Here is a 72,089-nt window from a genome sequence, read left to right on the forward strand (position 1 = left end):
TTCCATCTTAACAAAAATACCCAGGAAGAAACCTAGATGGATGGCTGCAACCAAGATATCCATGACCTCAAGATAAGAAGAAAAAAGACACCATTTAAATCTTAGCAAATATGTCAAGTACTTTATTTCTTTGCTTGTTTTCTCAGCTTAAACTCCCTTATGGAGATTGCTTCTGCATCTTCTCAAATCCTCAAACAGTAAGCGGAAAATTCTTGCATAGTGTTTTTTATTTTATAGGAAGCCAGGGCTTTTGATCAAACAGGGCTGAGACCCCCTTCTCCCTTTCCTACTCACATCACTGCCAATAAAGATAGAAATTTGTTATCTAAAATGATATCTTAACCTTTTAAATCTAAAAATTGTCTAAATAAAAACAATTCAAGACATCTGTTTGGGGATTTTAGCCAGATACCAGATATTTGGGTCAAAATAAACCCAAAGCAGAAAAATCAAAAAAAAGGCAATTTTTCTCCAAAGTCTTTATTTAAAATGTCAATATATATATATATATCAAAGAAAGGGTCACTTCCCAGAAAAGTCCATTACTTCTATGCAGAGTCCTCCAACTAATGCATCTGCCAATGGTGACAATGGTGTCCTTAGCAGACAGATGTGCTAGTTCCCGAAGGACATGGCCTCTGTCAGGAGCTGTGCACCCCTGGTGACAGCTGTGCTCAGGCCCCTGCAGATCTGATGCTTCTCCAGCAAAAAAAAATTAAAATAAAAATTGAAATGAAACGTAATGGTCCTTCTGGCTGAGGCTCTAGAATCCCCAGGAAGGATGGTGCTTGGGGAGGAGGTCTTGGCTCCACATAAGCGTGGCCCATGGAGGCTTAAGACACTAAAGAAGCACATGTGGCCACACTCAACCAGGTCTCAGTCACCCCTGGGCCTCAGTGGGTCTTGGCCTGCACATAGCCCCAAAGAGGGTCTGGACATGGAAAGATACAGTCAGACATATCCCATCATCCTGTTGACCAAAGCTCGGCTCTCCTTGCAAGCATCCTCAAGGAGAGCAGCAAAACCACCTATTAAAGCCATATTTTTCTTAAATTTATTCCCCTTCTTAATAACCAAGTAATCTAAAGAAAACCATTCCTCAGCCCTCCTGCTCACCCCTCCCCCCACGTACACACTCCATGCCCCCATCCCTCCTTTGTCCCTCTGACCCGGCCCCTACACGCTCTGATGTTCCCTTTCCCCCCCACCCTCCACCCACCACCTCGCTGAGCCCCAGGCCTTGAGACCCTGCTGTCAAGACTGTAAATCTGGCCAAAGCTGAGAACAGCAAACAAAGGAGCAACTGTGGGAACTGACAGCTCAAGGCCTCTGGCATTGGTTCCGCCCTTGGAGATGCTGGCAGGGCTGGTCTTCTCACAGGGCACCCCATCCATCTCAAAATGACAGAGCACAGGGCATCACTGCCTGAAGACGGCTCAGCAGGGCTGCTGCTCCCATGAAGCAGTGGGCATTGGAGAGAGGGGCCTTCTCCAGGAAGGAAACGTGGCAGAAATGAAAACCCTGGGCCACAGATTAGGCAACACTTGGCATCAAATATTATCTTTAAAATCCCTATAATTCCTTCCCAAAAGGAAACAGAAATGGAAAAAGAAATAAGAAAGGGAGAGTAAGAAAGAGACGAAGGAAGGAAGGGAGGGAGGGAGGGAGGGGGGAAGGAAGTCTGGTTTACAATTCTAGTTTGGGGTAGAAACTGTAGTTTGTAGTTATGAAACTCCAAACAGATATGAATCTGAGGCTCAATCCCAGGCTTATTTTCAAATCCCAGTTTCAGGGGACAGGATGCTCGGGGTGGGGGGGAGCCAGCCCTAAAAGCCTTCCACGGAAAGCGTGTGGTTGAGGGCATAGGTATCGTTCTCCTCTTCCTCCAAAAGCAGCTTGTCGATGGTCAGGGAACTGATGGCTCTCCTGGGGTCTTCCACGTCCTGAAGGACTGGCTCCGGGATAGAGATAGGGAGCTGGACAAACTGGGGCCCCGGCAGGGCTGGGGCTGGAGGCTGGTACTGTAGGGTGGAGGTGGGCAGCGTGGACAGGGGCTGAGGCCACGGGAAATAGGTGAGAGGTGCCTGGTGCTCTGGGCCCTCCAGCTGGGGTCCCACTGTGGGTGTGGCAGCACTTCTCGTCTGTGATGGGGGAGACACTGGTTGGTTAGCAGCCCTGGGGTATATCCACTGCCCACCCTGGTCCCCATGGGGATCTCTGTTTCCCTCACCTCAGCCCTTTCCTGCCGTCTCACTCCAGAGGTCTCCGTCTCTCCCTGCTCAAGGTCTTCCCCAAGGGAGAAGCCAGACAAACTTCCGCATCCCTTACCCTGTCACTCACTAGCCATATGTCCTTGCTCATGCTACTTCCCCATCTGAAGCGTCTGTAAAATAGATGACACAAAGGACTGACATCATAGGGCTGAGCGAATTAGAGATGCTTTTCCAGATTTCACTGAATATAAAATGCATCCCGATTTCAGAGATATTAAAATATGTGTGAGGAGGGGGGAGGTGTGCATCTTAAAATCAATGAAAACACAGCATGTTAAACAACAAGCCCGTCACACAGCTATATCCCAAAGCAGCCACTGCTGTGCCCTAACACAGAGACTGTCCAGGCTCCACACAGCAGCTTTGGCATTTTAAGGACCCCTTGGACTCAGCTCCACTAGCCTCCCACTACCTCACCCTCCGCTGCCTCTTAGCTGGGCCCCCTGTGGCCATCCCAGGGACCTCCAAAGGTCAGGGCCGTTCTCCCAGGTCCTCTGTAAACAACATCTTACCCCTGCACAGCAGCCACCCTACGAATCCTAGCTCAAGCCTGCAAAGCCAGGGCCTGGAGTCTTACTATCTTCCACTGCTGAGGAAGCAGGTGGGGGAGGAAGGTCTTTGCATGGAAAGATGTGTGTGTGAGAGGCCAAAACCTCCCCCTACCACACTCCCTTCTCTGTCATAGCTCCTCCAGTTGCCACTGTGTCTTGGGAGCAAACTATTAGAGTCACTCAGGGAAGAGCTCATTTTAATCTCCCGGGACCATGTTGCAATGCAGATTCTGGTACAGGAGGTCTGGTCGGGCCTGGATACTGCATGTCTAATTGGATCCCCGGTGACACCAGTGCAGCTAGTCCAGGGACCACAATTTGAGTGGCAAGGCTTTAGGATGCTTTTCTATAGAATGATAGAGCTAGAAAGGGTCTCAGAGGACTTCCAGCCTCCCAGCAAAGCCTTGTTATTTCTAGTATTTCAAAAATCCAAACAGATATCCTACAGTTTTGAGTCATAAACCTGCGCAGGTCAACTGCGACTGCAGGTTTCTTGGCTCAGGGATAGAATTACATCTACCGGTCATCATAACAGGTCTTATCTCCTGCTGATCTGGAGTGCTGATTGGCAGCTCTAACCAGCTTTGATGAGTTAATTTACAAAATGGCAAAACAAATAAATTATTTCTTAATAAATATAGTTTGTTTGTTACACAACCTTTCAAAGCAAGAGGTGAGATTGATGAAAGGATAAATAATGAAAGGAATGCTTGGTCCTGAAATGGTTGGGAAACCATTGTGTCTACCACTCCCCACCCACACCCCAGGCCTCTGTTATGGAAATGAGCTGCCTGGGAGAGGTGTTGAATTAGCTCCTTCCCATCCACCATCATTCAGGCCCCACAACTGGTTTGCTGAGTAGCCAGGTGGGCATGGAGTGGGAGGGCTCCTGCAGCCTGTACCTGGATGGGGCTTGAGGGGCAGGAGCATCAGGGTGACACTGGACCTTGAGGTAAACAGAGAGGATGTGGGAAACCAAAGCAAGTTCCATCATCAAGGGTGGTTCTGCAGTGACTCATGAGGCTCCCGTTCTACCTCCCACAGTTTTCCTTGGACTGGAGCTGGATGTAGCTGTAACCACAGGTCTTTTCTCCTCTGAACACTTGGAGGATTCCCATTCCTTTGGTCAAACAGGCATCATTCACATAAAACTGTTTCTCTTCCTTCCTCCATTCCTGAGGGAGCAAGCACTTCCTTTCCCATCCGGCACTTGAAGACGGCCCTTGGTTAGTGTTGTTGGCCAACTTGGCGACGATCATAATAACTAGCATCTATCGGGTGCTTTCTGTATGCTAGGAACTATGCTGAGCCCAGGAAGTGTTCTAAGCCCTCTACATGCATCATGTCATTGATCCTGACATCAACCCATTTTACAGATGAGGACACTGAGACTCAGAGCATTAAGTCACCAAGCTCAGGATCACATAGCTAGTGAGTGAAGGGGCAGAGATTTGAACCCAGGCAATCGGACACTAGAGGTGGAACTCAAAAAATTACCCTGCAGGTGGGTCTGACTCCATCAAAAGTACAGTTTTCTCAAAAATTGTGTCACCTGTTGCTCAGCCTAAAAATGTTCTAGTAAATCCCATTATTGGATGAACGATCACCCCCTAAATAATCTGAGTAGGAAGGAGAGGCTGGCTCTGGCAAGAGACCCCACACAAGTATCACCATTCAATAAAACTTTAAACTCATTACCGAGACTCACTGCATATGGGGCAGCAGGGGACACTTAGGACAGAGAGGCAGGAGGACGTGCCAACCCCGAGGACAACAAAGCATGGCAAAGGAGGTCATAAGCCTTTTCTATGAAAGATATTTGAAGTCACTGGGAATGAAAGTAGGCCTTCCTGGAGGATGTGGTGGGCTTAGATGATGGGATTATCCTGGGAATCAACAGCAAGGAAGGTCAGGGGTCTGGAAGTCAGCCCCGGTTCTAAAAGGGTGCCCTCAGCATGGGTGGGTATAGCAAGGCCTTTGTGTGACGTACCGTGACGTTGGTGATGAGTGGCTGGGAGGCGTAGGTCAGCACCGAGGAGGGTCCCACAACCGTGTAGCTGGGGCACACGGGCTGCACATACATGTCAGCTGAGTAGGGGCAGCTGACAGCCTCATGGGACACATACTCCGTATAGGGTGCCCATGGGGCCAGGGGCTGGAGGGTGGCCGGGGCGGGCTGGGAGAGCCAGCCGGCACACAGGGCCCCCTCCTCCGTCACTGTGGAAGCAGAGACCTCCATGTCAAGGCAGGAAGGACCTGTGGGAAGGAGGAAGTTACAGAGCTGCAGGTGTCTCCCTGATGAGGGGCCGGGAGGAGGCCAGGGCTGTGGGGAGCTCTTACCTACTGTGGTGTAGGTCGCCAGGGGCTGATGGGGCAGCACCACCTAGAGGGGAGAAGGGAGACCGGGATGAGGGCTCAGCCATCTCCCGCTGGCCCTCTGCAGGGAGCTCGCCCAGAGGGCCCCAGGGCAGGAGGGTATCGGGTGGGGCGCAAGAACCTCCCTTGTTAGAACTAAGCCCCATGTCCCAACCATCACCACCTATACTTTCGAGGGATCGGTGATCCCATTTAGCAAGAAGGCTGTGCACTGAGGGAACTGGTTTCATCAACGGCCCAGGGGGAGCCCTCAACTCACACCAGGACGTGTGAGACACTTGCTGTTCAGTGGACCAAGCCGGCCGGCCCATATTCCTCATCCCACTTCAAGGCACTTCTCCCTGGGCCCATTCTCTGGCAGCCACACCAGGGCAACGTGCAGCCTCCGTGCCCTCGAGGAGTAGCCCGTGGAGCGGGACGTACACCGCCACCTGACCACCCCCAGCCCCCTACACACACACACACACACACTCTGGCCACAGCGGCCCCCTCACCGCGGTCGGTGCCACCGGCGGCCCGCTGCTGGCGTGGCCACGTTTCCTCCGCAGCAGCTCCTTCACTGGCTCCTTCACCCGCACGCCCTGGTACGGCCGGGGTGGGGCCGGGGCTTGCTCTGGAGCTGTGGCTGTGAAGAAAGCATCACTGGTACTCGGTCTCCCTTCGCAGACAAGCCCCACCCCAATGTGCCCCCTCTCCTCGAGGGTCTGCCTGCTCACCAAAGTTGTGCCTGAACATGCAGGACCACACGAGACTTCCTAGGGTTTTCCTCCCAGTATTATCACTCCTCCTGCCCCAAACCTTCTACGGCTCCCCTGCACCCAGAGGATTAAAGCCCGAGCACCACCGGGTGATCTCAACCCATTTTCCCAACTTCTTTGTACACTAACCACTATGGAAAGCCTGACTCCAGCCAGAAGGTCTACCTAGACTCCTCTCCACCTCCCTTGAATGTCTCCCCTCCTCATCTCTACTTGCAGTTTCCCACGGTCAGGATTCCCTCTCACTTTTCTCGACCTCTGGATTCTTCCTGACCCAAGACTACTACTGCAAGCCTCCTAGCTGACCACAGAGCCCACAGAATTTGCTTCATCCTACAACCTCTGCAACCCTTCCAGACAGGTTAGTATTCATCACAGGGGGCAGCAGAGGATGGCATAAGAGCAGGGACTCTGAGTCAGATGCCTCAAAACCTGCCCCTGCCCCTTTCTAGCTGTGTGATCCTGGGCGAGTTACTAAACCGCTCTGTGCCTCTTAACCTGCAGTTTCTTATCAAAGGAGTGTCGTAAGGAGTCACTGACATAGTAAATGGGAAGCATAATACATGCTAAGTATAAAATCAGGTACACAGTAAGCATTCAATACATTTGTAGTCTGCTATGTAATAATCAGTAATCCTTTTGGGGGTAAATTCCTTATGCCCCTAGCTAGGTTATAAACTTCTCAAGGTGAAATATTCCACCTTATCTCTCTATATCATCCCAAGTAGCATGTCCATAATAAGCTCAGGAAGTTATTGGTTGATTAATTGGTTGGATGATTATTCAAAATGCACTGCCGTTCATCTTCCCTTCACCTCCCCTGGAACTTTAGAATGGGCTGCAGTGAATGCTTCCCGGGTTCTCTGTGTCTCCAAGGACAAATACCCAATGGTGATCCGTGTGACCAGGGGCCAGAGAGTATCCAGCCTTGCCTCTGAGAGAAGGTTCCATCTGCCTTTTGCCATCAATGCCAGGAAACCAAAGCACCATGAGCTGGAACACAGAGCTCTCCCTGGCAGGAGAAGAAGTCCAAAGCAGCCATGGCTGGGCAGTGACAATCTGTTCTCCCAGATGGCCCACAGCCAGAGGCCTTGGGCCCTTGGAGGGCAGGCCTGGGTCAGCCAAGAAAGGCAAGTAGCACTGGGCCTTACGACTCACATGGGAGTCCATTATCATCCACTGATAAGGGCCCAGGGACCTGGGCTCTGAATCAAAAGCCCGGAAGCCTGGGTATCTATTAAAGCCGGATCCGCAGTGCTGCCCTAACTAAACTTTGCTCAGTAAATACCCACCTGATAAGACCCCAAGCCTGACCAGCACCAGACTTCCATCCATGCTCCAGGCACACACATGGCCTGGCCTGGAAGCCCAGGCAGAGAAGCAGGGGGAAGAGAGAAGTGCTGTCCAAGAGCCCCAGAAACACATGAGAGTCAGAGAACCCCAGACTCAGGTGCATTTATGGGGGCTTCCTAACCTGGCCAAGTAGCAGAAGCGACCAGGGAGCAATGCAAAATACAGATACCCAGGCCCTGCTCCTGGAGTATCTGATTCCAGGGGTCTGATGTGGACTTACGAATCTATATTTATAAAAATCCCTCAGGTGATTCTGAAGCTCTGCTGGGATTAGAACCACTGCTAATGCATCCCTGATCTCCCTCTAACATCCCAAGAGGAGATGAAATATCCTCTTTCTAACTTCCCCTGTCATAACAAGGGATCTCTACTGGTATTCATTCATTTTTTCAAATATCGATGGGCACTAGGAATACAGCACTGAGCAAGATAGATGTGGCCACTGCCCACATGCATCTTGCAGTCTAGTGGGACAGGCAAGCAATAAAACAGTTACAACTTGTGAAATTCAAGCTGAAGCAGGAGTGCACAGCAGAGAGAGCCAGACTGGTACCTGCACCCTGGGGTCACCTGTGCACCATCATCTTTGTTTAAACAGCAGTGACAATGGACTTAAGAGCTCAAGATACCTGGGCTGTCAGTTTCTGGTGGGAAGGTCTCAGTTGATTTATTTTACATCCCTAAGCCTCAGTTTCCTCATCTGTAAAATAGGGATAATAGTTCCTGTTTCACACGACTCTTGTGAGGATTAAGTGAAATAACACACGGGAAGCTCCCAAAGCCATGTCTGGCATGCAGTCGATGTTCAACACACGTTATTTCCCTTCCCCTTCCTCCACCCATGTTTACCTTCCTCTGGAGAGTGCAAATGTCAGAAAGCTCTTCCTCCTACTGGACCTGCCTCATGGTGACAAGCATCATTTTTCCTGGCATTACCTTCTAATGAAACTCACAATTCATAATCTATTTACAACTTTCTCATCTACAGAGTGAGGATCATAATGGTATATACCCGGTAAGATAATTCGAGAATTACATGTAAATGCTTAGAATAGAGCTTACACTGAGGAAGCACTGAAAACATGTGAACTAATATCATCATTAGTATTAGTAGTAGTATCCCTTCCCAGCATCTGTAGAGTCTGAACGAACATTCCATTCCTTCAGCTATTTCTTAACGACATGTTTTGAATCCCTCTAACCTTCCTTCTGGCTGCTTCACTCCTCCACAAGTTCATTTGCCGCTTCCCCTTATGCTGGGTGATGCCCAGGGGTGATCAGAGACCCCAGGTATGGCCTGACATGGCAGAGAACAAGGGCCCCTGCCCTCCTGCACTCTGTTCACTCATTCTCAGGGTCACCCACAACTACATCAGCTTTTGTTCACACCCGTATCACTCAACCTACACTTGTCTCCGGTTGGGTTTCCAGCTATTCTTAGGCAAAAAGGGCAGCCTGAGGCCTTGTGCATTTGGGAGAAACTCAAGGGACAGGGTTATTTGGGGGTCTGAGCATGGTGACCCCACTCTTAATTCAGTTGGGGGACAAGAAAGTCTCCAGCACACATGCACACATCTCAGACCAGATCAAAGACAGGTATATGGCTCATGCCCCTCTGATGTGCATGTACACTTCTGGGGAAGGGCCCAGAGGACTTCCAATCCCACTCCCCCCTGGGAAGTAGACACATGGACCACTTGGCTGCAAAGGGGACAGCTGGGCACTTCCAGCTTCTTGGCAAGTAAGAGCTTCCTGCCTCCTGTTGTTTTTGAATCAATGAACAAAGAGGGCTTGGAGAGGTGCTGTGAGCAGAGGTCATCACCCTCTGATGTCTGGACTTCCTTGGAACCCACAGTGTCAACAGGTGTGCCCTGGAACAACCACCATATGGAGAACAGTTTCAAAGTCCCCACCTCTTCCTACTGCAGTCATGAAACTCCTACAGCTCCCAAGGGCCTCCTGACTGCCCACGCAGGAGTCCCCAGCCAGCTGCCAAGGAATCCTGTGACTGCTGCCAGGTGAGTAGACAAGAGTGAGGGCACTTCTGAGAGTATCTTTGCAAAGTTCCCATGAAATATCAAAATCTGAAGCCTCAAGACAATTTCCACAGGACCCCAACGGCCAAGTGTATTTGCAAGGTGAAAACTTGCAGCTGGTGCCTTTCACACCAACCTTTGTGAAGCAGCGATAAACATTTCTAATTCCACAGTAAACACTGGACTCCCTACTGCTGCTAGCATGAGAAATGAGCCCACAAATACAAATTTGGAAGAGGAAAAAGAAGCTTGTCTGCAGTCATGATTGCTTAGCCTTGGGTCCTCTGGATCCCTGAATAAAAAAACTAAACTAAAATATTTAAAAGAAAAATTTAAGATTATTAAAATAAGTTCTTCAAATAATAATACTAAATAAGAGGAAAATAAAACAAGAGATCAAAATAGTGATACACAAGCAGAGAAAGATGAAAGTCCAATTTCCCAAAGTAGAGTTGACCAGAGATTTTCATAGCACCGGTCGAATTGCAGCTCCATGCAGCACGCTTTCAAAGCCTGAAGCTTTCTCACAATTTATCCTGGGGTTCGAAGGCCCTTCAAGTCCCCTGTGGGCATCCAAGTGTCCAGCACTGAGAAAAATCTTTCCACCTAAACACAAGCCTCTTGACCCTCACTGGGAATCTCCTTTTTCAGTGTGAGAAGTTCAGCCATATTACCTTTCCACCACGGCAAGTCAGTCACCAATGTTGTTTGGGGAAAAAAACAACACTCATTTACAGAAAAACCTATGAATTTGGCCCCAGTGAGGGCTTCCCTTTTCCAAAATGAGCAACGAAAAAATCTGAAGGTATAAAAAGTCAGCAGAGGCTATTTCAGTTCCCCCTGCCTCATACCCGGACATGCTTCACATCACAAAAATAAGAGTCCTGCAGCTGCTGTTCCACTGGAAAGCACAGACCATGACAGATTCAAGCCGAAGGGTCACCTGAGACAGCCGTCTGGCTGCATGTGGGCCCTGCGCTTGCTTTGCACCAAGCTTCGGGAACATAGGATTCTACAGATTTAAATAAACATGGCCCTCAGTCCTTTGATAAGGTATAATAAACATCACCAAGGAAATACGCAAAACTGCCAGCACTTGTTTATTTAATGACCCCATGCAAACCACGTTCACACCACAGTGAGAAAGCTAGGCTAAGGAGGTAGGTCCTAGTGGAGCCAACACCCAGGCATCTCCTCAGGGCAGCTTTAAGAGAGCCCTCTTCAGGCAGGTGGTACCTAGAACAGCCTCCAATATATTCTTTTTTTTTTTTTTTTTTACACCTTTATTGGAGTATAATTGCTTTACAATGGTGTGTTAGTTTCTGCTTTATAACAAAGTGAATCAGTTATACATATACATATGTTCCCATATCTCCTCCCTCTTGCATCTCCCTCCCTCCCACCCTCCCTATCCCACCCCTCTACGTGGTCACAAAGCACCGAGCTGATCTCCCTGTGCTATGCGGCTGCTTCCCACTAGCTATCTACCTTACGTTTGGTAGTGTATATATGTCCATGCCTCTCTCTCACTTTGTCCCAGCTTACTCTTCCCCCTCCCCGTATCCTCAAGTCCATTCTCTAGTAGGTCTGTGTCTTTATTCCTGTCTTACCCCCAGGTTCTTCATGACATTTTTTTTCCTTAAATTCCATATATATGGGTTAGCATATGGTATTTGTTTTTCTCTTTCTGACTTACTTCACTCTGTATGACAGACTCTAGGTCCATCCACCTCATTACCCTCCAATATATTCTTGAAAGAATACTCTTCTCCCAGCCATTGTCCTGTTACAGATTTCCCATGAGCCACCAGGGCCAGGCAGTGAGTTGGACACCAGTCAGGATTGCTGCTCTACAGTTTAGAATCTAAGGTGGGATCCATGGTAAGCCTACATTTCCATCGTCAGGGAACCAGGAAGAGGAACCCATCCCACCCATCCTGACAATCTAGCTCATTGAAAGTGCTTCCCATTTACAACTGTCTAGCTGAAACTTGAGGATGCAGCCATACGAGGCCATTTTGAAAGACAAAGCTTTCCTAGCCCAGAAGGACACATAACAAATTATTGATCAGTCCAAATAACCACAGTACATATGATTCACTTTTGCTGCTGAACCTTCAGTAGTATTTTAAAAAATAAAAAAGACCCACTAAGGAGGAATACAATAATATTCTCGTTACTTACAGCAAAACCAAAAACAAATAATTGAACAATAGGAATTCAAGCCTAGGGCTAACAAACTTGTCCTAGCTTCTAACTGAAAACAAAGTCACAAAAGTTGCTGACACTTTTCACTTTAATGTAAACAAGCTTGCTTGTGTTCTTGACCTAAGACAGATGAGGGCTCCCAGGAAAGTTTAGCTCCTTTCAGCTGAAGGATTATTCATATCCTTAATTGAAACACTACTGCAAGTGTTCTTGGTGAAGGTCTGAGTCAAAGTTTTAAAATTTGTTCTTTGCATTCATGGACAATGGCTGATTTTTTTCCAAACAGGAAGAAAGAACTTGGGCTTTGGCCAAAGATTGGACTTGACATCCTACAGAAAGGCTTTCCCACCCAATTCACACTAGATTGTAGTTTACTTTTTTTTTTAATGTAGGCCAACAAAGAAATCCCATATACATGTAAATTTAGGTTTTCTATTCACTAATGTTTGAACTGAGGAGGACCCTGCAGCCAGGAAATATTAAAGTATCACTCACATATTCTAGCAATCTGCATAACAGGGAAGAGGAGAAAAAGATAGACGGACAAAAAGGGTGGCTTTAAAGGTATACAGAAGATATGGGAAAGTGGAACCTCAGCTGAATTAGGATTTGATGTTGCTTGAAGGCTACTGGTCAGCCAATCAAGAGTAAGTCTTGACAACTTCATGCGTAGAGTAGGATGTCTCCATCAGGAGATCTCAAAGATGACAGCTGAGCCCATGTTCTCTGGTCTGGTCACAGAAAGGAAGGGAACAGTAGGCATTCCCCTCCCTGTGTCCCCATTCTAAGAGGTATATCCCCATCAGCCCCCACAGAGCTCACTGATCAACCATAGGCAGGTCGCTGGGAAAGCTAAACGAGGGCCACAGTCACTTAGGACTTCCCCAGACCTGGCCAGGCCAAAAGTTTTGGATGTCCCACCCCATGACCTTGGGTAGACTTGGCCACAAGGCCTCTAGTGCCAGAGCCTTCAGACTTTTCCCTCACAGGCACTGCTGCTAAGGTGTCCCTCCCCCAGAGCCCTCAGCACCCCCTCACACCACACATCCATCCTCCCTCCAACCCTCCCACAGAACAAGAGGAGCACGGAAGGCTCTGGATACTGCTCCCTACTCCCAAAGACAGTGTCAGTGTAAGACCTCTTTTCTGTGGAGACGCAGGTATGTTGAATGCATGGCTGCCAAAGGTCTGTGTGATTCCTGGTCATGATCTTAACTCCCAGGAACTCAGAAATCACCACACTCACCTTGCATGATGTTCTGTGGCTCACAGAGAATTTGACACAAATGATTTCAAGTGAAGACTCACCACAACTTCTGAAATAGGCAGGGGAGGTCTTCTTCTTACCCTCCTTTTCACTGATGAGGAAAGTGATGCTCAGAGATTTTAAGTGATTTGCCTGAGGACTGTGCTTGTAAACAGCAGGGTCATCAACTAAACCCAGGACCTCTGATTCCAAGTGCAGTCCGCTTCTGCCTCACATCCTGCCTCCTCTCTGCCCCGGCAAATCCCATTTATTTCTCTGGGGGACACTGGAGGTGGGCCACTGAATGGTCCCCTGCTCAGTTCTAACCCTCTTCCCTCCAGGCTGGGAGTCTGATCCAGTTTGATCCAGTTTCCCTTGACTGCCACTTCCCGCAAGAGAGGGCGTCTCCCAGCCGAGGAGGGAGAAAGAAGTCCATGAGAAGCTTACCAGCAGTCTGCTCACATGAGGAGTGGCGAGAACTGAGAGACCCACACAATTCCCCGCAAAGTTTTATTTTTGGTATTTTTCGACTGAAATGACAGCGGATAGGTCCACCTGAGAAACCAGCTGCATCTGCCCGCCTTTTACAGAAACTGGGGTCACCAGAGCAGAAAGAGCTCCCGTCTCAGATACCATGTCCCAGGGTGGGGTCAACAGTAGGAGATCCCTGGCAGTGCATTCTGTGAACAGAGCGGAGGAAACCATGCCCCTGCCATCATGGAGTTTACTGTCTAGTCTAGTAGGGAATATAGATTTAATCAACTAATTGCACAAGCAAACCTAGAATTACAAATGGTGACAGAGCTGCATCTGCCTCATAATTGAATTATTATGATAATTATTATTATTTGATTGAATAATAATAACCTAATTAGGTTTTTAATAATAAAAACCTAAATTTACATGTATATGGGATTTCTTTGTTGGTCTACATTAAAAAAAATGTAAACTACAATCTAGTGTAAATTGGGTGGGAAAGCCTTTCTGTAGCATGTCAAGTCCAAGCCTCACTTGATTCAGTTGGGCTTGAATGAGCAGCCAGCCAGGGGCCCCAGCCTCCAGGGGCTGTATAAAGAGAAGAGTGCATGAGGCTCGACTGTTCTGTCTCCAGTGCAGGGAGATGGTTCTGGGGTCAGGCTCAGCCCACACCATGAATGGAAGACTTGCCCAAGATGTAACAAAGGAGCCCCAGATGTTCAGGATCCTTCCTCAGCCTACGGACCCTGGATAAACCCCAAAGATGTTTCACTTATCCTATCTTGGCTGATTAGCCCACTAGGGGAAGACCAGTCCTAGGAATTCAGATTCCAAGATGGAAAGCAGCTGGCTTCAGAAGTTCTAGGCTGAGTCTCAAATCTAACTTTCTGAGATTCATAATTGCAGGGGCTTTTGAGTCAGGCTACAATTACTCTCAGTGAAGTCAGAGACCACCTCCTTCTAATGGTGCATTTATTTTAATTAGGAAGGGAAGAAGCATCTAATGCAACCCTAGAATCCTTGGCATTGAAAAGTGGTGTGGCATTGTTTGGAACCGAAGCAGATCTAGTTTGGAAAGCCTACTACATAGCTTATCACTATGTGACCCTTGGCAAATAATTTAACTTGTGTGTGCCTCAGTTTCTCCATTTGTTAAATGAGAATAATGATCTCCATCTCATGGGGTTATCATGAGGATTGTATGAAATTAACCAAACACCTAGCATGTAATAGGTTTTCAAGAGATGGCTGTTTATCCTTTGTTCTCAGCCAAAAATCTGTGGTCTATCACTCATCAGAGAAGTAGCCTTGGTACAGTGACCCTAACTTGCCCTCATCCTGCTGCATCCTGATACTGAATGTCTCTATCCTCAATATACCCAAGGCCTTCTTCCTCCAGCAAAGCCTGTCTGCCTTCCTTGTATTCCTGCAAGTCATCCCTCAGGTACTTGGGCCTATGTCCCCAGCAGCAGGATGGCCCTATTTAGGAGACAGGGAGGCCAATGATGCTGCAGAGAGACTGGTCAAAGACCTCACATGCAAACAGAGCAAGCCTGGAGAGGAGACATCAAAATCCTGACACTGACCTGTCGTAAAGATACCATGAGCTGAGCAGGACTGTTTTCTTCCAAAGCCACCAGAGGATTAGGTTTGTGGCAGATCTGACTTTTTAAAGGACAACTCCAGGAAAGAGTACCTTGGAGATTTTTGAGTGGCAGACAGAGTAAGATGTAGCCCCTCAAGGAACCTGTATGTATCTCCAAAAGAACAGGGACAAAAAATAAATAAATTAATTAATTAATTAAATAAAATATACACCACTCCTAAAGGGTGAAAATCCAAGTGCTAACACCCATTGTACTGACCATCTTTCTGAGCACTCAAATGTTAACTTTTTCAAATGACTACAGAAGAATCTGTTGTTAGCCTGTTACTCTCAAGTGTCAACCTGAGTGGTCGTCATAGTATTCGCTTATAAAATTACCTCATACTAATATAAAAGAAAAAAAAAAGAACAGGGACACAGCCATGACTGAAGCCATAGTCATGGATACATCTTCAAAGGACTAGAAACCTAGGAGCACATATCACATACGGGATGCAAACATGGCAGTGGATGAGGGAGGGCTCTTCAGTGGTCAGAGAGGGAAGTTTTACCAGCTACAGAGCAAGACAGACTTCTGGCTGACATATCGGGTATTGCCTCAGCTTTATCTAGAGCAACAAGGATCAAAATGGGGGAAGAAGGGACCTACACTGAGAGCACAAGACCACATCAGGGAGTGAACCAACCCAGGGTTCCCACCCAAATTCTATGGAAAGGCAGCACCAGAATGAGGAGATGGGGCAGAGGAGACAGATACACCTTCCCTCTTTAGACTGAGACACAAAGCCTAAATCTAATTGCCAGTATGATCTAGAACAGGAAAAACCTGTGGTTAGGAACTGAGGACATTCAGTTGTTTGTTCCTTGATTTAAGCAATATCTAGTTTAGGATTTCCAAGACCAAAGACTCTTATAAAATAAATAAAATTTTCCTGAGACCCTCAGGTAGGGAACACTTCCTTGGAGGAAGGACTCTTTGGACCCAGCATCAGCTATATATTTGGGGTCAGACCCAACTGCCCAAGACTCAAGGCTCATGGTGGCCTGGGTACAGCCTACATGAGTGAAGGCAGCCCTAATAATTGATTCATGATGTGAGATGTAACTGCCAGTCAAAAGGAGCTTTTTTGTTAAGTCTCTGGTTTACTAACCAATGGCCTTATGATGTGGGGGAAATCCCTTGTGAAGGACACTGAAGAAGTCAGAACAGCAAGCCTGGGAAAGACATCACTAGGTCAATCTTTGAGGAATGTACCCTCTTCCTTATTCACAAGATACCTATGTAGACTGAAAACAAGACTTTCACAGTCTCAAAGCTTCATGGAAATGAATACAACATGCTTCACAGTGACTCACTTTTCTCTAGGAGTGAGGTCCTTACCCTGGAAGTATTTAAACCAAGGATCTGTGACCAGGTATCAGAGTTCTTGCTAAGGAGTGGAAGACTGGTCCAGGTCAGGATTGTCAGGCCGTAATCAAAAACTCTGGAATAGAGTAAAGGTGCCTATAAAGGGAATTTTTTGCCAAGAAAGGGAAGGAAGCAGGGGAGTCTGGAGGTGAATGAGCAATCAGAGCTCCAAGGGCCTCCCAAAAGTGCTCCATTTTTACTTTTGTATCAGAGGTCTGCAGTAGATTTGGTTTGAATAAAGGGGGTTGTGACAAAAATGTTTCAGACACCAGCCTAGATAGATAGAGTTGGATTTTCTTCCCAGTGATAATATTTTACATCCTAAGATGCTCTTCCTTCCCCAGAATCTAAGCAAGAAGGCTGATTACCATTTGTTCTTGAGGATCCACATCTGAAGCCATATATATGCTCCATGACACCTTCCCTGATTCCATTTTCCTCTCCCTCCTGCTGAAGGTATTTACTTCATTGGTTGACTTCCCTAGCTGGAAATAATTCCATTATTGGATGCTTGCATGGGATGATAAATGGATGGTTGATTTTCCTTCTATACCTTTCTTTCCTAAGTTGGTGTTTCTTTCATCCAGCATTAAAACTTGTTTCTATCTTCAACTCTCTTGCCTCCCTTTTTCCTTTGTTTTCTGTCTTCCCAGCATTTCTCAGTCCCGGAAGGTTATAGCAATCTTTGTACTCCTCTTCCAATTAAATTTATGATTCTTTCTAGAGAATTAAAAAGTAATTCATCTTTCTTAAGTGTGGTCAAATCCTTTTTGGTCCCAACACCTGGTCTGAGTATGACTCTGGTTTGTAATTCTTTGGCTACCTGCTCTTCCCAGAAAGTGATACTAATGAAACCATTACTAAGAAAAGGAGGCAGCACATTGCTGTTTCAGTTTTCAGTATCATTTGTTCTATTTCTTGCATACTTCAAGCTAGATTACAACACCTCAAGTCCAATCTTGTGAATTTAAAAAACAAACACAAGTTTGCCAGTCAATACAAGCCTTCCACCATCCCACCTTATGAGGCTGGTAGGAAATTGTGGCCCAAGTTCCAAGTTTGGTCACAGGATGGCCAGCTTAACCATCCATGTAAGCCCTGATCACTAACCCCACCATGAGTTAAAAGACTGGAAATATGCATCCTGCTATTTCACAAGAAAGGCAGAACTCAGAGGCCATACAAACTGTAATCTAGGCTTGGCTGCATAAACTTTGTCCTCAGAGGTAGAGTGAGCGAGAACAGGAACATAGTAATAGTAACTAATAGCTATTGAGTGTTGACTTAATGCCAAGCACAGTAGTAAACACTTACCACAACCCTATGAAAAACTGCATTCCCCTTGTACATACAAGGAAATGGCAGCAAAGTGAGGCAAAGCTGGCTTCATACAACCAGTGAGGCATAAATCTAGGATTCAAATTCAGATCTGCCTGCCCCAGAGGCTGAGCTTTAAACCCTGAAGGGAGAGAAAGAACAGAGTTGTCACTCTCTAATTCAAAATAACCCCCTCTACCTTGCTTTCCACACCTCACTCACACACACACACACACACACACACACACACACACGTGAAGGGAGAGCCTGAGTCTTCCAAACTCTAGACAGTTCAGAATGAAGGAAGTGCCGAGAAGGCAAAAGCCTTGGCTCCCAGCACAGGCTGCCACACAGGGCTCCCAAGAAAACAAACAGGCTATGTTATTTTGGGGCAATGCTAGGTCCTTCCCTCCCCTTTGAACCCTCCATTTCAGCTAAAGTATCTGCAGAGCCCAGTGAAGGAGGTATAGCAGGAAAGCCAAAACTTCATTTCCTTCACTAAGCGAGCTGAAACACATGCACCCAAAATGTTTCCAAAGTATGAACAGACATCTGCCAGCTGGTGTACTTCATTTTGTCACTGGTCCTTTATCTAACATGGAAGGCCTGTGCTTCTACCAAGAGCATCCTCTTAAGCCCTGTGAGTGAGACGGGCACCATGGTAGAGAGACAGGACAGCTTAGCAAGACAGCACTCAGGGTGAGTTACTAACCTCATCTTTAAGCTTCAGTTTTCTCATCTATGAAACAGAGCTTAAAACAGAATCTACCTCATGGAATTTTTATGAGGATTAAATGAGATAATACACTCAAAGTGTGGCAAAGACTGGTGGTTGCCACACCCAACATCTGCCCTCTCCTTCCTTACTGTCAACCGCGACATTTTGGAAGGTTGGCAATGTGCCCAGCTAAACAATTACACTATTCTCCCTTGCAGATAGGAATAGCCATTAGATGTCAGCAGAAGTTGTGTGTTGGTGGGGAGACACCATGATAGAGAAGCATGATTTTTTTGCCTTTCCCTTTTCTTCTTCTTCATTGTCTGAAACACAGATGTGATGGTTGGAGCTACAGTGCAACTATGAAGCAAACTTGAGGACAAAGGCCACATGCCAAGGACCTCAGACCAGAAAGACAGAAGTAGCCTGAGACACTGTTGGCACTTAGAGCCTCCATACAGCCCCTGCAGACTACTATGGACATTTTTGTGTGAGAGAAACTATTCCACTGTCTTATTTATTTAAATCCATGTATTTTCTGGTCTCTTCAATAACCACCAAATGCAATCCAAACTGATCCAACAGAACATCTGGTATACTGCATGGCACCAGGGAAGCACTCAACACCCCAGAGCTGACATTTATCCCTATGAAAAGGATTGAACATGTTCTGCTCATAGTGGTGCAGTGTCCAAAAGTATACTATAAGCCATCAATTTCAGCCTCCAGGTCAACAGTTCTCAGCTCTACTGCACATTAGAATCACCTGGGATGCATTTGAAAATATGTATTTATTTTTTATAAGCACTCATGAAGACTCAGCAACTCGACGTGGAAAAGGATTTCAGTCAAGTCCAGTCTCCTTGTCCTCAGCCAGGAAAACAGAAGTCCCATTTTACAGCTGGAGCACTTGAGACCCACAGTGGTTAGGTGGCTTGCCTAAGGTCCCACACCTAATTACCCAGAGGTTGGAAAGTAGAATCCATGTTTCCTGCCTGCAAGAGTAACGCTTTGTCTTAGCATCACACAACCAGGACAAGAGGGTTTCAGAGGAAGCCTCTCCATCCCAGGCAGGCCCACTCTATCAAGCAGTTTCTCTACAAAAATGAGAAAGCCACAATGTTACTAAGTATTTCATAAAGCTGAAAAATATGTTAATGATCATAATCAATTAGCCAACCCTGGTTTCTTTGGCTCAAAGTGAGAAATTGGTGGACATCTTCATTTAGTGGGAAACAAGCCACTTTAGAAAGAAGTCAGAAGGACAAAAACCTAATATCTTTACTTCGTAATGAGAAAGTTTAAAAGCAAAAATTTACAGCACTTCTAAGTGAATTAAATGTCCAGATATTTAGCTAATAAGTGTGGACAGGGCTTCCCTGGTGGTGCAGCGGTTGAGAGTCCGCCTGCCAATGCAGGGGACACGTGTTCGTGCCCCGGTCCGGGAAGATCCGACATGCCGTGGAGCGGCTGGGCCCGTGAGCCATGGCCGCTGAGCCTGCACGTCCGGAGCCTGTGCTCCACAATGGGAGAGGCCACAACAGTGAGAGGCCCGCGTACCGCAAAAAAATAAAAAATAAAAAAAAAAAATAAGTGTGGACAACCCTGGCCCTTTTTTGTTCCTCACAACAGAACAAATTTGCAGCTTTGAATCAGAAGAGAGCTTTCAAAACCTCTGACTCATAAACTTTGGGGCTGTAGAGGGGGACATGGTTGGTTTTTCATTTAGTTAATATAGGGAGAAGAAGTAAAGTGTCCACCTTGAAAATCATCAGCTCTTTTACCGATTAATCTGTGTGCTTAGTAGATGTGTGTCACTTATTTCACCTCCCCCTGTGCACGTGAATTCGTGAATATCTTTTGGATCCTAATTGTCCTAATCAACAAGAACCACTGCATCAACAGATAAACTCGGTAAGAAGTAAAGGTGTTTATTAGGCTTATTAAGTAAGCAAAGGTTATAACACAGACTAGAAATATTAGAAGCAGTCCACAGACCGAAATTACTTCTTGTTGTAAGTTCATCTGAATTTATGCAGGAGATAGAGTTCCAAAAATTATATGTATATTACAAGTTTTTCTTACCTTTAACTGAACTTTTAACTGTCCTCAAAAAGTTGGCTATTTAGTGGAAGCTTGGAGAAAGTATAGAGTTCTATGTCAATGAGAATTTTGAGACCTTAATTTATCTATTTGGTGAAACTCTGCTCCGTTCAAGTTGTCTGAAAGTAAACATTCATGCCATAATAATTTGATAATAAGTATTTCCTGTTCTTTTTTTTTTTTTTTTTTTTTTTTTGCAGTACACAGGCCTCTCACTGTTGTGGCCTCTCCCGTTGTGGAGCACAGGCTCCGGACGCGCAGGCTCAGCGGCCATGGCTCACGGGCCCAGCCGCTCCGCGGCATGTGGGATCTTCCCGGACCAGGGCACAAACCCGTGTCCCCTGCATCGGCAGGTGGACTCTCAACCACTGCGCCACCAGGGAAGCCCTTCCTGTTCTTAAGATGACTCCTTGAGCACTACAGCAAAGAAACACCAAGACCAAGTCTATGGGGCATCAAGACAAGCAGTCAATTCAAAGAAAATCAGTCAAGCAGGCCTTCTGTTATCATGTAGATCTTTCTCTAACATAAATAACAATAAAAAGCAGTTGTTCAATTCATTCATTTTCTAACATATGGTGTTGAGTTTATTATACACACTTCCACTGCTTTTAAGGAAGAAGTCAACCAAGTCAAATTTCGGCATTGGGCAAATCATGTAATCAGTTGACTGCAAGGTTTGTCTCCCATTGGTGCTGGCATTGTGCAAGCCCATGATACCCAGTAACTTAGGGAAATAAACATCCTAAGTACTACCCAAATCATCTTAAACCAGAGGTTGGCAAACCTTGTCTGTAAAGGGCTAGATAGTAATATTGTTTGCAAAGGCCATATGGTCTCTGTGGCACCTACTCAATTCTTCCATTGTAGCAGAAGCAGCCCTAGACAATATGTAAATGAATAGACATGGCCACGTCCCAATCAATTTTTATTTATGAAAACAGGCAGTGGTACTGTTTGGCACTCAGGCCATAGTTGGCAGACCTCTGATTTAGACCCTTGGAAAACTGTATGTAAGGTCCTATCATTCAAAGATATTTTGCTGTGCCTTTTTAACTGTGCTAATCAAAGTGTGGGAAATGATTAGAAAGGATTTGGCATAGCCCTAATCACTCGAGATGGGCCCACAAAAGGTGTCCCAGTAGGGAAGGTGCTCTCTTACCACTGTCATTAATTCTCAGGAGACATGATGACACTTTCCCCATTCTCTACTTTAGTTCTGACAAAAACCTTGTAAGGCAGGCATTAGATCCCCCATTTTCCAGTTTTGTAAGAATGGGAAAAGGTTAAATAATTAAGCTGCAGAGCCAACTTTCAAACCCAGGCCTGTCTCACTCCATCGTGCCTGCTATTTCTACGGCACCGTGACTAGTTGGCCTTAACAAGGGCTTCTTGCTGGGGTGGATGTGAGTTCTTCATATCTACGTGGCATCTGCTGGACCAAGTGCAGAACCTTGGCGGGGGCAGGGGGTGGGGGGAGGTGTGGTGGCAGTGGGTGGATCTGCAGGGAGCATGACTTTGTCCAACTGGCTGGTCAAGCAAATCTCAAATTCATGGCTGTGACTTGAAGATTTCTACCTCTGTGTGCCCACAGTTCTGAGCTGATCTGAACCAAAGCCCATGTTCACATTTAGTCCACAAACAGGGGCACGGGCCAGGTAGGGAGGAGGCAACATCTACAAGGTGAATGTTTTCTTAACCCTTTCCAGAACCCCATAGTACAGTCATTTCAGCTCAGGCCTCAAGGGTGTTTTCTGAAAAAAGAAAGTGCCTTTTCAGCGCTCTTGGTGCCTGATTTCAAATTCTGACCTTCCATCAGGTGATTCTAAGTGGGCTGACAATGCTGCCCTGTTTTTACTGGTTTTCCCACAGGGTTTAGTCACCCACGTGCCCTCAGTGCCTTAGACAAGGGCCTCACTTAGGGTAAGGGGATGGGCCCAGTGCCCAGGGCCTTTCCTAATTTCCTTTAAGGTGCCAAAGATCAATTAAAAAGAATTTTGATTATGTGCATCTGAACAGGTAGAATCGTTCACCCCAGTTTTTCCAATGACGAATTTACAACGTGGTCTCCCTGGGGATGGAGTTTTGCTGCACCTGAGTGACTTCCAGGGAGTGAGCAGGAAACGTGCCTCTAGCATCCCCTTTAAAAAAAAATTGTTAATCTCATAGGTGGAGCTAAAGAAGAAAAAATGCAGTGTGTAACAAAGAGGGGGAAATATGGCAGCTCATGAGTGCAAGGAAGCAACCCATATCTCAGGCACTGAAGCAGAACCAGAGCAATCAACATCATCTCGGTGGCATCTCATCTTACTAAGGGTATCTCTGTGGAATGGGTATCATTTTTACCCCATTTTACATATAAGAAACCTGAGGATTAAAAAAAGAAGAAAGTGACTTTCTCTGAGTAGGTAGGAATAAAGGCAGAAGTCCCTCCAGGGGCTCACATAAAATCCACAGATCGAGCTCTAAGTGTCGGGGTCCAGGCATATGGACACTCAGCAGCTCCCAGTAGGGACATTAATGCCCACCTACCACCATTAATGCACTCCCGCAGGGCCAGCTGCCTTCGCCCCCGCAGGGGAGGGTCTTGCTGTATCCTGCTCCTGGGAGCGGTGGCCACCACCCATACTAGAATATCCCTAGTTACCTTGGAAGGATTCCATAACTCTCAAATGCAAATTAGAATTCACTTCTTTCATTGAAGAAAAAATTGCATCTTGCCAACATCGAACAATGATGAGACTTCACAATCTGAGAAATTTTGAAATTGTTCCTTCACATTACACATTAACAAGCTCAGATGCAGAGAATTTACACAAGAAATAAAGGAAACAATGAACTGCTGATAAGTGACTGTAAGTTATGACTTAATCAATGATGGTATATTTTCAGAACTGTAAGGTCTCCATTAGAATATCTTTTGGAAAATAAATAAACACTCCCTAATGTATCTTTCTGTGTAAATCTAGTTTCTCTTATATTAAGTTTGCTTGAGGTAGGGTGTACCTGAATTCATTAAAAGGCATTTTAAAGACCTAAGCACCTTTAAAAAGACAGAGAAATTTTTTGATACTACTTCTTTCTTGAGGAAGTACAGAACTGAGCCCCAGGAAGGTTCAACTCTCATGAGGCCATTGAGTTGACTTTGTTTTTCTGAGAAAGGAATGTTGTTGATAATCTCTGTGTGATTTCAATTATTAATAACACGAGTCTCTGTTCAGTCCCACATATGGAAACTAAAGTTCACAGATGTTCCATCCAACTCCAGGGATAAACATTAAGGTTAGAGGTAAACCCGCGCCCCATTGCGCGGGGACACACAAGAGGGGAAGCAGAATGACAGGGGAAAGACAGCAAAGCAGGTGAGGACAGGCTTGACAAGCCAAGTTTCCACATCGTCCCGATGCAGTCACAGAGACACATCGTGCCTTTGGCAGAAAGCTCAGTAACTCAGAGAGAAACAGGCCCACGGAACTGAACCACAGGCTAAAGAGTAGCTGTTTATAAAAGTAAAGGCACTCCGGTAAAGAGCTCCACGCTTTCCCCTCCAAATTGTGTTTTGTGAATCATCAGCTGCCCTTTCTTCACCACAGTGATTCATGCGGGCAGCGGAGACAGGATGAGCTGTCCCACCTTGGAACACTAGTTCGTTCCCCTCCAGGCTGGAAAATCAGCATCACCTCTGACAGGTTGGTTTCTCCACCCCGCTCCATCTCGCCTACCTCGTCCCTCCTGCTCCCCTGGTTGGGGACCGGGACCCCGCTGCCAGTCACCCCCCCACCACCACACCCCGCACCTCCCCGGCTCCCGGATGCCTGGCGAAGCCCAGGCCCTCCCTCGCTGACTCGGCTCCGACAGCCACGGCCAAACCACTTACGTTTTTGCCAGAGCATGGCCTGCGACAGGATGTTGCCTTTTCTCTTTGAAGCAGACAGTTTGGCTTCTTTAATGTGAGACCCGGGTGTGCTTGCCTCCAGTGGAGCCACCGCCTGCTCAAGGCTGTTTCCTCGGCTTTTAAAGGCCTGAGTTCCCGCGGCGGGGGCACAGCGTCATCACATCCTCCCACCCCGGGCGCCGCCGCCGCCCCTCTTCTCCAGCGGGGCGCCCGTCACCCCCCTGCGCGCGCTCACGGGCCCACCGGCGGCCCACCCCGCCATGTGCCATGCTCGCGGCCAGCCGGCTGGATCTGCACAACCAGCCGGCCCAGGAGGCCGTGGGCCGCGGGACGCAACCCCACCGGGTGCCAGGGTGCGCGGGGCTTGGGCAAGTGTGCGTGAGTGTGAACTCTGTGAGCGTGTGTGTCCAGTCGTGCCCCCCTCCGTGCAGCGATGGGCCCTAAGACCCCCTGGAAAGCTCTGGGTTTTCTGTGGCACCCATTCAGGCCTCTCCACCACCGGGGTGTCAGCAGCGCTCAGTCCACCCTGGGCCCTGCTCGACGGGAAATGCAATTCCCAGGGGACACTGGTTCTCAACACAGGAGGAAACACCTGTAGACTCTTCAAGCCTCACTAAACAACCTCCTCGTTCTTTTAATATTGCTTTTCTGTGTATTCCATTTTGAAGCACGTTAGCGCTTCCCCTTGCCCCCCAGCTACCACCAAAATGGCCAGGCCTAATCATGCTTAAATAGGGGCAACACCGGTTCTGATGGTCCACATGCCCACGGAGAAAGAGGCCAGCTCCCTCGGCGCAGAAAGAAGACGCCCGGGCTCTTTAACTGGAGCTGGGTGCTCGAAGAGAACTTGCAGACGTTATGTGCAGAAGCCTCCCTCCTAGCCGGCAACACCTGTCCGTATGAAGTGACTCGGCGGAAAAGTAATGGGGTTCACCCCCTGAGAGTGTTTGGGGTGTTAGGCCATGGACTTCTTCCCAGTTTGGTTGCCTTCTGCCACTGGGTACCTGAAGTCCACATGCTCAGGCCCTAATGACCTCATCAGTCTGGGGTCAAGACCACCTGACTTGGGCCCCCTCCGGCCCGTCTGGGGCCGTGCTGCTCTGCCCTCCACACTGCCTCAGAGCTGTCTCACACAACCTACATCGAATCATGCCATTCTCCAGCTTAAAAAGCCTTCACCTGGTCCCTTCAGCCACAGAGCTGGAGGCATAGAAGACCGCTGGCAATCTCATCCTTGTCTACCTTCCCAGGCTCATGGCCCACTTGCGCCCACCCCTGCCACTGGTCCCCAGTGCCTTCTAAGCGCCACTCTGCACCCGTGCAGCTCCTGCCTTTGACACTGCTGTCCTCTCTCTCTCGGTTCCTGTTCTCCAGTTCCTCACCCGAAAATCATCATCTCCTCATTTTTCAGCATCCTTCCAGTGGAAAATGTTCTGACCCACCAAACCTCCTCATCCAGAAAATATCCGGCCCTCTTTCCTCAGGTCCTGGAGCACTTTGTCTGTTTGTTATGTGGCAGTAAATTGTTGCATGCCTCTGTAGGCTCTGCAAGGAGGTTTCATCTTTGTCTCCCCAGTGCCAACAAAGGACCCGGAGCATATCTGTCTCTCCATAAAAGTTCATTCAAATGAAGTGATGAATTTAATGAATTACTGTCTCTAATGGGTTGTTGGTTTGAAAGCAGGTCTTGAGAAGAAATGTTGTCCACATAAACCAGTCACATAAACCAACCAAACTCACTCAGAAAACAAAGTCTATCTCCTGGCTGAGTTATGAGCCCTCAACACAAAGCCTCTGGGCTTTAGGACATGGAGGCTCCAGTCAGTGGCCTGGCAGGTAGCAGTGCTACAAGGCCTTGGGCCACACTGAAGTGTATCCATGGAAACAGGGACACATCCATCAGGCCTGGCTCCATCAGAGGAGACATGGGTTCCCAACAAGGCTCTGGCACTCACTAGCTATGTCCCCTTAACCAAGTCACATAAACCTCTGAGTCTCAGTTTCCTTGTTTATAAAATGAAGAAGCAGTTCTCTGAATGTCTCACAGGCTTCTTAGGAGGATACGTGACCTCAGTGGTCCTCTCTCACGTTGCTCGGTAGTTTGGGCATCTGTCTTATTCTCTCCAAGTTCCATGAAATTAAGAACTTTTTTCTTATTTATCTTTGTGTCTCCTCACAGGCCTAGCATAATGATTTCCATGAAGTAATAATAACAACTTATTATGCACCAAGCTCCATGTGGAGCCTTAACTACATTATCTCATCACCACAACTCTATGAGAAAACTTCTACCCATATTGTTCAGAAGAACAAACAAATGCTTAGGAAATTTAGTTTGCCCAGTATCACAGGGCTACTAGGTGATAAGCTAGGTGTAAGACACAAGTTCATCTGACTAGAGCTGGAATTTTAAATAATTAACACAAATATATATTCGTTAAGTTGAAATCAGTGAAAGCCAAATGTGAACTATGTTTATTAGCAGAAATATAGGATCACTAATATTAAAACCTGGAGCAGATCAATAGAAGTTTATATCCCCAGGGATAAATCCTCTGGAAAGAGGGGAGGACAAGGACAAAACTGGAGGTGCTGTAAGAAATCAAATCTTGTATAGTGACAGAGAAAAAAATGTCAGCACATTCACCGACATGGCCAACTTTTAACCCTGCCACTGCTGACAACCTCAAAGCTCAGGAAGCAGGGTCCAACTCAGTGCCTCCAGCAAAGAAAGTGGATATCAAAGTAGATATCAGTGACCACATATAGGCAGGTATTTGGGAACCAAGATTTGATCAAAAAGGCAAATATTTGCTGGGAAGACATTTTCCATAAGTCAGAATCAAAAGTCAAACTACATGGCATAGTTTGAAAGAGGACAAGGAGTCCATGTTTGTGCAATACCTCAAGAAGTTGAAGAAACAAATTCTGTTAATGCCATCCAGATGTCTTGAAATACCGGTGTGTTCACATTTTTTAAAAATTGATATGCCAAAATCAAAACCCCTAAAATAATTCAGTAAAGAACTCTTAGCTTTGCAAAAATGATTCACCACAGGCTGCATTTCTTCATTCAACAAATATTTACTAAGTGCTCATTATGTGCCATTGTCTACATTAGGCTATTTTTCCCTTTTCATTTGGGCTTTAATCATCCTCTTCATCCATGGCACTTTATCATCATTGGTCCATGATGGACTCATTTATTTATTTATTTATTTGTTTGTTCATTCATTCGTTCATTAATTTATTCATTAATTCACTTTCCTCCCTATCTACCATGCCTATTCTTTTTTCTGACTCCCCTCACCTCCACCAGATACCAACCATTCCAATCAAAGCAACTATTTTCATCTGGTTGATGTCAATCCTTTTATCTGTAGACATTTGTATCTGTTCTTACACAGTGTGTATTGTTTTGCTCACATAGATTTTTAATTCACGTAAGTGGTGCTGTGTTATAGAGCTCATATGGTTTCTTACTTTTTAACTCAGAACTATGTTGTAAAATCCATCCCCATTGCTATGTATACATTTCATCTGTCACTCCTAATGGCTTGAAAGTATTCAGTGGAATGCAGCACTGCATCATACTTAACCAGATTGTTTCCAACCTCTCCCTCCACAAACAATACATCAACATTCTGATATGCATCCTTTTACAGAGGCATGTGAACATTTCCTTGGAATTATACGCCCAGAAATAGAATTACTAGGTCAAAGGATATGCATGTATTTAAGTTGACTAAATACAACCAGGACTCCCACCAGCAGTTTCATGAGGCTTTATGTATTTCCATTTCAATTTCACCACCAAACTTGGTATCATCCAGCTTTCTAATTTTTGCCAAACTAATAGATGTAGTGATATTTCATTGTGGTTTTATTTTACATTACTAATGCTAATAAATTTGGGCATCTCTTCATACACTTCCTAACCTCCTGGATTTCCTCTTCTCAAAAACTTTTTTTCATTTCTTTACCAATTTCTCTACTGCGGTTGCTGTCTTTTTCTTGTTGATTACCAGGAGTTATTCGTATATTTTATACGTATAATTCTAGATATAATAAGTTTTACTCAATACAAATTTCTTCTCCTAATCTGCCATTTAACTTTATTCTTGGTGATCTTCTGATAAGATCATATTAACAGCTGAGGAACAAGAATCATACTGATAGTACAATTTTCAATAGCAAAAGTGGATGCAAATAGACAATGAAAAAATATTTTTAAAGTATAGAAGAAAAGACCATTGAACCTATAACTTTAAATCCAACTAAACTGTCATTCAAATATTGTAGCATAACAAAAGTATCCTTAAGCATACCTGACCTGACATTAAAATTGCTCTTGGAGGAAGCAATCGGATAAAAAGGGCAACCCAGGAGGATGACGTAAAAAATACAGGAGTAAAAGGTGGTCAAACACCTGGATAAAGTTTATTGTAGGAATTTTCTTAAGGCTGGAAAAAAAAAGAGAAAATACATCCATAAGAACCCAGAACAGGGGCTTCCCTGGTGGCGCAGTGGTTGAGAGTCCGCCTGCTGATGCAGGGGACACGGGTTCGTGCCCCGGTCTGGGAAGATCCCACATGCCGCAGAGCGGCTGGGTCCATGCGCCATGGCCACTGAGCCTGCGCATCCGGAGTCTGTGCTCCACAACGGGAGAGGCCACAACAGTGAGAGGCCCGCGTACCACAAAAAAAAAAAAAAAAAAAGGACCCAGGACAGACTAGAGTATAGAAAATCTGATGCCTGTGGGTTGGACAGCCCCTAGACTATAAAGATTGTCTGTGGCCCAGAAAGTCAGAGCAATTTGTAAAGTTACATATCTGGAGAAAGATTTCTTGACATTAGAGGTGTGGTGGAACAGGAGGGAAGGACGTGGGTGATTTTCAAGGAAGGGTCGTATGTGTATATATTTTCCTTGGGACACAATCCATAGAGTTTACAAGAATTCCAAGGTTAAGAACCACTCTTTATTTTAGATAAATATTATGAGATCAAAAATTTTAATATATAAAGGATAAATTAACTAATTTCAGCTAGAACAGGAATGAGACCCCAAGTGATATGAGTACTCCCTGTGTGTCATATCAAGTTCCATTGCTGCCTATACTCAATCTCCTGTGTTTCCTTTATACACTGAGTCAACTAAATCCATTTCTCATTTCCCCTGCAAATGCATATCATTTCATTCTTCCACAGAATTTGCCTCCTGTCAAGGCATCCGGGCATCACAGAGCGCTTATTTGAGAGGGGCTGGTGTAAACTATGGCTGCACTGTTAGCAGTGAGGCCTTGGGTGAGTGTGTGAACTGTCCTAGCTTAGCTTCCTCCTCTCCCAAAGCAAAATAATAAGAAGAGTAGTTGCAACGATTGAACGTAACAGCCTAGTATAGAGTCCTCTCTGTACACTAATTTTCATTGTTTCACTTTGATCAAGAGACTACATAATTGAATTCCCTTTCATGTTTTTGTTCTCAAATTCATGCACACTAGGGACCCCTTCAAGTTTTGCCAATTTGTACTTTCCCAAGAGAAGAGCAGTTCCCACAACCCCTGCCAAAGAAGTAGTGGGATTCACACCACATCTCAGCATCCCCAGTCCCCAGGCACCATCTACAAATACGGCCAACAGCTACTTGGCAGGTCCTTATCAAAGAATGTCCTTAATGGTTGAGATTTCCAGCTTTATAGTGCTTTAAATAATTAGATGTTATGACTAAGAACAATGATAAAAGGAAATCACTTTCATTCTGATCAAATAAAGATTGCAGAGACCTATGTCAGAGTGACTTGAATGGATGCCAATGTTCAGAAGCTAGTGCTTTATTGTATGTAACAGCCTGGCCTCCATGGCAGGCTGCAGGCTGCCCAATTCTTTATGGCTATACTTGAATGCCCTCTGACGCTAGACAGGTGGCCTCTAGTCATACTGACAAATTCTCTCCAACACAGGCAGCTGGCAAGTGTTCATGCCCCCTTTTTGCCGATGAGAAAACCAAGGGTCAGGTTGGTATAACTATGATCTATGTCCCAAGACTGTCATAAATAATCCTGGAAGATAGTCATAAAAACCCAGTGGTTATTACCTTTGATGCCCTTGTTATCATGAGCTTTGGAAAACAGCCCTCGCAAAAGAAAAAGTCTCCAGGTTATTCTTTGCACCGTGTTGTCCTTCCAATACTTGGCAGTACACGACAAATGATAGGCTTAATTAATTTCACCTCCACGTCACAAACAATACTTCCCCCCCCCCAGTCTTGCACAGTTGATGGCCACCTTCAAGAAATATCTTCCATGATACTTCTACAAAGGCTTACTGAGCACTAACTCTGTGCTAGGAATTACGCTAGATGTCAGTGATATCGAGGTGAGGAAGACATAGGCCCTGTGCTCAAGCAATTATCACTGGTATGAAGAACCTGCTTTTTTTAATAATGGAAAGTCCCACAAGAGTTCCTAGTAAGTAGTTCCAATTACACGGAATAATTATAAGAGACATTTCCGGGCCCCACCCTCTAAAAACCTGACTCAGTAGATCTGGAGTGGTCGGTCCATGACTCGGCTGATTGGTTGGTTTCTGTGGGAAAAAAAAAAAATTCAGGTGACATTACTTTGGGATTTAGGAAGCACTAACTTAGGCAGTCAAAAGCTGGTCCTTCCTTTCTTCTCAAGATTTCTTTTTCTTTCTCTCTTCTTTCAACTCTTATTCATTGGAATGCCCCTAGAAAGCCCTAATTAAGAAGAAAAACAAAAAGCTCCAGCTTAAGTGTAGCATGGAAGATCTCTTGTCTACTTAAGCACATAACCATCATTTCCCACACACAGGAGGGAGCTTGGCACCATGAATACTCTGCACCCAGAAACAATCCCTTTCCTGTAGTTCCCCCCCTAAAGGGAATAGTGATCAGGTGACCCTGTGACCTGGCACCCACTCTGCATGCCCATGACTCAGACTGCCCAGTCTCACTGCTTCTCTGTGTAGCATTCAAAGGTCCCCCAAGTGACCAGAGCCTCCAAAACAACAGACATCAAGGTTGCTGTTGGACCCTGTTCCCCTTGAGCTAAAGGCTCAAAGGAGTAAAGTGAAGGGAGTTTGTCCAATGATTGAGATGATGCTTGTCAACCACCCTTCCTTCTGAAAATGCAACAAAGAACCTCCTCCTCTTCCTCTTTCTGAAACACCAAGCCCTCCAGTGACTCAGTATTTTCACTAAGTGTAGTTCATGATTTGTGCCCAAACACTATCAAAATAGGAATTACAATAAAGCTAAAGTCCATTTCCTTGTGAATCAAAGGTTTAGTTTACTACAAAAAGGAAAACGTTCCAGCACATCAGGACAAGTCTATTTGCATGTGTGCCATGCTCCTGAGCTACTTTTGGTCACAGGTGGAGCTGTGGGGCGGGCAGCTGTGCTGCTTTTTTTGAACTGCCACTTCTCTAATTTGGTAGGAGAGCAACTTGAATGAATGAATGAAGACATGGAGAAGATGAAAAGGAGATAGAAATAGAAATGGAAATGGAAGAAAAGAAAAGGCAAGAAAAGGACAAAGACAACTCAGAATTGTAGACATCTCAAGGGTCCAAAGGAAAAAAAGATCTGCCTCCAAAGACAAAGCAGTTAATTCAATCAAGCAGTAACTCTAAGTGAGGCATGTGTGGTCAAACTAACACCAGAGAGAAACTAGTGAACGAAGCTAAGCTTGGCCTCAGCAAACCCAGAGACAAAGTCAGAAAGGACAGTCAGTCAGTACCTGGGTATCCATGACCCCCGATCCAGGTCAGGGATCAGATTACTTAGCCAGAAAAGTATACAATGCCCAGCACACAAACTCTATAAAAGGTAGCCATTATTGTTGTTATTATTACTTTTATTAACGATGAATATGAACGTTTTTGACTTCAGCCCAGGATTTCTACCACTGTCTATGGGAGCAAATACAAAACAAAAACAAAAACAGGACAAGAAATGTAACAGGATCACAATAATATAAACTGAATGGCATGAGAACTTTAAGAAAACAAAACAAAACAAATTTCAGTTAGTGTGTTCCACAAAGTCACACCGTGAAAAAAAAGTGTTGGCAGTGGGGCAGAAGACAGAAATCCAACAGCTCCAGGAACCCCATGTGTACCTTCCTGTTCACAAAGCCAATGATAGCCAAGATGTCTGGACTTTTCTATACGCCAGGAACTGTTCTAGATACTTTGCACATATTACTTCATTTAATCCTTATAGAAATGCTTTGAAGTATTAGCCTCATTTTACAGATGAAGAAATAGAATGAGGTTAAGAAACTTGGCTAAAACATTCAACTCATCAAAAAAGCCAGGGTTCCAACCTGGGCACTCTGATTCCACACCTCCTAATCACCACATGACACTATCTCCCAAGAGAGTTAAGTCCCATGTAACCAATGGTTCATCCCTCCATCCCTCAATCTATTCATCCATCCATCCATTCATCTATCTATTCATTCAGAAAATATTTGTTGACTGTCACCCTACTATCATCCAGTCTGTATTTCGCACTGAGGATACAGCAGTGAACAAGTAAAAGGTCCCTGACTTCAAAGAGCTTCCATTTTCATGGGAATTGGGGGGAGGTGGAAGAGAGACAGCACAAATTTCTTCTCACCAGAACAAGGAAAGCAGTAGATCAGAAAGAATCTCTTCAAATAAACATCTTGAGGCCCCCAGCCTTATATTTCCACAGGGCACATTTAGAAAAACATTTCTAAAAATTCAGCTAAGGGATACAGATAAAACCATCAATGGCATTAAAACCAGATGTTCTACATTCAACAAATTCCACAAACACCAACTAAGCACCAGCCACTGTCCTCACAGTGGCAAAGTAGAAACTGAGCTCAGGGAGGCCCAAGCTCAGTCAGATAAGCAGGAAGTGGGGCCAAAGCTCTGGTGAGCTTCCCACTCTGCCACAGGTGCCTAGAAGGATTTTACCAGGGGATGCTGAGCCCAAAATCTAACAGTCTAATACAACCTGAACATCCTTGCCTTCCTTCTTTCTCCAAAGGTTTCCAGTCCTACATGCACAGCCAAAGATGCAACTCAGAACACGTGTCTTTCTGAAACGGAACCTTTTGTACCAGTGAGGTGGCCTTCACAGGAAGATGCACAGACTCAGGGCAAACATCCAGACAGATTGCTAAGCAGTCCCAGACCCACCTCAGCTCAAGCATAGATTGCCCAGTGTGTAGATGTCACCAAGCTGTGGATTGCAGAAACCTTGGAAGACTGCCTCTTCTGATGCAAGAAGTGTTGGGTTCCTTGGGGAATCATCTCACATTTCTTTTTTGTTTGTTTGTTTTGTTTTGCAGTACACGGGCCTCTCACTGTTGTGGCCTCTCCCGTTGCGGAGCACAGGCTCCGGACGCGCAGGCTCAGCGGCCATGGCTCACAGGCCTAGCCACTCCACGGCATGTGGGATCTTCCCGGACCGGGGCACGAACCTGTGTCCCCTGAATCAGCAGGCAGACTCTCAACCACTGTGCCACCAGGGAAGCCCTCAGGTTTCTTTTTTTATCCAGAAAAATTGACACAGTGCCAGTTGTAGAGTATGTGCTCACTAAACTCTCATGGATTCATTGATCACCAGTTCTTCGTTCTTTTTCAGAGGGTGAGAAAACCATGTAGACAGCAGCGGCTGCACGTGAACCTGGAGAGCAAGTTCCCAGCCTATCGAGTTTAACTGCAGTCCTTAAGTCCCAGGGGCTTGATTCAGGCTGCTGATGGATGAGCACAACAGCTCCAGTTGCCACAGCAGACCAAACACGCTGGTGAGAGTACTGAGCCAACAAATCCATCTTCTTCTGCTCTGAACGTTTTGTAGGTTTTGAAATGCAGGCAGGAAAGTTAACCAGGTTTACCTGGGGGAATGTCATGTGATCCCCAAGAAAGAGCAAAGTTTTGCCAAATGTTGCATAAGATTCTTACCCTTTCCTTCTTTCATCCATAGGACGTATGTTCCGTAGAACCTAGGACCTTCGCTGGCCAGGAGTCCTTACTCCTAACCATCCTGCAGGCCTATGTGTCCTGAGCAGAGTTGTGTCTGAGGCCTCTGACATTTCCAAGTATCACAAGCAGCCTGGTCCTTCATTGTGATCCACTTGGAAAGCATAGACGATAGGGAGCTATTGGAGGTTTTTAACCGAGGAGAAATAGGGTCAGAGTTATGCTCCCTTTAAATGTGGTTTTGGCAACAGTGTGGAGATATATTGGAGTTAGGAGAAAGGGAAGGTACAGAGAGAGTGTTTCTAACAATTGTTCCAGCAAGAATCAGCTAGGGTTGAACCCAGAGTGGTGACCATAGATGACCCCAAGCCACCTGGTTGTCATTTTTTTCCATTCTGAAGGCACAGTGTTTTTGTAGTCTCAGAATCTGTCACATGGTAGATATTTGTTGGATTAATAAAACGTAAATGAATCTGGAGTGAGCCATTCATTTTAAAGATGAAGACACCAGGATCAGAAATTACCTGCCCGTTGTCATTTAGATAGGCAAGGGCAGAGATGGGTTAGTGACTTTCACACTTTGTCATGTGTCAAAATCATGATTCTCAGAGTTTGTGATTTGGTAGGTCTGAGACAGGGCCAGAGAATTTGCATTTCTACCAAGCCCCAAAGGGTGGTGCTGCAGCTGCTGGTCCAGGGATCACATTTGAGAACCCCTTGCCTCACCCAGTTGCCGTCTACAATACCTAGCTGTCTTTTCTAAACAAAAAAAGATGGGGGGGAGCCTGGCCTGGCTCTGTCACCCCTCATTGCTTGGCTCTGAGCTTTGGGGAGAATAGGCATTCCAGGCTGTGCAACGGTGTGTATATAACTTGGTGGTTGAGAGTCCAGACTCACAAGCCAATACCTAGGTTTGATCCTGCCTCCACCAACTTTAGGCAGGTTACTTATCGTCTCTGAGTACATATATTATAACATTTCTATGAGGGTTAGATTAGTTATATGGAAAACATACATGTAAAACACCATCCGTGGTGAAGTTGAACCAACATTCCAACTTTGAGAACTAGCCATGACCAGCTCTTTCTGTTGGCTCACAGGCCCTGCCTTTTCCATATACGATGTTCAGATTAATGCCAGATCCATGTCCCACCTCTACTGCCCCCTCATTTTTACTATTTATCTCCTCGTGGGCACACTCCTACTCCTTCACAGACACTTGTGCCCAACCCGATACCTGGTCTGAGAGGCAGGCCTCCTCTCTGAGTCATCAACACCAGGAATGGTGTCATCTTGTCATACAGTTACTCCCACCCACCAAGATACGGTTAGACCTGTGTTGGCCTAAGGGTCTTCACACAGTGGGAGAGCCCCAGCATGCTCATAGAACCATCTATTCTGCGTGTGTCAAGGAAAGCCTACGCCGTGCCCTGTCCCCATCCGACCCTTCCCCCTTGGCAGCTGTTTCATTAGATCTTAGTGCCCCACCTGGCTCAGTACATGTTCCCCAGACGGTGAGGCCATGAGGTGACTAAGGGAGAAGGCTGAGCAGCCTGAGTGCAGTGGAGAATCCTGCCTGGAGTGGGGATGGGAAGGAGCCCTCAAGCACAACCACGAAATCAGGAATGAGTTGGCCCTGCCAGGTGGACCGGGGCGGGTTTCCCAGCAACAGCTCCTGCCATCCTCAAGGTGCCCGGGGCTCCGCTGCAGTTGAGGTCAGGAGATGTGCCAAGGGAGGCTGGCTCAGGATCCCCTGTGGCTTCCTGCCTGGACAAACACACCTCCACAGTCCTGGTGGACTGTCACCTCCGCGGACCCTCGGGCGCACTCACACTGGCCCATTGTTCTTCTTCCTGCTGGCAGCTCTCTACCTTTTCCTCCCCGTCACTGCCCCTGCGACCCCAGCAGAGCCTCATCACTCTGGACACGCTGAGCCGGCCTTGGGGCTCAGCACTGCCACCCCGGTGTGCACCACAGAGTTGGGGTTCTCAACAAGCACTTTCCTATTTGGGGGACATTCTTTCAAGCAGGAACCAAAGCAGCGTATTGTGGAAAAGTCATTTAGTTGACAAAGATTTTTAACTGATTTCTGTCATCAGAATCCTTTTTTTCCCCCCAAATGAGTTATTAAGCAGATCCCCAAAGTATAAAACAGATAAAGGAGGACCAACTCCAGTGAAAACAGGGTGGGTCCGCAGGCTGTCTCTGGGTCTCCCCACATTTCAGCTTCCCTGGCCCTCAGTCCAGGCAGCCCCACAAGCACCTGCACAGAACACACACAGCTGGAAATGCTCTGCATCAGAACATCCCCTCTGAGCTCACCTCACAGACTTTGAGACCCACTCCCTGCATCACCCCCGTCACCTGGCTCAGCCTCTCATCCTGGCCCACTGGCCATGACAGACGGCTCCCAGGAGGCACCTCAGAGACACGCCTGTCTTCTCCCAGCCTGGTCCAGACCTGACTCTGCTGTTACAGGGTCCCATTTCCATCCCTCTCCGCTTCCACCGCCTCCCTACCCCCTGCCCAGGCTGATGGCAGGTGGCCATCCCGTGGCATTTTGCACCTGAAACTTGAGGGCAATTCAGAGCCAAGTCTACCCTTCAGAACAGTTGAGCTTCCTGCACAAGGCAGACTGCCTCAGTGCTAAGGGGCAAAGCATTAGGGCTTCTTGGGGAGTGAGGGGTGGGGCTTCAGAAATGAGCCCTCCTGTTACATGTAACTTCTAAACTGCCTTGGTATTAGGTAATGCTCGAAAAACCAGAACACTCTGACTTCTGGGCCGACAGGTCACCTAGTGAGGGCCCACTGCGGTCCTCTGCAGCAGAGCCTAGGCCCCTCACCCACACTTGCCAGGCCTCCTCCAAGTCAACCCTAAATCCCTTTCCAGCAAGTCTACCCACAGGCCCCTGTGCTGCTGCAGTTCCAAAAGGTACAACAGAAAAATGACCACTGATTAAGATGGCAACATTCACCACTCCCTTCTTCTTTGCCAAAAGCTAGTGTGCTTTGCTGTCATGTCTGAGGTTTGGTTGACTTTCCCTGAAAACCAAGACAACTTGAAGACACAAATGTGGATCCAACCGCCCATCCTACTCCCCCGCCTCGAACGTCCTCCCCATGCTTCTCCGTCTACTCACTTCCCAGGATCCTCAAAGCCTTGCCCAAGACCTACATCTTCCATGAAACTACTTATGATTCCATCCTCAAGTGTGATAATTAATCACATACTGCCTGAACTTTCAATGGACATTGAAGTGTTTTTGTTTATTTCCATAACTCAGTTGTTGGTTTCTTGTAGGCAAGGACCAAGCCTTGCTGGAACCTCCCATGGTGTCCAGCATCATGTTTTATACTGTGATTTGAAAACAACTAGTATTTAACTAGTGTTGATTGTGTTACCCACGCACTGTCTAGGTCCGCCACATGTTAGATACTTACACACTCTTTGAAGATAGTTGCCGTAAACCAGCTTCATCCAAAGAAAAAGAGGCTGAAAAAAGAATGTAAGAGCAAACACAATTTTAATCTCATAATTTCTTAGTTCATTTCAGATTTTTCCTAAGCAAACATTCATAAGTTTGGTCTGTATAATACATGTCTCCTATCTCCCAATACCCCCTCTACCCCACTCCAGTCCACTTTCCAAAATGCAGCCAAGAGATTTATTTATCATGCAAATCTGTCATCTTCTTCCACTGCTTTAAACCTCTCAGAGGCTTCCAATCGCCCTTAGGCCCTAGTCCAAATCCTTCACCTAACTTCCTAGGCCCTGGGGAATCCAGACTTGCTGCCTTTCTAACCTCACCTTCTATCGGGTCCGCTGTGCTTTCTAGGATTTGCATATTCAGCTTGCAGTTCTTAAAACTTCCATACTATGCCCTCTCTCGACTCCAGGCCTTCACATGAGCTCTTCCGCTGTCTATAAATTTTCTTCTCCTCCCTCTTTCCTTCCCTCCCCTGCATGCCTTCACCTGCTCGATTCCTGGTAAATCTTCAGTTTTCTGATTAAGCATCACTTACCCAGAGAGGACTTACCTGGGCCCCAGAACTAAGATCAGAGAAACTGCCAGTTACTCACACAACATCCTTCCTGTCTCCTTTTCATTAGCGGTCTTCCCACCCGTTTGTTTTTCCTTCTAGTCCCTGAGGCTAGGGAACATGTCCCTCTTGCTCATCCATGTATGCCCAGTACCAAGAATAGTGCTGGTTGAGTAAAACTGAAACATCCTCACATTTCAGCCAATGTTCAGGACAGCTTTCCCACGTATGCTTCAGGCCATGAAGACATCCTTCAGTTGAGCACTTTAGGATCACTGTTTTTGAGATAGTTTACAATTAAAGAAATACTTACTGTGCAGAAGAGTTCCATGGCCTCTAATTCAGTCCACTTTAGCATAACAAATCAAATCACTTACTTCCCCTACCACAATCTTATCCTCTGCCTCTGCCCTGTCCACCAGCCTCACTTGTGGTCTGTGGCTTGTGGAGCACAAGAGGAAGGAAGACAGCCAGTCATGGCCACCAACATAACCACCACCAATCAATACTACTACCCAGCACATTGTTGCCACTTTAAATAAAGCTGTCTTTCCTACTGGAAGAAAAGGTTCTAACACAGCTGATGGTCTGCAAATCTCAAACAGCTTCAGTTGATTGATCAACAGGTAACCACAGATGGCTTTATGTGTACACAGACTAGCCCACCATTTATGGAATGTGGTTTCAGAGGGCACCCCTGGCCTCCATCCACATTTCCCCCACTCCTGATCCAAGGTCTACCAGTTAGACCTTGGTTCTTTTGCTGAAATCAGTGGTTCTCAAACTTAACGTGTGTTGAAATCACCTGGAAGATTTAATAAACGATAGATGGCTGGGCCCCACCCCCAGAATTTCCAGTTCAGGAGGCCAGGCTCAGGCCCACAGATCAGTATTCCTAAGTTCCAGGCAATGCTGATACTGCTGGTCCAGGGACCACACACAGAACCTCTCACTTAACTAGAACTTGTTTCCAGGCCTGGTTGTGCATGAGAATCACCTGTGAAGCTTTTTAATATTCCAGAGTTTGGGTGGAGCCCGGGCTTCCTCATTTCTCAATGAACCACCAGTGATGCTGATGCACAGCCAAGACTGAAAACCACAAGTGTTTATCCCTGTTTAAAGGCAATCGTCCCTCTAAAGGGCTAACACACTGAAGTGGAATCAGTGATTTACATGTTAGTGTGAATGAGTTCCTGAGTGTTCCTGAGAGATTTTAGTGGAGGGAAGGGTGTGAGTACTGAAGACCCTAGACTGAGGGACACATGTGGATAAGGCACACCCAGGGGAGGGAAACCGAGGCGGCCAAAACCATCTTTACTCACCTCACCAACAGGGTCGTCCAGCCTGTGAAAGCCCTTTGCAGCAGCCCTAGATCAGACAGTTGCAGTCACCTCCTTGGACACTCTCACAAACTTGACTTTGCTCCTCAAGCTCACTGACTGTGGCCAAGACCATCAAAATGGCAACGTGCAAAACCCAGCTGGTCAGATATTCTGACGGAAACCCCAGATACCACTTAATCTCTGGCCATGGGCCGGCCCTGCCCCTGACCTCTTGTGCCCTTCCTTGTCCAGGGAGCCCCTGGAGAACTCTGCCTTATGGATTTGATCATTGGTGCTCCCTCCTGCATGGGAGGGGAGTGGACTTCAAGCTTTATTTCTTTATTAGGAGAAATGACAGCTCTCTTTAGCTGAGCATACTCAGATGTTTATCTCACTGCCTTTCAACCCCAGTTGGAGTGACTGATGGGGGAAAGGGAACAACTTTTTTCCAGTTTCCTCTCCCAAATGCAAGCTTTGCGTTCTCACTGCTCCTCAACTATTAGCTTAGTTCTTTCATGGCTTTAAGCCGGCTCAGTCTTCTAAGGGAACCACTCCCACTGCTCCTGCAACACCAGTCTCTAACAAGAAACTCCAAATTTAAGAGAGAGTTTCCACTTTCAAACTGTAGCATCTCCAGCCAGGGGCAGGGCCTGGCTAAACTGGGAGTGAGGCTGGTGTGACTGGAGGTTCCAGAAAGTGGCTGCAAGACAGGAAGTCCTCGTGCTCCCAGAAGGGTAGAGGTGCACTGTGTGGGAGTGGGGCCTGAGGGTGTCTGCAAAATGTATTTCTCTTAATCCTGTGTTGTGCTAAGGATGGCCTGAATGCAAGCCTCATTCCTGATCTGCCGAAAGCATGGAAGGCCTTGCACTGTGGAAAGAGCTGGGATGGGTCAGGGGAAGAAGGTCCAGATTCCCTCAGGTGCTGAGGAGGTCAGACAGAGGGTTTACAGGAAAAGATCCCTGAGAAACAGGAGGCCGAGGCTCCCTGTGACCAGGTGAACAACCTCAGAAAAGCCATGCCTCTGTATATATATACACCACATCTTCTTTATGCACTCCTCTGTTGATGATCACTTAGGTTGTGTCCATGTGTTGGCTATTGCAAATGGTGCTATTAACATTAGGGTGCTTGTATCTTTTCAAATTAGTATTTTTTCTTCTATATATACCCAGCAGTGGAATTGCTGGGTCATATGGTAGTTCCATTTTTAGTTTTGTGTGGAACTTCCACACTATTTTCCCTAGTGACTGCAGCAATTGATGTTCCCATCAGCAGTGTACTAGGGTTCCCTTTTCTCCACATTTTCGCCAAAATTTGATATTTGTGTTATTTTTGATGATAGCCATTCTGACAGGTGTGAGGTGATATCTCATTGTGGTTTTTGTTACTCAGCCATAAAAAAGAATGAAATTATGCCATTTGCAACAATGTGGATGACCTAGAGGGTATTATGCTTAGTTAAATAAGTAAACGGAGAAAGAAAATACTCCATGTTATCACTTATATGTGGAATCTAAAAAAATAAAACATACAAATGTATATATAACAAACAGAAACAGACAAAGATATAGAGAAAAAACTACTGTTTACCGGGGGGAAAAGAAAGAGGGAGGGGTGAGATAGGGGTAGGAGATTAAGAGACACAAACTACTATGTATTAAATAGATAAGCAACTAGGATATATTGTACAGCACAGGAAAATATAGCCATTATTTTGTAATAAGTTTAAATGGAGTATAATCTATAAAAATATTGAATCACGATGTTTTATACCTAAACTAATATAATAGTGTAAATCAACTATACTTCAATTAAAAAAAAAGAAACAGAAAATCCATGCCTCCTTGCAAGGCCTCAATTTCCTCATCTGTAAATTGAGGAGGCTGAATGAAATGATTCTTATATCACACAGGCCCGATGTTCTATGATTCCACAATTGAACTCGTATTGAGCCACTTACCCTAAAATACAATAAGCAATTGCTAAAATTGCATTAAACTGAATACAAAGTATTTCATCTGTAGTACTGGAGTGAATTTACAAATAACAAGAACTTCCAAGAAAACATTCACTCTCTCTCTCCCTGAAAGATTATGTAAAATGATAAAGGACTTTCTAAACAAGGTCCTGTGCAAAGAGGTTCGATTTATGAACTTAACATCACTTAAAGAGGAAATAATACTATGATCCCTAAAGCTCTTAATCTGAAAGACAGGACATGTAAGTGAGGAAAACTCAAGAAGAAAGGAAGCCTTCCTCCTGGAGGTAGACTGAATACCTCTCCCTCTGAGTACAGACTAACTAGCTTCTAACATGCAGAGTATATAAAGGAGGGGAGTAACTACGGTGGAGAAACCTGGCAGACACCACTTTAACCAAGTAACCAAGGTCAACACGACCAGTGATAAGTCGTGCACCCCTGATGCCACGAGAAAGACACTACCGCTCTGTGACGTTCTTCCCCCAAAATCCATAACTCTGGTCTAATTATGAGGAAGTATCAGGCAACTCAAATTCAGGCACATTCTACAAAATGCCTGAATGGTTCTTTTCAAAACTGTCCAAGTCATAAAAGCAAGGTAAGCCTGAGAAATTTTTACAGGTCAGAGGAGATTAAGGGGACATGATAACTAAATGCCACAGGATATCCTGGATTGGATCCTGGTACAGAAAAAAAAGACATTAATGGAAAAACTGGCGAAATGCAAATAAAGTCTATAATCTAGTTAAGAGTATTATACTGATGTTCATTTCTTAGTTTTGATAAATGTACCATAGTTATATAAGATCTTAACATTAGGGGAAGCTGGGTGAAGAGTATCCAGGAATTCTCTGTACTTTATTTTAACAACTCTTCTGTAAAGCTAAAATTATCTCAAAATAAAAAGCTAAAAAAAAGACTACAAGGGATAGACAAAGTTATTAATGCTGAAAATGTGTCAACTAACAATGAATATGGCATTACTCTTTGGATGTAAGACATATCTTTTTAAACATAAGATTTTAAATTTGTACATCATTAAACCTGAATGAAATGTCAAAAAACCATGGCATCACTATCTTTGTCTCCATATTCACTAAGTTACACGATAATCTGTATAAGAGATGTTCTGTCTTGTTCATCACTGTATCTCCATCACCTAACTCAGAGGAGACATTCAGAAAGAATGTGTTGAGTGAATGAATGATGTGATTCTGGGCTTTGTACACAGATAATTAGATAAACTCAACTTCTGAATTCTTGGAACATACAATCTAAGAAGATATATTTTAAATTATTGTATTTATATTTTTATGTGTTATTTGTATATAAATCTGAGAAGTCTAAGATTTATATGTAAAATCTAAGAATATACCTATATAAAAAATATATACATATGTGTGTGTATATATATAATCAAAGAGAGCACTATAACAATATTAAGCCAATTTGAGAAAAAGTGAATTTATCTCAGGAGGGATTTTTGCCTTATTTTGCTCCCTGCTGTATCCTCAGCAGTTTTGGAATAGCTTTGGCATGAGCTGACACTCAATATATATTTGTTCAATGGATGGATGGATCAAACCTCATGTACCTGCCAAGGGAATGTCTTCCAGTTCCTTTCAGTTGAGTGTGTAGGAAGAGTGGGGTTGCTGCAGAGAAACCCTCTGTCTCCCAGCCTTGAGGCAAGTTGGCATGTGCTGTGTTTGTGCTCAGTGTTCCCCTGGGATGCCTTAGAGGTTCTCCCACTCTGCCTTCCATGGCCTTTCAGAATCCTCATTGTACACAAAGGTCTGACTGTGCTTTTGTCCAAAGGCAAGAAAAGAAATACCACATCGGAAATGTCTCTGCACTCATTTCCACATTGCAATTCATGTTGACTTGGTGAAGAAATTCAACGGAACTGAACAGCTCTTTGCAGAATGGAACTTTACATGAAATCCCCCAAGCAAAAATTGCAGAATGAGTCCCTTTACCCCCCTGAATTACCAAATAAACATTTCTCCAGGGAAGAGCTTCTCTTGTGGGGTCCTTAAGTGGTATTTACACCCATACTCATGTGAGCTCTTAACTCTGGATACAGCACAGGTAATTTCTCTACTTCAGGAACTCTCAAAGTATAGCCATGGTTCCAAACATGCAACACAACTGTGTACATAGAAATCTGCCTGGGAAGCCAAAGGTAATTAACTCTGTGCTTTTTTTGCTTCAGAATCTCAACCTCGAATATTTTTGTTATTCTCCTCCAGGCACTCCCACTATTGGGGACTAAAATTGAAATGAAGTGTCTTCTCTTCACCAGGACTCTATAATTAATGGAGGAAAGGGAAATGATTTTAGTGGGGTAAGGTCTCCTTTACCTGCATTGTTTCCACTGTTATTCATGGGAAAACAGAGAACTCCTTGAAATAATTTATCTCGGGGACAGACTTAACAGCTGCAAACGAGGCGATTTGAGGAGCATCCAAAAGTCCATCCAACCAAAACTAACTTCCTTTCTCTCCCACCACAGGGACTAAAATTGTCAGTATTCATTTTCAGCAAGTCACTCCCTCATCTCTGAAAATTTGAATAAAGATATTATCTGAGTGGGGTGACAAATTAAGCCACTGTCATGCAAGGAGAGGTTGATATTTATCAGATTAGCCAGCCAGTTATTTTAAAAAGTTCTTAAGAAAAGGTACCTGGGAATGTACTGGCTAAATGATGAAGAGGATGCTGCTGCTGCTGATGATGATGATGATAGAAATGACGGTAATGGTGAGGAAGAGGAGGAGGAGGAGGAGGAGGATAGCAATGATATGGCTAATGATGGTGGGGATGATGACGGTGGTGATAGTGATTGAGCTTATTGGTAGTAGAGCTGTTAACAAAAAAAAGCACCATTTTTGAACAGCGTGCTACGTACCACTCACTATAATAAGCACTCTGTATTAATTATTTCACTTCGTCCTCACATTCACTTTTTTTTAAATTTTATTTTTTATACAGCAGGTTCTCATTAGTTATCTATTTTATACATATTAGTGTATATATGTCAGTCCCAATCTCCCAGTTCATCTCACCACCACCACTACCACCCACCCCACTCTCCCCTTTTGGTGTCCATACGTTTGTTCTCTACATCTGTGTCTCTATTTCTGCCTTGCAAACCGGTTCATCTGTACCATTTTTCTAGGTTCCACATATATGCGTTAATAGACGATACTTGTTTTTTTCTTTCTGACTTACTTCACTCTGTATGACAGTCTCTACAAATGACCGAATTTCATTCCTTTTTATGGCTGAGTAATACTGCATTGTATGTATATATGTACCATATCTTCTTTATCCATTTGTCTCTCGATGGGCATTTACATTGCTTCCATGACCTGGCTATTGTAAATAGTGCTGAAATGAACATTGGGGTGCATGTGTCTTTTGGAATTATGGTTTTCTCTTGGGTGTATGCACAGTAATGGGATTGCTGGGTCATATGCTAATTCTATTTTTAGTTTTTTAAGGAACCTCCATACTGTTCTCCATAGTGGCTCTATCAATTTACATTCCACCAACAGTGCAAGAGGGTTCCCTTTTCTCCACACCCTCTCTAGCATTTGTTGTTTGTAGATTTTCTGATGTTGCCCATTCTAACCCTTGTGAGGTAATACCTCATTGTAGTTTTGATTTGCATTTCTCTAATAATTAGTGATGTAGAGCAGCTTTTCATGTGCATCTTGGCCATCTGTATGTCTTCTTTTGTGAAATGTCTATTTAGGTCTTCTGCCCATTTTTGGATTGGGTTGCTTGTTTTTTTAATATTGAGCTGCATGAGCTGTTTATATATTTTGGAGATTATTCCTTTGTCCGTTGATTCATTTGCAAATATTTTCTCCCATTCTGAGGGTTGTCTTGTCATCTTCTTTATAGTTTCCTTTGCTGTGCAAAAGCCTTTAAGTTTCATTAGGTCCCATTTGTTTATTTTTGTTTTTATTTCCATTACTCTAGGAGGTGGGTCAAAAAAGATCTTGCTGTGATTTATGTCAAAGGGTGCTCTTCCTATGCTTTCCTCTGAGAGTTTTATAGTGTCCAGTCTTACATTTAGGTCTTTAATCCATTTTGAGTTTATTTTTGTGTATGGTGTTAGAGAGTTCTAATTTCATTTTTTACATGTAGCTCTCCAGTTTTCCCATCACCACTTGTTGAAGAGACTGTCTTTTCTCCATTGTATATCCTTGCCTCCTTTGTCATAGATTAGTTGATCATAGGTGTGTGGGTTTAGCTCTGGGCTTTCTATCCTGTTCCATTGATCTATATTTCTGTTTTTGTGACAGTACCATATTGTCTTGATTATTGTATCTTTGTAGTATAGTCTGAAGTCAGGGAGCCTGATTCCTCCAGCTCTGTTTTTCTTTCTTAAGATTGCTTTGGCTATTCGGGGTCTTTTGTGTTTCCATACAAATTGTAAAATTTCTTGTTCTAATCCTGTGAAAAGTGCCATTGGTAATTTGATAGGGATTGCATTAAACCTGTAGATTGCTTTGGGTAGTATACTCATTTTCACAACATTGATTCTTCCAATCCAAGAGCATGGTATATTGCTCCATCTGTTTAAGTTACCTTTGACTTCTTTCATCAGTGTTTTATAGTTTTCTGAGTAAAGGTCTTTTGCCTCCTTAGGTAAGTTTATTCCTAGGTATTTTATTCTTTTTGTTGAGATGGTAAATGGGATAATTTCCTTAATTTCTCTTTCTCATCTTTCATTTTAGTGTATAGGAATGCAAGATACTTCTGTGCATTAATTTTGTATCCTGCAACCTTACCAAATTCATTGATTAGTTCTAATATTTTTCTGGTAGCATCTGTAGGATTTTCTATGTATAGTATCATGTCATTGGTGAACAGTGACAGTTTTACTTCTTTTCCCATTTGGATTCTTTTTATTTCTTTTTCTTCTCTGATTGCTGTGGCTAGGACTTCCAATACTATGTTGAATAACAGTGAGGAGAGTGGACATCCTTGTTTTTTTCCTCCTCTTAGAGGAAATGCTTTCACTTTTTCACCATTGAGAATGACCTTTGCTGTGGGTTTGTCGTATATGGCTTTTATCATGTGGAGGTACGTTCCCTCTATGCCCACATTCTGGAGAGTTTTTATCATAAATCGGTGTTGAATTTTGTCAAAAGATTTTTCTGCATCCATTGAGATGATCATATGGTTTTTAGTCTTCAATTTGTTAATATGGTGTATCACATTGATTCATTTGCATATACTGAAGAATCCTTGCATCCCTGGGATAAATCTCACTTGATCATGGTGTATGACCCTTTTAATGTGTTGTTGGCTTTTGTTTGCTAGTATTATCTTGAGGATTTTGCATCTATATTCATCAGTGATATTGGTCTGTAATTTTCTTTTTTTGTAGTATGTTTGTCTGGTTTTGGTATCAGAGTCATGGTGGCCTCGTAGAATGAGTTTGGGAGTGTTCTTTCCTCTGTAATTTTTGGAAGAGTTTGAGAAGGATGGGTGTTAGCTCTTTTCTAAATGTTTGATAGAATTCACCTGTGAAGGCTTCTGGTCCTTGACTTTTGTTTGTTGGAAGATTTTTCATCACAGTTTCAATTTCATTACTTGTGATTGGTCTGTTCATATTTTCTATTTCTTCCTGGTTCAGTCTTGGAAGGTTATACTTTTCTAAGAATTTGTCCATTTCTTCCAGGTTGTCCATTTTATTGGCATAGACTTGCTTGTAATAGTCTCTTATGATGCTTTGTATTTCTGCGACATCTTTTGTAACTTCTCCTTCTTCATTTCCAATTTTATTGATTTGAGTCCTCTCCCTCTTTTTCTTGATGTGTCTGGCTAATGGTTTATCAATTTTGTTTATCTTCTCAAAGAACCAGCTTTTAGTTTTATTGATCTTTTTTTTTTTTTTTTTTTGTGGTATGCGGGCCTCTCACTGTTGTGTCCTCTCCCATTGAGGATCACAGGCTCCAGACATGCAGGCTCAGCGGCCATGGCTCACGGGCCCAGCTGCTTTGCAGCACGTGTGATCTTCCCGGACCGGGGCACGAACCCACGTCCCCTGCATCGGCAGGCAGACTCTCAACCACTGCACCACTAGGGAAGCCCAGTTTTATTCATCTTTGATGTTGTTTTCATTGTTTGTATTTCATTTATTTCTGCTCTGATCTTCATGATTTCTTTCCTTCTACTAAAGTTGGGTTTTGTTTGTTCTTCTTTCTCTAGTTCCTTTAGGTATAAGATTAGATTGTTTATTTGAGATTTTTCTTATTTCTTGAGGTAGTATTGTATTGTATTGCTTGTATTGCTATATACTTCCCTCTTAGAACTGCTTTTGCTGCATCCCATAGGTTTTGGATTGTTGTGTTTTCATTGTCATTTGTCTCTAGGTATTTTTTGATTTCCTCTTTGATTTCTTCAGTTATCTCTTGGCTATTTAGTAACGTATTATTTAGCCTCCATGAGTTTGTGTTTTTACAGGTTTTTTCCCTGTAATTTATTTCTAATCTCATAGCATTGTGGTCAGAAAAAAATGCTTGATATAATTTCAATTTTCTTAAATTTATCAAGGCTGGATTTCTGACCCAAGATGTGAGTTATCCTGGAGAATGTTCTGTGTGCACTTGAGAAGAAAGTGTAATCTGCTGTTTTTGGATGGAATGTCCTATAAATACCTGTTAAGTCCATCTGATCTATTGTGTCATTTAAACCTTGTGTTTCCTTATTAATTTTCTGTCTGGATGATCTGTCTATTGATGCAAGTGATGTGTTAAAGTCCCCCACTATTATTGTGTTACTGTTGATTTCCTCTTTTATAGCTGTTAGCATTTGCCTTACGTATTGAGGTGGTCCTATGTTGGGTGCATATATATTTAAAATTGTTATATCTTCTTCTTGGATTGATCCCTTGATCATTATGTAGTGTCCTTCCTTGTCTCTTGTAATAGTCTTTATTTTATTTTATTTTTTTTTTTTTTTTTTTTTTTTTTTTGCTGTACGCGGGCCTCTCACTGCTGTGGCCTCTCCCGTTGCGGAGCACAGGCTCCGGACACACAGGCTCCGCGGCCATGGCTCGCGGGCCCAGCTGCTCCGCGGCATGTGGGATCTTCCGGGATCGGGGCACGAACCCGTGTCCCCTGCATCGGCAGGCGGACTCTCAACCACTGCGCCACCAGGGAAGCCCTAATAGTCTTTATTTTAAAGTCTCTTTTGTTTGATATGAGTATTGCTACTCCAGCTGTCTTTTGATTTTCATTTGCATGGAATATCTTTTTCCATCCCCTCCCTTTCAGTCTGTATGTGTCTTAGGTCTGAAGTTGGTCTCTTGTACACAGCATACATATGGGTCTTGTTTTTGTATCCATTCAGTGAGCCTGTGTCTTTTGGTTAGAGCATTTAATCCATTCAAATTTAAGGTAATTATCAATATGTATATTTCTGTTACCATTTTCTTAATTGTTTTGTGTTTGTTTTTATAGGTCCTTTTCTTCTCTTGTGTGTCCCACTTAGAAAAGTTCCTTTAGCATTCATTGTACAGCTGGTTTTGTGGTGCTGAATTCTCTTAGCTTTTGCTTATCTGTAAAGCTTTTGATTTCTCCATTGAATCTGAATGAGATTCTTGCCAGGTACAGTAATCTTGGTTGTAGGTTCTTCCCTTTCATCACTTTAAATATATCATGCCACTCCCTTCTGGCTTGAGGAGTTTCTGCTGAGAAATCTGCTGTTAACCTTATGGGAGTTCCCTTGTATGTTATTTGTCATTTTTCCCTTGTTGCTTTTAATAATTTTTCTTTGTCTTTAATTTTTACCAATTTGATTACTATATGTCTCGGCGTGTTTCTCCTTGGGTTTATCCTGCCTGGGACTCTCTGCACTTCCTGCACTTGGGTGGCTATTTCTTTTCCCATGTTAGGGAAGTTTTCGACTATAATCTCTTCAAATATTCTCTCAGGTCCTTTCTCTCTCTCTTTTCCTTCTGGGACCCCTATACTGTAAATGTTGGTGCATTTAATGTTGTCCCAGAGGTCTCTTAGGCTGTCTTCATTTCTTTTCATTCTTTTTTCTTTATTCTCTTCCATGGCAGTTAATTCCACCATTCTGTCTTCCAGTTCACTTATCTGTTCTTCTGCCTCAGTTGTTCTGCTATTGATTCCTTCTAGTGTATTTTTCTTTTCAGTTATTATATTTTTCATTCCATTTCTTTTTTTGTTGTTGTTTTTTAATTCTTCTAGGTGTTTTTTCTTTAATTCTTCTAGGTCTTTGTTATACGTTTCTTGCATCTTCTTGATCTTTGCCTACATTCTTTTTTCAAGGTCCTGGATCATCTTCACTATCATTATTCTGAATTCTTTTTCTTGAACGTTGCCTATCTCCACTTCATTTAGTTGTTTTTCTGAGATTTTATCTTGTTCTTTCATCTGGTACATAGTCCTCTGCCTTTTCATTTTGCTCGTCTTTCTGTGAATGTGGTTTTCATTCCACATGCTGCAGGACTATACTTCTTCTTGCTTCTGCTGTCTTCCCTCTGGTGGATGAGGCTATCTAAGAGGCTTGTGCAAGCTTCCTGATGGGTGTGACTGGTGGTGGGTAGAGCTGGATGTTGCTCTGGTGAGCAGGGCTCAGTAAAACTTTAATCTGCTTGTCTGCTGATGGGTGGGGCTGAGTTCCCTCCCTGTTGGTGGTTTGGCCTGAGGCAACCCAGCACTGGAGGCTACAGGCTCTTTGGTGGGGCTAATGGCAGACCCCAGGAGGGCTCGTGCCATGCAGTACTTCCTAGGACTACTGCTGCCAGCATCCTTGTCCCCACAGTGAGCCACAGCCACCCCCCACCTCTGCAGGAGACCCTCCAACACTAGCAGGTAGGTCTGGTTCAGTCTCCTATGTGGTCACCGCTCCTTCCCCTGTGTCCCGATACACACACTACTTTGCATGTGTCCTCCAAGAGCAGAGTCTCTGTTTCCCCCAATCCTGTCAAAGTCCTGCAATCAAATCCCACTAGACTTCAAAGTCTGATTCTCTGGGAATTCCTCCTCCCATTGCTGGCCCCCCAGGTTGGGAAACCTGACGTATGGCTCACAACCTTCACTCCAGTGGGTGGACTTCTGTGGTATAATTGTTCTCCAGTTTGTGAGTCACCCACCCAGCAGTTATGAGATTTGATTTTATTGTGATTGCACCCCTCATACCATCTCACTGCAGCTTCCCCTTTGCCTTTGGATGTGGGGTATGTTTTTTGGTGAATTCCAGTGTCTTCCTGTCAAGGATTGCTCAGCAGTTAGTTGTGATTCCAGTGTTCCTGCAAGAGGGAGTGAGCGCATGTCCTTCTACTTCACCATCTTGAACCAATCTGCACATTCACGTTTATATATCCATTGTACAAATGAGAAAAACTAAAGCTGAAAGAGATTAAGCAACTTGCCCAAAGTCACCCCGCTAGGAGAGAAAGGGCTGAAGCCCGCCAAAGATTTCAGATGTGCCCTGGCTGAAGCACCCTACATTTCCAGGGTTAGGAAGCAGCTTCAAGTTTCCTGGGGAAGTAAGAGCACATCTTGAAAGGAGGAGAGGGAAGGACATCTCTGACTTACCCTTTGACCTCAAGTCCCCTCTGCTGATGTCACTATGACAGTTATTACAGAGGTAACAGACCTCAAATCAACTTCTCTACCATCTCTGATGGAAAAATACATAGGAAAAGGCAAAGACACATCTTGGTGAATATTGTATGAGCTGCTGGGGAAAAAAATGTTCTTCTACATGGAATTTTGTTTTCTTCCCTGGGAAGGGAGGACAGGTTACCCATGCTGCATACAGTGTCCCTACACAAACCTTTGAGAAAAAGACCAAGGGATGAATCGGACACAGTTAACAACATGTTCCATTCATCTCCCACAGCCTTGTTTTCAATACCAAACGATTTCATGTTATCCCATTATTACTTAATGGTATTACCTTGTTTATTAAATAATTTATTGTTTCATCTGTTTGATCTTTCCTACTAGACTGCTAACTCTTTGTAAATGGAGACCATATCCTGCTTCTTTATACAGGATATATATATGCCTGTGCTGGGCATGGTGTAGGTGCCCAGTGAATATCTGAGTTCTGATTTATTGAGGAACCTCCACTCAACCAGGGTCAGCTCCTGTCTGATGGACACTGAGATGCCAGAACGATGGGAATCCAGAGAGTTTGCAGAGATTATCTGTCCTACCTATAAGAACAAAGATGACCCTCAGTATTTTTCTGCAAGCATCAGGCAAGCTTTCCCAAGGTTTGGGATCTGTAGCAGACTCAAGACCTTTCTCCAAGAGGCAGATTCAGCTCAGTGCCAGGAATTGCCCAAGTTCCCCTGTGCCAATGAGTTGTCCTGTATGGGGAGCAGGGAGGATTACCTGAGTTGATGGATAAAGGTATACTTTATAAACGCTCGCATTCATCTTTACATGGTGGTTAAGAGCATAGACTTGGAGCTTTTGAATGCCAGCTGTGCTACTTACCAGCTATGTGACTTTGGACAATCAATTTAACCTCTCTGTGCCTCAGTTTTTCTTCTGTAAAATGGATATAATACTACTTATCTCATAAAATTGTTGTGAGGATTAAATATACAAAAGCACTTAGAAGAGTTCCTGGCATATAGCAAGTGCTGTATATAGGTTAGGTGTTATTATTGCTATTATTTTTATTATTATTAAAACATTCTGCAGACATAAGTTATCTTTACCGCTCTTCACAATGAAGATATTTCACTGTCTCCCAACAAACTCATGAGGCAGATTTTATTATCATCTTCACTTCAGAAAAGAAAAAATTTAAAATCAGGAGACTTAAATGACATGTTAACGTTACACTCAGTTTGCCACACCATTTTGTCTTTTGATGATGGTGCAGAGAGTGGTCTTCAGATGATGGTCAGATCCTGCTGGGCCTGGAGAGGGGCAGGGGCAATGGCTCAGCAGGGCCCTGCTGGCCTGAATAGGTTTTGCTCTTGAAGAGAATCCTGGGATCATATCTCTTTATTGGCTGACTGACCCCCACATAATCAAATCCATGCTTGTGCCCCACATCTCACCTCTGCTCACTCCTCAAATACGGTCCCTAGCTGCAACATGAACCTTTATTTTTCTTGTTCTAATTAGCTTGGTGGTCATTTTGCCCCATTATTGAAAGCCTTGCATACTCTAAGTGCTTTTCCCTGGGGGAAAATTCTGCTATCTGCTTCCAGGGATGAGCAGGAGGACTTCGACAACTGGGCACTGGGCGGTGGGCACCTGAGCACCAGGAAGCCAGCATCCTCCCTCCCCAAGCAGTTAGCTACTGAAGAGCTGGTGTTTTTGCTGATGGCACCTCCTTTGTACAGGCATCCAAAAACAATGCAAACCTGGAGCAAAGCACTGGGGAGGTTACAAAGATGAATCAGAAACAGGTAATGCACCCGTGAGACTTACAGGCCAGGAGTGGGTGCACAGCTCACATACAGCAAACTCTAATACTGGAGCCACCTGCCGCATTTCAAATGCTGCTCTTCCTCTTACTAACTTTATATCCTTAGGCAAGTTGCTTGACTTGTCTGTGCCTCAGTTTCTCATTTATAAAATTTGGATAACGATTATAACTATCTTGAGAGGATTCAGTGAATTAATACATATAAAGCTCATAGAATAATGTCTGCACATAGTAAGCATTTAATAAAAGTGGCTATTATTATCATATATTATATATTTATATATTATTAAATATACTTAATACATACTACATAGAGTATGTAGCATATGTACTATATACAGTTATACCGTATAAGTATATACTCTACATATACTATAGAGCAGTGGTCCCCAACCTTTTTGGCACCAGGGACCGGTTTCGTGGAAGACAACTTTTCCACGGAAAAATTGTGGGGGGTGTGGAATGGTTCAGGTGGTAATGAGAGTGATGGGGGGGATGGTTCAGGCAATAATGCGAGCGATGGGGAGCGATGGGGAGCTGCAGATGAAGCTTCGCTTTCTCGCCCGCTGCTCACCTCCTGCTGTGCGGCCCGGTTCCTAACAGGCAGCGGACTGCTACTGGTCTGCGGCCCAGGGGTTGGGGACCCCTGTTATAGAGCATATAGCCTACATATAGCATATTATTACATACACTATTCTCAAAATAAATATGTATTATTGTTACAATGTTCTGTAGTAACAGCAAGGAGTGATTATTTCTGACAAGGTATATCTGAGACAGATATAGTTATAAAACAATGTAATAATCACTATTTGTTAAGAGCTCAAAATATACTAAGTCCTTTATGAGCATTATCTAATATAATCCTCAGAAAACTCCATGAGTGGATAATATTTGCCACATTTTGGATGAGAAAACTAATCTTCAGAGCAGATAAATAACTTGCATAGCAGTCCATGGCGGGGCCAGGATTCACACCAGGGTCAGACTGCCTCCAGAGTTCAAGTTCTTAACCTTATTAAGCTATTGCCTTATTCCTCAGGACACGTGACTTTTGATGCAGGTCAAAAGACAGGAAAAATGTAGTGTGGGGGAATTAGGATGGAAAGGGACACAGAGGCCTCTACAGCCGGAGAACAGTGCTGGGGCAAAGGGGCTCTGTCAGAGTGAAAGTATGCTAAAGGCTCCCCACACACAAACTGCAGTCTCACCTTTATTGAAGCCGGGCTCACCTAATACTCAACCCTCCCCATCCGAAGCCTCCAAGTTCATGTCGTACACCAGATGGATGTCCCGGAAGACAGATGGAAATGGGTGTGCAGAGTCACTGGAGCTGGGACCACACCTGATTGACAGAGTGGTAGGAGGCAAGAAGCCACCCCCGCCCCCTTCTCATCTGTCTCTCCTACATCCCCCGCTGTCTTTTGTCTCTTGGTTGCTTCAATACCAATCACTGATACCAATTACCACGACCTACTCAGAGCCTGACTCACTGGCCCTGGGAAGAGAGTCTTGGAGGGCAGAGGCTGCTGCAGCTCCTCAGGGAAGGTTCCCAGCAGAAGAAAGACGAGGAGCAAGCTTACTTGCTGAGAGACTGAGAGAACCAGGAGCTTCTTTTTTTCTTTCTCAATTTATAATCTTTTTAAAATTTTTTATTTATTTATTTTTTATACAGCAGGTTCTCATTAGTTTTCAATTTTATATATATTAGTGTATATATATGTCAATCGCCATCTCCCAATTCATCCCACAACCCCCACTTTCCCCCCTTGGTGTCCATACATTTAGAACCAGGAGCTTCTAACTCCTGGCCAGGCCAGACCTGCCTCCTCCAGAAGCCATCCTCAACATCCTCACCTCCACCATCCAGAGAGGATTTCAGACACAGGGCACAGGTACACAGTGGGGCATAGTCAAAAGAGAGCAGCTCTGCTTTCATTCATTTCTGCCTGAGGCTGGGAGGTGCAAACAGAGCCTGGACAACCTGGAGACTTCTCTCACCAGGACATTCAAACCCACCAGGGATGGTGAAACAGAAGCTGATGAAGTCATCTTCAGGGCAACCCAAATAAACATTACACATGCATTCATTTACCCAAAAACACGTTTATTGAGAATATTTTTGTGCCAGGCCCTAGGTAGATAGAGAGGTAAATAGAATCCCTACATTCTAGTGAGGGAGGTTTTCGAGTAAACAAATATGTAAGACAATGGGATTCATGCTTGGAGAGGGTGCTCTTGGAGAAAAGAAGAGGGGTACCAATTAGCCAAGGGAAGGTGGATAAGGATGGGTGCCATGACCTCTGAGTTGAGTTGTGAAGGATACATGGAAATTGGAGTTAACCAAGGGAAGAAGCAGGATAATGCCATTTCGGAAACAGGAAAAGGTGGAAATGAAGGTTTATGCAGACGTTTACTCGCTGTAGTTACAGGAGATTGAAGGAACTGTCATTCATCAGCCAATGTTTTCTCTGAGAGTGATGGAAGAGGTGATGGAAAACAGTAAGGTTTAAAAAGCATCCCTTTAGGAGATGAAGGGAGCTGAAAAAGGAGTTGACTAGATACGTTAGTGAGGTTCGTGCATCTCTCCCGTGTCAGTGTCCTCTTCCTAATGCCGATGCAGTTTGGATTATGATTATTTCCTCTCTTTTGGATGGTTTTGGCATAAGAAATGCTGTATGTTATGGTAGGAAAAAAGCAGTTTCACAAAACAATCTTATGTAAATCATTTCATTTGATCAACCCCCCCCCCTTTTACAAATGAAGAACCTGAGGTCTACGGGAGAAGGTAAGGGACTTGGCTAATGGAAATGATGGGAGACAAACATAGATCTTCCAACTCCAGATCTTAAACTTTGCACTGTGATTCAGGAGACTTAGCTCTGGGCTTGGGCCTGCTGCTAACCTGCAGTGGGGTCTTGAATTAGTCACTTAACTTCTCTAAGCCTCAATTTCCCTATTTGGATATGAATCTATGAGTCTCTCTGAAACCCTTTGTTAATCTTAGTTTGCCCAGAGCCCTCTTAAAGTGTCTTAGAAAAGAACTTGCACCGTCACTCTCCTTCACCCCTAAGTGTTCCTTGTTTAGGACCGATGTGATTAGAGATTCAAGAATTGCCTCGTGGGAGTCAACCCATGAGCCTTCTGATTTAGAAATGAAGCTTTGACAGGAAATATCAGAGATGACTTTTCTTATACTTCCACAACCCCACAAGGCTTGGGAATTCCCCTAAATAAACCAATTCATTGACCTAGACACCATGTAAGGAAAGATGGGGTGTCATGAGTAGAAAAGACCAAAAATAAGCTCTACAACCAACTAATTGTGTGCCCTTGGTCAAGGCCTGTTCACATCACACAACTCATCTTGTTCATCTGTGAAATGAGGTGGTTGGAAGAGATGATTATTACAGTCCAGGAAAAGTCTCTCATAAATCTGAACTCATGAAAGCAACTGCCTCCTCAATATGTCTACTTGATTTTCTAGAGACTGTTTCCAACCTAACGTGGCCCAGGGACTACACTTTGAGTAGCAAGGACATAGAGTACGTAGTATGCATTAATTTGTTCATTTTTTTCTCTCCCCCAACTAAAACTCTATGGGAGCCAGAACTTTGTTTACTTCTACCTTCCCTAGTGACTTATATCAATGATTGGCATAGAAGAGACATAAAAATTTCACTGAGTGAATGAATCAGAGAAGCATGAGGGTATGGAGCAAGCATGGCAAGAACCCCAGAAAACCATCTAATAAAGTCCTAGGAGCTCGAGTGGAAGCCAACAGGTTGACTTCCAGAAGCAGACAGAAATGCCATAAGCCAGAGAAGGCAACAGGATCAAATCAGTTCAGCTGAATCCAGTCATTAGGTTTAAGAGATGAGTTGGGCCAAGTGAGAAAGGTGAGCCCAAGAGTCAGGAGCTGGAATGGACTAGAATGTTAGAGCAAGGGCAAAAGAGAAGTGAACAGGTTCAAGAAAATTGCTCCAAGCATGACTGCAATGCTCAAAGCTCACTCTGTGCTGCGGAGGTTCTATGGTACATCCATGGACTGCGCTTGTTTAAAGGCACACAGTTGGGGAGGACAAATTCCATTCCATTACAACCCATCTTGGAACTACCTGATTTTAGAATATAAGAAATAGGTACTATAAACAAGTTATTTAACTTGTTCTAAATTTCTTTCTTTCTAGTTTAAAAGTTGTCCCATAACTCAAGTACTCCAGGATAATATGATAATTTCGTGGTCTATTGTACAACACTTTAATGTCAGCATGGGTTTTCTGATGATGCTGATGATGAGGATGATAATGATGATGGTGGTAACAATTGTACCCATCTTGCTTTCCAAAGGATTTGAAGTATTTTATAAAATAACAACAACAATAAATAACACTCACGTGGTGCTTACCATGTGCCAAGCACTCTTCTAAGGACTCTACAGATACTACCTCCTTTAATCAACCCCAAAATTTTATGAGGTAGGTACTATTATTATCCCCACTTCATAGGGGAGAAAACTGAATCCCAGGGAGGTGAAGTGACTTATCCAAGATCACTCTGCTAGCAAATGGCAACATATACAGCAAAACAAGAAATAAATTATTTAAGAAACAAGTCATAAAAGAAGAGAAGGATGAAGGATGGCACGTGGGAAAAAGCTAACTTTATCAAAACTTGGGGAGAGGACTCTGCTAAAACTCACCTTAAACTTAACTGTGAGCTTCCTAACAGTCCAGGGGAAAAGGGAAATGGGATGGGTTTTAGCCAAAGGTGACCTCTGGCAAATTGTAAGAGAACTTTGTGATACGAAGCCAGAAACATTAAAGAGGGGTATCTGTGTGAGCAATGCCACTCTAGGGGGCAAAGTCTAGCAGAGAGAAGTGTAGAGTCAGAGGCCAAAGAGGTCAAAGTGTCAAGAAGGTCAGGAACAGGGGTGGGGCAAAGGAGAGACCAGAATGATGAGGCAGGACGTTCCAAATACAGAGAAGGCATGAGTCAGTGTAAGCAGTGGACACACAAGGTAATCCGGGAAATGCAGGATTCTGACCATAAAGTCCTTTAGTACCTTGCTACTCAGTGTGATCCCTGGACCAGCAGCATCTGCATCAATGGGGAACTTACCAGAAATGTAGAATGTCAAGCCCCACTGACTTCTACTGAATCAGAATCTGCATTTTTAACAAGATCCCCAAATGATGAATGCACATGCCCATTTGAGAAGCACCGCTTTAGCATAGACTGTGGTGAATTTCCCCACAGCAAGAGACTTCAAACACACACCAGGCATTTCATGTTCATGACCCCTTTTGATCCTCATAATAATAATAATATAATAAAGGTATCGTTTTTGTACCCACTTTACAGATGGGGAAACTGAGGCCCACAGTCACAGTCACATGCCTAATGAATGCAGAGCTGGGATTTGTTCCCAAACCAATTTGCTTCAAATTCAATGCATTTCTATGAATAATTTGATGGAAATCCACGCTAAGCGTCTGAGAAAAGAGTGGCCTAGCCAAGACATGAACAGAGAAGTGGCTGCTGGCAGGTGTTAAAGTGTGTTGCAGTGGACAGTGGAGAAAGGCCCCTGCAGCAGGGATGGAAAGAAAGAGGGCAGATGCGAGCGGGTATGACTGATGTCAGGGGACACGGCCAGGGCCTCTGAGAGCACGGCAAACTTGGCCCCAAATCCATTTCGGAAAACAAGACCTTCCGACAGCACAACAGGGGACCGTGGAGGTAGCTCCAGCCATGACCTGCTGCCACACTGGGAGCACCCCCTCCTCGCCTCCGCCAGCGCAGCTAGCTGCAGTAATGCGTCCTCCTTCGGTCCCGTTCTTCAGCAAAATGTCAGTGTGGGAGCAAAGCGAGAGTGAACGTGTCTTTAATGTGCCCATTAGTCATGTACCACTTGCATCCGCTCTTGTGTGTGATTTCTCTGCGTGCGTGTGTGTGTGTTGTATGTTATTTAACTTTTCCTTTATTTGTGATTGGTCTCCCCGCCGGCTTTTCACTAAGTTCCCCGTGGGCCAAGACTGTCTTGTATTTAACTGGATTCCCCAGACCACAAGGCAGATACACAGTGTGTATTTAATACGCGTGGGGTGATGGATTGCCCCTTCTAGAGAGCAAAAGCAGCCCAGCCTCTCCCAGGTCCCTCCAGGGAGAGCCGACAGGTGGAGGTGATGGGTTCTGATTGCTAAGTGAGTCAGTGTCTGTGGACCGGCCCCTCATCCGGGGCTCAGGGAATCCCTGCCGTGCCACACTCTTCACTTTCATCTTCATGGGAAACGGCCACTTCACCACACGTGGGTGTGTGGTGTAAAGACACTAGGTGGTGTTCTCGGCTGGCAGCTGTTTTGCTGTGTTGTTTTCCTGCCCCTTCCTGAGGAGATAAGATCTGAACAGGCTTGTGGTTCTCCCCCACCGACCCTCAAAGGCAACAAGCAAGACAAGTTCCCATTTCTCAGGCGCCTCCTGAGAATCACGCCCCATTTCAATATCTGTAATGAGATCCAGGTCGCTTGAAAGCAGCAGCGGAAAAAAAACGCAGCTTCCCAGAACACAGGGCAAGATCAATGTCACTGAGCTTCCCTTTCTTCTCAGAAGATCTCCAGGAAAAAAATGATTTGCATAGGCTGCCAACTTGGTACCTCACAGAGGGAGACTCAAAGCTGACGCTGGAGGTGCCGCCACCTTCCTGGCTCTAAGGGGTCGGGGAGATGAGTACTTAAAAGAGAACTTTGTGACCATCTGGAGGGGTGGGATAGGGAGGGTGGGAGGGAGGGAGATGCAAGAAGGAAGAGATATGGGAACATATGTATATGTATAACTGATTCATTTCGTTATAAAGCAGAAACTAACACACCAGCGTAAAGCAATTATACTCCAATAAAGATGTTAAAAAAAAAAAGGAGAACAAATAGTGGGGCTCTTTGGGGGCCCTGGGAAGAGGCGAGCAGACTGTTCTGGAAAGACTGAAGGAGAATACAAACTCATATATCCTTGGAGAGAGAGAAACAGCTAAAAAGAATAAATGGCTATGCCCACAAACCCTTGGCTCTGGGCTGGGATTTCAGTTGCAAGATGCCCTAAGAGAAGGACTAATTCCTCTGGAACCCAGCTGGAAGCAGAGATAGTGACTGCTGGCCTCACCCTGTGCAGAGTGCAGAACTAGCCCTGTTCAGTACAACCCTGTGACTGGTTTGCTGATTCCCAGCGTGTTCTGCCAGCCCCACAGCAGGGAAATGTAATTGTGATCACTCCTTCCTCCTCCAAGTCTTCTTCTCCTTCATTCCACTTTAGACCCCTTGTTTTATAAGTTGACAGCTAGTAATACCAGTCACTTTGAGGCTAATGGTTCCTGAGAAATCAGAGAGAGAGAATATAAAAGATAGCACTGTGTAGAGGGCTTGGAAGGATAGAGGGTAAAAGAAGTAGAGATTCTCCCTTAGTTTAAAAAGAATCTTGCCCTCCTGAAATAGTACAGATAAACTGGTTTGCAAGGCAGAAATAGAGACACAGATGTAGAGAACAAATGTATGGACACCAAGAGGGGAAAGGGTGGGGTGAGATGAACTGGGAGATTGGGATTGACATATATACACTGATAGGTATAAAATAGATAACTAATAAGAACTTGCTGTATAAAAATAAATAAATAAAATAAAATTCAATAAATAAAAAGTATCTTGCCCTCCTGACCTTACATCCCAGAGGTCAGGCTGAGAAGAGAGATTGAGATTTCTTATGTATCCCCCAGCGTGAAGAATAGGGGATGAGGAGGGAATGTGGCTTGTGGCCCCTTATGGCCTAGGGATGTCCTCCACAAACTGGCAGCCCAACAGCTTCCCAAAACACAACCTCATTAAACAAGAAAGAGAAACTGGCTTCCAGAAAGGAAGTCAGTCAGGTCACAGAGCTGGAAGGGGAGGATGTGGCAGTCCTGAGGGCTGGGGTGGGAGGGAGGTGATGGGGGTGGGGGTGGCAGGTAAAGGATCGGAGGCCCAGAGGCTAGAAATACAATGGAATCTGGCAGCTCCTTTGTTAAATTTCAGGACATTTTTCATTCCAGGCGACCTAGGACATCTAGCTGTTAAGGGAGAAGGGCTCAGAGGGTGTGCGGGAGGGAAAGCTCGGGTGGTCCTGACGGGGTAGCCTGGCTGTGGGAATGGGGTTGGAGAGACTAAGTCTATAGGGCCTTCTTGGCCCGTGGATATAAACAACTGAGTCTCCCTCTCTCTCTGACCTCTTCTTGGTTATACTTATTTATAATATTTATATTATATAAATATTAAATATATAATATATTAAATATTTATACATTTATTCCCAGGTAAGGTGTGCCCCTCACTTGGGGTCCCCAGACATACATACCCCAGACTTCAAGGGACTCTGGCTTCCTGAGGTCAGGTCAGAAGAATAGATTCGAGAAGTTGTCAGTCATGCCAAGGGAAAGGAATAATTTGGTGTACTTCAGATAGATCCAGAGCACACCTTGATTCTCGTTCAATATCCATGCCTCCTCCCAGCATAGCCTGGAACCCCTAGAAAGAACAGAAGGTCTCTGCCCATTAACACATCACACTGACCCACAGACTTTCGGGTTAGAGCCCCTGGATTTGCATTCTGGCTCCACCATGTACTCTGTGACCTTGAGAAAGTCATTTGACTTCTCTGAGCCTTGTTTTCTCAACTGTAGAAAGGGGATAATAATGGTCTTGACAGGACTAAATGAGATGCTGTAATGCCTAGCACGGCACCTGAGCAGATCAAACACTCAATAAATAATACTCATCTTTATTATTTTTATTACTATTATCATTGTTTTCCCTCAGATCGGTAGCCTCACTGGGCCTTCAGTGAATTCTCTTAAAGTAGATTTTTGAGGATGCGGGTCCCCCAGCACTTCCCAAGTCGCAGCAAGCCCTTGAGGATGTGAGTGTGCACACGGTGCCATATGTTAGTGTAAACTTCAGGGGCTCAGGCCCCAGCACAGCCTCAGGGTGGGCCTATATTTTAGGCAGATTTTGGTGACTCCAATGCCTCTGTCTTATGCCCCTGGATCTGAACCAGCTTTTCTACAGATTGAGAGATTAACTACAAGGACTGGCCCATATCAAATTTTATCAACTCTGGTTGAAGGATTAAAAATGATGTTAACCAGCATCTGTGACTAGGTTTCTGCCAATCACTGCTTCGCATGGCTGCCTCTGCTTCTCTTCCTCTTCCTCTTCCTGTCCTCTCTTTGCTGATCTGGACTCGGCCGGGTATTCTTGTCACAAGGTCATCGCCCAGGTGAGCTCAGCTCAGCGTGAAACAAAACAGCTCATCTGAAGGCACCACACCCCCCCGTACAGGGAGGGGGACAGCCCTTCTCAATCCCCAGTCCTCCCCGCAGTGGGTTCTTTCGGTTCCATCTTGCAACAGCCAGGCAGAAAGGCTTTTCATCGAAACTCTTGGAGCCCTCAGACAGGGAGAAGAAGCTGCCCCTAATTCTTTGGGTGCTGGGCAGTCTGCATCCACTCCCTCAGAGCACTATCTGGGGGCCCACCACTCGGCTTTAAAAGACGTCTGAGCACAGTTTGGTTTCAAAGGGCTTGGATGTTTGTTATTTTTCGAGCTTCGGCTTTAGATCCGTTTGGGTGTCCCCCAGAAGAGAGCCACGCTGATTTGGCATTCAACCATCCTATGTACCACACCCTCCTCCCCACTCCCAAGCATCTTGAATCCCTGCTGCACCAGCTGCCAGTTTGTGTGTCTGAGGCGTCATGTTCTTGGGCCCTGCGGCGTATTTTATAAACACACGGTCAGTTTACACTGCCTGGGAACTTAGGGGCTTTCCTCTCTGTGGGAAACAGCTGTGAGGGGCTTGACCAACCTTTGCTTTGTGGAGAGTGAGACATCGCTTCTGATCATGCATGTGGGGCAGGTGCACTGGCTGGGTTCCTGCTGTTATGCCTGAGGATTCTCCCAGAGACACCAAGATGGGAAGGATACTCATTATGCTCTCCTCCCTCCTCCCAGTTTAATTGCTCATAAGTGACTTTGCATACTATAAACCCCCGTCTCTGTTTACCCCTCATGCTGTCTGCCAGTAGCACCCTCCATCACCTTACTGCTGTGGGCCTCTGAGATCACAGAATCATAGACTCATAAAGCTGGAAGGGACTTCAAGAGGGTCATTCACCCAACAAACTAGATGAGCACTTACTATATGCAAAGAACTGTGTCAGATTCCACGGGTGAAGGCAGGTGAGCAAGACCAAGTTCCTACCTTCACAGAAGTAACAGACTTCCAGCTCTGCCGTCACCTCCAGGAAGCCCTCCAGGACCTCCCGAGGCAGGCTCGAATCATCTTCCTCTTTGGTCCCCTCTGCTGACCACTAGCACGCACCTACCGTGCTGCAGTGAAATGATCTCCATGGCTTTCTCCCCCATAGAACGTGAGCTTCCAGTGGGCAGGGCCAGCCACGCTGGGTGACAGTGAGATTCTGCAGCTCATATCATAAGGTTTTCATAAAAAGGAAATAAAAGTTGAAATGTTTTATTTATTAGCCACCAATAACAGTGGCTATTTGGCCAAACACCAAAACAAGATGAAATTGGTGGCTGCCTGAAGAAGAAAGAACTAGAAAAGCCAGAGGGATACCACCAATCTGGAGAGCCCGTGAAGAAGCTGGTCAAAATGGGGTCATCTAATCTACTGCTCTCTTGGTCCTTCTGCAAATCTTCTCTGCTATGTCTGGAGGAGGTTTTATTTGCTTGCTAGAGCTGCCATAACAAAGTACCACAGACTGGGTGGTTTAAACAACAGAAATTTATTTTCTCGTACTTCTGGAGGCTAGAAGTTGAAGATCAAGGTATCAGTAGAGTTAGTTTTTTCTGAGGGCCTCTCTCCTTGGCTTGCATGCCTTCCCCTCTTTGTCTTCACGTGGTCGTTTCTCTAATTGCTTCTTCTTTTTTTTCCTTTGGCCATGCCACGAGGCTTGTGGGATCTTATTCCCTGACTGGGGATCGAACCCGGGCCCCCTGCATTGGAAACATGGAGTCCTAACCACTGGATCACCAGGGAATTCCCTCTAATCTCCTCTTTTTATAAGAACACCAGTCATACTAGATTAGGGTCCACCTATATGACCTCATTTTACCTTAATTACCTTTTATGAAGATTCTCTCTCCAAAGCTATTTTTCTGAGGTACTAGGGTTAGGACTTCAACACACGAATTAGGATGGGAAGGGACCAGATTCAGCCCATGACGGAGGTCAACCTGGTGTTCACAGAAGCGCCAGTGAATTCCTGATAAAAGCCACAGCCCATCAATCCAGGAGCCAAGAAATAGGCCTGTGACTACCTCCTCTCTTGGCTGACTTACAACCCTACAGATTCAAAGATTCAATGCTTCACCCAGTACAGGTGACCAAACATAACCTGATTTGGCGATCCATACCTCCTACATGAGCCCCCTTATCACTTCCCTCCCCCCAGCATTGATACTACCTGAGGTTTCTGTGTTTGAGCCAAGGAAAGAGAAGGTGTCGATGTGGAAAAAAATAAAGAGACATGTCTCCCTCGGGACTAGGATGGGAAATGACATCAATGGAGGCTATTTCTAAGGAGGCCCACTGGCTTGCTTCCCAAACTCCTAAGCAGAACATAGAAAAAGGTCCAAATTCCCTGGCTAAATGGAGGAGAGCCAAGCCACCAGCAAGCACCAGCAGTGGGCTGCTGACTGCCAGCCAAAGCCACGTGCTGCTAGACAGGAACCAACATGGAGCAAAAAGAGAGGCCTGGCAGCAGGACGGCCTTCCCCTCAACATGGCCCTGGCTTTTGGCTTGTGCGGGGTCATGAGTCCTGAGCAGCCTCAGTTCCCAGGGTTGTTCTTCACTGTTGGGTGCCAGTTGGCTAAATGTCATATTAGAAAAGAGTACAGGATGTGAGGTTCCAGATGAACTGACTCATTGTAACCAGACTTGGCTTGGCTCGGCTACACAATGCCAAGACGGCAGTGGGGGGATTTTGCTGACTCAGCCCAGGGGAGCCCAAGGACATGCAGGTGAGGGAGGGGTTGGGGGTGGAGCATGCCCACTGCAGACAACTGGAGTGGCCTAGAGACACTCAGAGCTCAACCAGCAAGCTGCAGGCCAGTTGTCTAGGGACAGGAAGCTCCTAGGCAGGCTTCTCAGCTGCCCCTGATCCAGGTCTCAAGGTACTGGCAGAAACCAGATGCTGACTGCTCCAGGAGATATTAAAGCTTCTTCCGAAATCATCCCAAGCAGATCAGATGACCTGCACCTCAATCTCATCCTGAAATTGCATCTGAGGCAGGGTAGACCAAGCTAAGCAGCCTAGCTCTGGAGCTAGAACTCAGGGGATAAGAGCCAACAACCTTCCCTGGACCAAGAAGCATCCTGGGCTTTGCCTAAAGAAAGGCACATTCTGGGGCTTCCCTGGTGGCGCAGTGGTTGAGAGTCCGCCTGCCGATGCAGGGGACGTGGGTTCGTGCCCCGGTCCGGGAAGATCCCACATGCCGCGGAGCGGCTGGGCCCGTGAGCCATGGCCACTGAGGCTGCGCGTCCGGAGCCTGTGCTCCGCAATGGGAGAGGCCACAACAGTGAGAGGCCCGCGTACCACAAAAGAAAAAAGAAAGGCACATTCTGCACACAACGATTATAAGCCTAAGAATAGAGAGAAAAAAAGGCAGTGGGCATGGTAAGGAATGGACCCCACCTTAACAAAGATTCTCTAGGAGAGGTAAAAGAGGAGGAGATGAAACTAGTGACCATCTCACAAGAGCTAAGCCTCAAAAATCACAGGAGCTACATGTAGAACCACTTATCTTAGTTGTGGTTCTCCCCTTCAGTGGGTAAGAACATAAAAAAGCATCCACACAATCTAAGACAGGAGTCTGTCTGCTAGAAGGTGAGAGGGATTCCATAGGCAACCTGGTGACCCCCTTTCATTCACTCATTCAGCAGATATTTGCTGAGTATCTACTTTGTGCCAGGCACTATGTTGCATGGTGAACAAAATTCTCATAGGCCCCACCCTCATGGAGCTTAAATTCTAGCAGAGGGAAGAGAAAATAATCAATCACACAATTTAAAGTATTTATGATTGTGGCAAATGCTACCAAGGGCTTTAAGAGCATATAACAGGACCTAATCTGGGAGGTCTGGGAAGGCTTCCTTGGAAGTGACACCTAGGCTTCACTCTGAAGGATGAATGGGAATTACCTAGACAAAAGTGTGGGATGGGGGTGGGGAGAGCATGCCGGGAAATAGGAGTAACATATGCAAAGGCCTTGACGTTGGAAAGAGCATGACAGAATCAAGAAACTAAGAGAGCCCCAGTGGCTGGGGTCCAGAGAATGATGCAAGATGGGTCTGAAGAGCATCCTTCTCCAGAAGGTATACTATGTGGGGCCTTGTAGGCTTTCCAAAGAGTTTTGATGTTTATCTACGAGAAGTGGGGAGCCATAGAAGGTCTCAGAGCAGGAAGAGATGACATAATTAGGTATGCCGACCTGAGCCCTCAGCCTTCCCCCCCCCACCCCTTTTTTTTTTTTCGGTACGCGGGCCTCTCACTGTTGTGGCCTCTCCCGTTGTGGAGCACAGGCTCCGGACGCACAGGCTCAGCGGCCATGGCTCACGGGCCCAGCCGCTCCACGGCATGTGGGACCTTTGCGGACCGGGGCACGAACCCGTGTCCCCTGCATCGGCAGGCGGACTCTCAACCACTGCGCCACCAGGGAAGCCCTCAGCCTTCCCCTTTTACCTAATGTTGCCTAGACGCAGATGGAGAGACTTGACCTTGAGTCCACGGTGATCTGAAAACTCTAACCTGGACAATTCAAGAGGGTTACTCTGTTTCTAGTGAACAGAGCTAGCCAATTGATTTGTAAAGATAAAGTTTAGGTTTGCACTTATGTGTGCAGAAGGTCAAGATGTCAACATGGGCTCCTACCTGGGCTACACATTAAGTGGTATCTGTACTGCAGAGGGTCTAGACCACCCAGTTTGTGGGAAAGAGAAAGTGAGGCTGGCTTGGCCAGCAATGCTACACACTGAGGCCTATACATGGTGGAGATGTTGGCATGTTACAGTGATTTTCATGGTACCACTGACACTAAGCTCACCGGACTTAGCACAGAAGCAGCTAAAGTCGGGTGTCAGCCTCTCTTCCTCTCTGAGACTCTATGGTTCACTGCAAATTCCATCATAAACAGGAAGGCGGTTCCTCCTCCATTCACTCAAAGGGAATTTCTAATCCCTCAGTCTGGTAGGATCCTCCTAAGATGCTCCAAGTCAGGCAGTCTTTTTGAGGTAGGAGATAGATGGGCGCCTGGGCTGGACAGCTGGTGTTTGTCAAGTGGAGTAAAATTGAAGCTTTGTTTCCCCAGACACTCCAAGGACAAAGCTAGTGGCAGAAGCTGAGCTCTGCTGGAATAAGGAGATAAGATTCCTGAGGTCAAGGAAAACTTACCTGTCTGCACATGCGCAGGAGGGCTCACTGGGGGTCAAAAAGGGAGAGGGTGCCACCCCATAATAAGTGTGGACATACCCCCCACAGGCCTCTGTGTTGGAATCCATCTTAGCAAAAATTTGGGCACGCATGTTGGGGAGAGTCCTAGGGCAGGGCAGGTGTGAAAAAAGAAACAAAATAATTGGCCAAAGGTAAACAAAGACCCAGAAGGACTATCCTGTATTAGTGATTTAAACCACCTCTTTACCACACTCCTCCTCATTAGAGAGGATGCCCGAACCCTTTCTCTCTAGGTGTGTATTTCTGCCTTGTTTCTGTCTTAAATAAATGAACTGCTTCTCTGTGTGCTCTCCCACATGTTATGCTGTGTCTCTAATAATAAACTTTGTACCTGCTTTTATAGTTTTTGCCTCCTTGAGAAATGCATTTTTCAGTGGGGGTAACAGCTAGGGGAACCTTGCTTCTATCCTCTAGCCCTTGGTGGTCTAGTGGCTAGGATTCCTGGGTTTCATCCAGGCTACCCAGATTCAATTCCTGGGCAGGGAACTAAGATCTCTGTACAAAACCACTCTCTGCTGTCTCTCTCACTCCTGTCTCTCCAAGATCATTTACTCTGACCCCAAGGAATAAGGATGCTGGGAAGTTCCTTCTGGTCCCAGAGACCATCAGTAAGGAATCTAGCAAATCCCTCCCCCACTCTGAGCCAACTGCCCTCCCTGACACTCCAAACTGAATCTCAGTCTCAATTGTAAGGCTCAATTTGTCTCAGAAGTCGCCAGGAAGGGTAGGGAGGTTCTGAACAAAACCACAGGGCCACACTTCTGCTGGACTTCCTCCCCACCTGCCCAGGAGAAATGGCTCCGTGCTCGGCTTCTCACACCTTCTAGGCCCGTCCTGCTCCAAAGCCTGGACCCACACCACACAGCCAGCCACAACTCACATGTATGCAGGACTGACAACAAACCTACTGTCCTGTCCTCAGCTCCCCAGGGCCTCATCTGGCATGAAATGGAGAAGAAGTGACCCTGAGGCCTCCTGAGAGAAGGAAAATGCAAGTCCCATCTGCGACTGAGACTTTCTGCAGGAGATGGGTGTCCGTGCTGCTCACTCCACCTCCACCACGGGAGTCCCGAATACACATGCACACACACACACACACACACACACACACACACACACACACACCTGTCCCCCTAAATGCTCACATGGCCACCGCAAGCCCTGGAACAGAAGGATGTCTCCCTTTACCTTGTCTTCACCTCTTCTCCATCTGAGTGCACGTGAAGACACTCAGCCTGAGTCAAGGAGGACTTGCTACCACTTGGATATCCTCCCATTTAGAACCTTTCTGCCCTTGGGTGCAGCAGGCCAGCGAGGGCCAGGGCGGGTACTTCCCCGAGGGCTGCTCAGGGAGCATGGACTCGAGGTTCCCACACAGGACCCACTCAGGAACTCTGGGTTCCACGTTGCCCCCTCCCCCACTGCAGCCAGTCCCTGAGGACAGCCTTGCTCAAGGGAGGGAGGGCAATCTCAGTAGGTAGGAGCTGTGGCAACTTCCATCTTAGTGAGGCCACACCCCTCCGTCCTTTCCCCCCTAACTAAGTCTCCCCAGGCCAGGACATTCGTGCATTTTCTTTGTGTGCTGAGCATCTTTCCAACCCCTAGGCACCTGGCACAGTGGATTTCCACTTCTTTTCCAGCTATGGCTCCTGCAGTCCTGACTCTGGACATGGCTACTCTTCAGCACACGCCTACAGAAGAGAGCCCCCATTGGCCGCTCCTCAAGCTGCCGGTCAGGCTCCCAGACAGACCCTCACACCAGCTGCCGCAAAAGTAGGCACCACGGTGACAGAGCTCCCCCTACTGACAGCTCACGGTGGTGGCAGGCCCAGGAAGGCTTGTGGGCTCCGTCTCCCTCCCCAGTCACCAGTCTGTGAAATTAGGTTCCGCCCCCTCAATCCACCGTTCATAAACGAGGGCAGCGTTATCCAGGAGATCCTGAGAAGCAGAGGCCTTTATATCAGCGCCAGGGCTCCCCAGGCAGCACAGAACTTCAAGCAGAACTTGAAATGACACCCAGGACAGGGCCTTAACCCAGCACTGGGCCAGCCTGATGGGACAAGTTCCAGGGTGCTCACTGCAACAAGCTCAAAGAATCATGTGTGCCAGGTAATTCAATTGTGTCCACGCTGACTGCCACCCAGAGAGCTGGCTTACCCTCCCCAAGGGAATCCTTAGACACTTTGCCCATCTCTCATGCCACTGGCAGCTAAACACAAGCCTACAATGTCTAAGGGACATGTTGATGTCCATGAAATGAGTAATAATATAATACACTTGGTGCTCAAAGCACCATGATATTCATTATCTCATTTAATCCCCAACAACTCCACATCAACCCCCCATAAAGCAGATGTCACCAGCAGCTGAGGCATGGAGAGATGAGGTAACGTGCCAGGAGGAAAGCTCAGCTCCTCCTACATTTTGTCACTTTCATGAAGAGCTGAGAACCCTGAGGAGGAGGGACTGGGAACCAGGAAGCTTCTGAGGCCTGATCTCCTCTGAGGATCCTGACAGAAGAAAAGAGGGCCAGACCTCTCCCTCCCCAGACACTGAGTTCCCCATAAGGACCCTCCTCAGCTCTTCAGAGCCTTAGAACCACAAACACTAGTAGGTTAAAGGCTTAATGGAGAAGCGAAACAGGCAAGGGGAATTAACAAAGGCGCATAGACTTGATCAGCCTCTCCTGTCCTGTCCATGACCATGAAATGCATCTTTGGAAGGATCCAGGAGAGCAGTCTGCTGGGGGAATGCTGGGGGCCCTCCTGGATAAAACTTCAGGGCATCTCCCATCTGCAGCACCTTCAGAACTTGGCATGGGATTCACCTTGATGTCATTTTTGCAGTAAGACAACAAATGCTAGTTTGTTCACATTTATTGGAGTGGATTAATCAACCCAGCAGCAGCAGCGTAAATGAATGCTAATTGGCCTCATAGGCATTTATCATCGTTAGAGCTGTAAGACTGTGTGGTTAGTAATCAACTAGGCTTGTAGATAAGAGTAAAAGATTTACCAGTCACCTAGGTATTCATTTATTAAATAAAATTTATTTATTTTAAATAAAATTTACCTAGTACCTTTCAGAGGAAGACACTGTATTAGGTACAGTAAGTCCCCTACATATGAATCTTCAAGGTGCAAACTTTCAAAGATGTGAACGTGCATTTTCATGTCTAATCACATAAGTTAGTTCATGTGTCTGGCGTACATTGTCACGTGAGTGCATGCTCTATAAGTAGTTGTGCTTTTATGTACTTTATACTGTATAGAGTACAATAGTACAGTATCTTTATTTGAAGCCCAGGATGTCCAGAAGGAAGAGGGTAGATAGAATTGAATCCAACGAGGAATCAGAACCTGTGCCATCAACAACAGGCACGAGTGAAATTGCAGCTTGCCCTCCGTCTCCCATTGCTGATGATTCTTCAGCTCTACCATCTCCCACCTCCTCTCCCTCCTCCAGTCAGTAACTCTTCTTGCCTGTTCACTCGATGCCAGGCCCTGTATGCCAGCTGCTGTACTGTACTACTGTACTTTTCAAGGTACTGTGTTTGTTTTTTTTATGTATTATTTGTGTAAAAAGTATTATAAACCTATTACAGTACAGTACTATGTAGCCGATTGTGTTAGTTGGGTACCTAGGCTAACTTTGCTGGACTTACAAACACGCTCTCGGAACAGAACTTGTTCATACGTAGGAGACTTACTGTACTTCAAAGGATGAATAAAAAAGATCCCTGTCCTCAAGTAGGTCAAACCTTAGTAGAGCAAGATGTGAGAAATCATTGAATAAAGGTAAACTATGCCAAGTGCCATGGGAGGGTACAAACTGCCACGACAGTTCAGAGAGGGGTGATCGTATCTCTCTGGGGAATCACAGAGAGCTTCATGAAGGAGGCAAGGTTTGGGCTGGACCTTGAAAAGTGGGTAGGAGTAGAACAGACATGGTGGGACGTGCATTCCTGGGCAAACGTGTGCAATGGCGGAGGTGGGGGAAATGAAGGGTGTTTTTTGGAAGCAGTGAGGGTCATTGTAGGCAGCAGCAGCATGTATGTGTAGGGAAGTAGTTCACAAGCACTGCTCAGGCCCTGTGGCAGAGGCCAGAATGAAAATCAATTTCCCACAAAGGAGGTGGTTTCCTTGGAGATCTAGAATCCCCTCAGTGTCTCTTCATAAATGGGTAAGGAAAGTCACTGCTGCCTCCAATTTTTTTATTGGAACATCTGTTTTCTCTCATAATGCCATTAAACAAACCTAGCAAAGTGGAGCTACCAAACTGAAAAATAATTATTAAATGATCAGTTCTCTACTCATCTCCAGCTCTGGAGATTAGGGGAGAAATGAGATCCATTCACAAAAGGATTCTCCTCTTTTTGGAGAAAGCCAGCCAAATTATAGACATCTCTGGGCTGTGAAATTGAGCAGGATCCTCCAGTAGCGAC

General features: G+C 45.3%; 1 protein-coding gene across 1 annotated transcript; it reads right to left on the bottom strand.

Moving 5' to 3' along the window:
• Positions 1–1,826: 1,826 nt before the first annotated feature.
• Positions 1,827–24,483, bottom strand: POU2AF1 (POU class 2 homeobox associating factor 1; the record flags this gene model as incomplete). The annotated part of the gene is given in 6 exon segments (XM_082627767.1): positions 1,827–2,141; positions 4,815–5,080; positions 5,165–5,207; positions 5,695–5,825; positions 24,308–24,468; positions 24,470–24,483. Coding segments are annotated over 6 exon segments (930 nt in total).
• Positions 24,484–72,089: the final 47,606 nt, after the last annotated feature.

This window comes from Mesoplodon mirus (genome assembly GCF_964341445.2).
Source record: "Mesoplodon mirus genome assembly, chromosome: 7".
Lineage (NCBI taxonomy): Eukaryota > Metazoa > Chordata > Mammalia > Artiodactyla > Ziphiidae > Mesoplodon > Mesoplodon mirus.